Source organism: Ammospiza caudacuta, chromosome 15, assembly GCF_027887145.1.
Source record: "Ammospiza caudacuta isolate bAmmCau1 chromosome 15, bAmmCau1.pri, whole genome shotgun sequence".
Lineage (NCBI taxonomy): Eukaryota > Metazoa > Chordata > Aves > Passeriformes > Passerellidae > Ammospiza > Ammospiza caudacuta.
Genome location: NC_080607.1, coordinates 577,783 through 648,893, shown reverse-complemented (window position 1 = coordinate 648,893; position 71,111 = coordinate 577,783). Strand labels below are relative to the sequence as shown.

Sequence of the window (71,111 nt, the reverse complement as noted above, 5' to 3'; positions counted from 1 at the left end):
AGTGGCCATCACTGCAGGTGCAGCAAGAGCATCTGCCCTTCTGTTGCCTTCAGCAATAAACCCTGGCAAGTCAGTGTGTGACCTGACATGCATCACATAAAAAGGTGGCTCTCGGTGAGTGACTGACTTTACCAGTTTTGAGAGCAATTCAAAAAGTGCAATGTTAGACACATCTTGCAGTATTGCTTGATCTGCCCTGGATACTACTCCTGCCACGTATGCAGAGTCTGTAATCAGATTAAATGGTTCTGAGAACTTTTCAAAAGCCCTAACAACCGCAGCCAATTCAGCAACCTGAGGTGAACCTTCCACCTCAGCAATGTCTGTCTCCCACTGCTGGGTTTGAGGATCCTTCCAAGTCATAATGGACTTGTGGGACCTCCCGGACGCATCTGTAAAGACAGTTAGAGCCCTTTTTAAAGGTCTCCTTCTTAGAGCACTTCTCAATTTTAAGGTAAATTGAACATCTTGTTCAAACAATTTGTGAGCGGGCCGCGCTACCGAAATTTGTCCTGAGTAGGAATCCAGAGCAAACTGCAACACTTCATTTTCTTGAAACAATTGTTCCAGTATTTTCATAGTATTTTGACCTGATTTTAACTCAACTGGAATGTGAATGCACCTAAAATCACATCCTGCTAACTCCCTGATTGTGGTCCTTGCTTTCCGGATCAGTTCCGCTATCAGCTCCTGAGGCTTTGTCAGTCTCTTGGACCTTTTGTGACTGAGGAAAACCCATTCTATGATCAAGAGAGGGTCCCTCTGGTCCCGGTCCTTTTTTGGTGTGTCCTTTGCCTTAGGTGTTTGTTTTTCCTCCCACTGGAAAATAATTCCATGGAGGTGTGGCAACTTACCTAGGATGATAAATTTGAATAGCAGGTCAGGCCAGCATTGGTTGGCCTGTCTTGTGGACATTGCAATCTGAACCTTTTCTAGAGCTTTCCATGCCTCTGGGGTAATGGACCTAGGAGCAGCTGGGTCCTCTCCCCCTTTCAATAAATTGAAAAGAGGGGCAAGGTCTTCGTTAGTCAGACCAAGCCATGGTCTTACCCAATTCAAAGACCCACACAACTTGTGGACATCCGCAAGGGTCTTGATCCTTGGATTGATTTCTAGTTTTTGAGGAACAATGGTCCTATTTCCAGTTTCTAAGCCCAAATACTTCCAAGGTGGCATCTTTTGAATTTTCTTTTCCTGGAGCTCGAACCCTGCAACAATCAATGCATCGATTGTTAGGTCAAGCGCATGTGTGAGTAAATCATCATTGGGGGCACACACAAGGATATCATCCATATCCCTTGGGAAGAAACAGGGGTGGGTGGAAACAATGCAGGCCGAGAACGAATTGCTCAGGATCTGATGTTGTCATTCCTGGAGCAATTTCGATCTCTTGTGGTGTGTTTGGTGTCCCCGGTGACGATGTACTTATAATGAATTCGGTTCCAAGTACCTTTCTGTTCAGGATTTACAGAGACAAAATGCAAGTCAGTGTCCTTCAGGTGGAGTGACTCAGTCAGCTGCAACCTGTAAGGCTCATTGACAGAAGACGTGGTTAACACAGGATCACCTAAATCATACACAGTCTTTGAAGCACCTGCTTCACTTACACAAACATTAATATTATCGCGCGCTTGATTTGTTTTGCTACCCTTATTCCCTTGGCCTGCTCTTTTTGTGTCTGCACGCCTGGCAGGCCAACGCTCCCTTTTCAGTTTTTTTGTTGTTGTTGACCCCCAGGGAGGGCTTGTAGTTCTCCTCCCCTGCCATTTCTAAATTCATCAAATTCCCTTTTCAGGGGGCACTGGTTACTCCAGTGGCCAAGGTTGTTACAATGCAGGCTTGGTTTTGTGGGCTCAGCCATTGCTGGTCTCTGCTGCTGCCCAGGGTACTGCTGTGCTGAGGGAAAAGGCGCAGGGCTGGCAACGGCGACGCACTGAGGTGGTCTTGGCAGCGGCCTTGGTCTGGTGTCTTCAGCCACACTCATCAGAGGCACTTTCCTGTTACAGACTAGAAGCATATCTTTTAGCGTTGGGGGAGGTTCTATAGGAAGGCTCAGGATTGCCGCTCGACACTGTTTATTTGCATTTGTAAATGCCATTTCCTCTAAAATAGCTTCCCTAGCATTCTCTTTTTTAACTTGTATTTCAATAGCTCTAGTTAACCTTTCTACAAATTTCAAAAAAGGCTCAGATGATAGCTGTTTAATTTAACTATAGGGCTCAAAAGGCCCCTCAGGTTGTAGGGAAAAGAACACTTTTTCAGCTGCTTCTTTTACTTTCTTGAGTGTTTCTGCAGGAATTGCAGTAGCTTGGATTGAGGGAGAAGACCATTGGCCCTCACCACAGAGGTGCTCAATGGTGATAGGGTTACCACTGTTGTCTTTAGCTGTGTTTGGATCAGCATGCAAGCCTGGGAGAGCATCTTTTAGCAGTTGTTTCCATGCTAGTTCCCATAATTTAAAATACCAAGTTTTGGGGAAAGAGGTTTAGGGGTTTTAGAGCTAGGAGAGGGAGAAACAGGGAGAGCAGAGGTACATGGCTTGGCATTTGGCTTTTTCTCCATTTCCTTTTGTTTGAGCAATGCTGTTCGAATTTGTAAACTCCAAAACACAAATTTAGCTGAGGGTGCATTGCCAGATTGTCCTAAGGTTATCAATTCATTCCCAACTTTATCCCAGAATTGAACATTGTGGATTTCTTCAGGGGCGATTTTTGGGAAGTGGAGGAAAAGCCATCTTATAAACTGTTTCAATTTTCCCTTTGAGAACTTAACATTAGCACTGTCTAAAATGCTAACAATATTATAATACATCCCTTTTTGTACAATGCTGAGTTTCGAACCCATGTTAGATGTAAAAAAGCAAAGTACTAAATCCTGCCTGACCAAAAACAAAGCTAAAATCAGCTACTGATTTCTAAAAAAAAAACACAGATAGGAAAGCGATAACGAACAGACAAAAGCTTCACAATGCAGCTGTATATACTGCTTTTAAAATTCCCTGGCAGCAGCAGCAGGGCACGCCCTGCCGAGCCGAGGTGGAAACAAAGCCTCCCCCGCTGTGGAATTCAGCCCCCCCGCGGAGCAGAGAGAGCAGCCACGCCACGTGGCAAGCTGAAACCAGGGCCTCCCAGCGCCATGTGTACAGAGAACCCCCCTCCCCCGCACAGAGAGAGAGAGAGAGAGATTCCTTGACAAGGTGGAGAGAGCCGAGCACGCTGCGCTGCAGAGCCGGGGGGAAGGGCAGAGAGCACTCCCGCTCTGGCGCGAATTCCAAAAGAGAGTAACACACGCAGCAGAAAGCTAAAAGCTAGAACGCAATGAATTCCCGTCTGTGGGGCTGCGCAGCCAAAAATGCAAAGGCAAAAAAAGGAACAGAACTCACGGCAGTCTGTTTTTTGAGCGTTTGCTCCACCGAGAGCAGAGATACTCACGCGAAATGGAAGCTGTAGCTGGCTGGGGTCTAAGGCAGGTCTCCTCACCGGAACAGGACCTCTGTATGGGTAAGAGAGGCTACCCTGTCCTCCCTCTGGAAAATCTGCTCACCAAAAAGGAGCTGGGCTTTCCAGAGGCGCCGAACAGTCCACGAAACTTCTTCTGGGAATATTCCCAAAGTCTCTAGGTGAGGGCGATGCAACCAAAGCCCTTCCAGCTGGGTGCACGGCTGCCAGAAGCTTCTCCGAGGTACTGCGAGTCCATCTCGGGCTGCAGAGTCGCTTAGCCCGCCTCAGGGACGCCAAAATATTGGAATTCAAATCCCAATATTACCAGTTAGATTGTGCCTGGGCCAGTCTGACCCTTGCTGCTGGGCCAAAGGCAGCAACTGTGGTGTATCACCCCAGAGATACCTTGGCTTGCTGGAGATTGCAGCTGGGCACTGAACAAGTCCAGGCTTGTTAGGAACTCCGTTTACCTCAGGAGGAATGGCTTCAGGCGATGGTGAAGAGAAAAAGGAGATGGATTCTGCTGGAGGGTTATATCCAGAGGTTTATTCCATGGTTACAGAGGTCTGAACGTGAGCAACTACTCCAACAGCATCCTGACCGCATGGCTCGGTTCACCTTTTAAGCTCAGGGACAGGGGAAGGGGAGGGGACAGGTGAGCACCAACCAGGTGGAAGGGGCAGGGTCTCAAGGGACAAGGGACACCTAGACAGGCCAATGACCCCCAGGCCTGAGGGGCATCCTTTGAACTTGACCAACCACACGATGCCTTGCTGGAATGTTAAGCCTGATTGACAGGACTCACTCAGCAAGGGGCGAGGGGGAAGGGAGAGGGGGGTATTGGCACACCTGGGGAAGGGACCCGGAAGCTTAAGACACACCGCAACACCGGCCCGTGGAAACCGAGCATCCCAGCTGGTGCCAGACCTGGTGGCCATGGCAACAGCCTTAGGAGCGGGTTCCTGGCTGGGGCTGTGGGAACCTCTTCCCTCTAGTGCCCAGGGACAGGAGTGAAGGGAACGGCTGCAGCTGAGTCAGGGCAGGCTCAGGTTGGATGTCAGGAAAAGGTTTTTGCCCAGAGGCTGCTGGGGCCCTGCCCAGGCTCCCCAGGGAAGGGTCCCAGCTCCAGGGCTCTCTGAGCTCCAGCAGTGTTTGGACAGCGCTGCCAGGCCCAGGCTGGCATTGTTGGGGTGTCCTGTGCAGGGCCAGCAGTTGGACTGGAGGATCCTGATGGGTTGCTCCCAGCTCAGCCAATTCTGTGGTTCTGGGATCCCATGAGCCTGGGGATAGGGCTGCCAATGGTTGCCATGGCAACGGGCTCTGGCTGCAGGCCTGAGCTGGTGTCCATAGCAACCACCCCAGGCATGGGGTCTCCATGGGGCTGCACAGGGACTGAGCATAGCAACAGGGGACTGGTGATGATTGCCATGGAAACTGACCATAGCAACAGGGAGCTGGTGATAGTTGCCCAGGAAATGGACCATAGTAACAGAGGGCTAGTGATGGTTGCCTGCTAAGGATCAGATTTGTCACAGGCCCTCAGAGGGGTTCCATGGGGACTTTCAAAGAGTCTTCAGGCTGTTCAAGAGCTGGAATGTCACAGGCACAGACAGGGGCTCCATGGAGACCTCCCAGGGCTTTCTGGGGATGGTAAAGAGGGTAAAGAGCCCTGTGGTCAGAGGCAGTCACAGCCATGGTGTCATCCCAGGGCACCTTGGGCTGCAAAGGCACTGATCTGTCACAGGCACTCATGGAGGCTCCACGGTGACATCCCAGGAGTCTCCAGGCTGCCAAAGATCCGGGATGTCCCAGACACTCACAGGGGTTCCTGTCACAGGCACAATGGGAGCTTCAGGCAAAGTTTATTGGATAAGCTCCTGATGGGTCTCGAGCTTTAGAAGGGAGCCCCAATAGTCCCCACAGATGCCCAAATGTCACCGTTGAATAAGAGATGACACAGACTCAGATCAGAAGGCTAAGGGCTGAAAGCCACCTGTTTTTTCAATCCTATTGTTATACCTTGCTTTTCTGTGGGTGGACCTCACTGGTCCTTTGATCAACACATTTCACATGATTGTCAATTAAGACAACACCCTTCAGTAAACAATTTTATGGAAAAAAGCTAACTTATAACAAACATTGTCAGCAAAGTGTTTCCTCAAAAATCCACTCCGATAACATCAGTTATTGATGTTTGGTTTATGTTGCACCCTTCTGGGGGCTCCCTGGATGTGGGAAACCCTCCACTAGCAGTTTTGTGCCAGGTCAAAGAAGAAGCACAGGACTTTTTCAGTCTTCAGCTTCTTGTTTATTGTTATCTTATCTAAAGTTTAGATGGTGTGCATACCAGGCTTAGCACACTGGACAGACACCTCAAAATGGCCCCAAAATGTACAGTTTCAAGCTCTTTTAACATTGTCTCATCCAATTAACTCTTAAATCCTACGTTATTTCTAATTATCGACCAATAATTCATCCCTTGACTGTCCACATAACATCTGCACTGTGCTTTCCTTGACCAATCACCCTCTGCTACCAACAGTGTAGAAAATGGAGTAGATGAAGAAGACAGGGACTACACCCCAATTCCTCCATCTTGCTTCCTATCTACAACATACTAAAAATCCCAAAACCTAAATTTCTCACCCAAGTGACATACTATACTAACCTCTAATCAATTTCACACTTGGGTAAATTCTAATCTGTCTCAAAGTCTTGAGAGTCCTCTCCATGGGCGAAGGTGAAAGGCAGTGTTTCTCTGGGGGCCAGGATCCTTCAGAGCAGACAGAGAAATATACCCTGTACCCTGGATTCCCACACATTTAACCTATAATCCTTTAACTTAAAATCTTTAAAGTTACCCAGAAATGTTCCAGGTAAATAGGATTAGAAAGAGAAGAAATAGAGAACAACAGAAAGACAGAAGATCTACAGAAAGATACACTCAGGGGTACCAACTGCTTGGGTTCCAGCATCGCTAACAGAGGAACTCCAGAAGACAGCAGGATGCAGACCATGGGCTGGCCTCATGCTCTGACTTTTAACCACCTGGGCCTTCATGGGCTGCCCCTGGTGTGGGACTGCCCGTTGCTTGTCCAATCAGACCCAGGGTAGCACCAGCTCTACTCTGTCGACAGCTGGGCCCATCAGAGCTGGGATAGTACTGCCTGGGTTGTGATTTCTTGACAGCTTGGCAATCAGAGCTATGTTAGCACCACCCCTGCTCTGTGATTGATAACTCTCCAAGGCCAGGGCTGGGGGCAGGACTCTGTTCCACCACAAACCAAGGCCTGACCCGGCCCTGGCCCCACACAGGCATTCCAAGCATCCCAAGGTGTCTCGGGAAAACGATATCATCCAGCCTCTGACAGCGACCGCAGTGACACTGTGGAACCTCATGGAACCATGGGTCATTTCTGACAATGGAGATCCAAGTAAACTCTGGTGAGACTGTGGAATCCAGGAATCATGGAATCAAGGAATCAAGGAGACCATTGTGCAAATCATGGGCCCTATAGAAGCAAGGGTCAATGATCAAAAGTGGGGCCCATAGAAACAAAGAGCCATTGTGGCACAGCAGGGCCACATGGAGCCAAGGGACCACTGTGATTTTGTTGGGCCTCATGAAACCAAGAAGCCATTGTGACGTTGCAAGACCTCATGGAATCAAGGAGATCATTGTGACAGTATGGGACTCCATGAAATCAGGGGAACATGGAACAGGTCTGCCTGGTTTGCCTCCTGGGGGCTGTTGGACAGGTCCCACTGAATTTGGTATGTCAACAGCCACTTCCCATCTGACCATGAAGCACTGAGACTCCGTGCTTTTCTTCCTGTGGGAAAGAACTATCTTTCTTGTCTAGGCTCACATGGCTGAAATTAGGATTCTACCTCTAAATATCCCTATATCCAAGGGTTACTCCCATATAAAATCTGCTAATACAGTCAAATCTAGCTAGACATGGCCTCTGGAGACTGCCTCTCATCTGCCCCTGCACCACTGGGGCTCACTTGTTTCCTTCCTATGGAGGCCCTTGTGAAACTGCAGAGCATTGTGGAACCAATGGGCCATGGTGACACTTCAGGCCCTTGTAGAACCTATTACACTGTAGGAACTTGTGGAACCAAGGGGGTCATTTTGACATTGTGGGTACCAAGGATCCATAGGGCCACTGTGGCACTGTGGGGCCTCATGGACCCAAGGACATCTTCGTGGCTCTGTTGGACCACATGGTCCCAAGGGGCCAGTGTGAAGCAGTGGGGCTTTGTTGAACCAAGAGGCCATTGTTGCATTTCAGGGCCTTGTAGAGCCAAAGGGCTATTGCGATCCTGCAGGGCACCGTGGATCCGTGGAGAGCACTGTGACATTGCAAGGCCCCATGGAATCACAGAGAGTATTGTGACACTGTGGCGCCCCACAGAACCAAGGGGCCACTGTGACCCTGCAGGGTCTCATGGAAGGAAGGGGCCATTGTGACACTGTGGGAAGTTGTGGAAACAAGGGGATCATTGTTGCATTACTGGGCCCCAATGGAACCAAGGGGCCATGGTGACACAGAAGGGGTTCATGGAACAAATAGACCATTATGACACGGTGAAGCCTTGTGGAACCATGGAGACCATTAAGATCCTTAAGGACTTGTCTAACCAAGGGGCCATTATGACACCTGAGGACATCATGGAAGCAAGAGAACCATTGTGGCACTGCAGGGCCCTGTGGAAGGAAGGGAACATGAAATAGGTGTGGCTGCCTTGGCCTTCTAGGGGTCATCTGGCAAGTCTGGTTGACCTTGGAATGTGGAAGGCCACTCCCATCTCCCCCTGAAACACTGGGGCTCTGGGCTTTCCTTTGTATGGAAAACAAATGTTCATCTTTTCCAGGTATCCTTGGTCAAAATTACCATTCTACCTCCAAATTTCTGTGTATCCAAGGATCACTGCCAGAACAAAGCTGCCAGGACAGACAAGTCTGGCTGGTCTTTGACTCCTGAGGGGCAGCACTCACCTGTTTTCCAAACACTGGAAAGGGCTCTCTGCTTTTTTTTTTTATGGAAGAAAAATAACCCTCTTCTCCAGGCACAAATGTCTGAAATTAAGACACCACATTCATAATTTCAAATATCTAAGGGTTTCTCCAAGCAAACCTGCCAGGACAGACAGGTCAGGCTTGCCTTGGCCTCTGGTGGTTGCTGTTCATCAGCTCCTGAAACATGGGGAAACATAGTTTCCTTCCTATGGAGACCAATGTGACATTGGGAGCCTTGTGAAATGAAGGGGCCATTGTGACAGTGCAGAGCACCATGGATCCAAGGGACCAATGTGACACTGTGGGGCCTCATGAAAGCAAGGACATCATTGTGGCTCTGTTGCGCCACATGGTCCCTGGGGCCCAGTGCAAATCAGCAATGTGAGAGTTAGCCCAGCTGTAACTCAGAGTCAGCCAGATTTTACCCCGGAAGAACTGGGTGTGAGTTTCAAGTCATAGGAATCATTCATTTAACTTAGGGTGAGCTTGAGAGTTCCCCCATAAGCCTTAAGTGTTGTTATGCTAAGTTGCCCAAGTTCTACTCCCCTATTGGTTTATTGGTTATTTGTTTCTTATTGTTCTAGTTTTCTAGCCCCAAGTGTCCATGTTGTTGATTCCCCTTTGTCTCAGGTTTTAGGATCCTGCCCCTCATACTGTGATGGACTTCTCCATGTTTATTGTTTTTCACCCTGTTATTAAAGTTCCCTTTAAACAACACCATTGATCCTGCTCCTTTTCATTTTTGCCACCCTCACTCTGAAGTCAGGAGAACCAGAGAGGTTTGTCGCAGCCACCCTCACTGTGAGTTTTGGTGCCCAAACAGGGACCATGACACTTAGGGCTCCCTGTGTCAGCTGGGGTTAGCTGATGGATAGGCCAGTGTTCCCCGGGATTTTGGATTGTGCCAGGCCCAGCGGATTCATTGTTGCTTCGAGGGACCTTGCCCAGGATCTGCAGGGACAACAAAGGTTTCACCTGCATAGGATTACAGGTGGGTTTGGGGAAATGCAAGACATTTAATGCCCATTTTGCCACTGTGTATTTACAATATGAACCCATGTCCCAGAATTGATTTGGGGTGTTCTGGTGGCTCTTCCCCATAAGGCAGAGAAAGAGAAAAATGGGCAGCCAGATGTCCAAAGTAGAAAGAAGCATATATGGATGCTTTAATTCTCACTCATCATTGCATAATATTTTCAAAGAATGAATTAAAATCAATCATGAGGTGGATCATTAAAAATTTTCCAGATTCCTCAGCTGACGAAATCAATACCACCGAATTTTGGGACTCAGTGGGATTAACATTGTACAGCCTTTCAATCAAAAGGGACCCCATTGCACCCTGCATGCTCCCCATCTTCCGCACCATCCTTGAGACCCTTCGCCAGCAAGAAGTGTGTTGAAAACTCAATCTGTTGGTCATTCCTAACTTGGGACCTCCCCTCAAACCTGCCTTTCTCAGACCTTCCACAATGGTACAAGATGGCAATGGCCATGCGGTCTTGGAGAAACATGCCCTGGAGACTCAGGATGGAAGGAGCCCTAATGTGGCTTGGGAGCTAGACAATCCTCCCTCCATCTTGGCTCCCCCACTTCTTGCTACCACAACCTTCTCTTCCGCTCTGAACAAACCTCCAGACTCCAACCCCATAATGGCGGGTCATGCCCCCACTGTCAATCATCCTCTCCACTCCGGGCCATGCCTCCAGTTAAGGAAAAAGACTGGCAAATAGTCAGGAACTCCTCGTTGCGCCCATGTGAAAGAAGGGGGCAGAATCCCAGCTATCAGCCATTGGTTTACAAGAAAATCAAGGATATGTGTAGGGCAGCTAAAGACCACAGGAAGGACTTACCTTGTTTTAATGGCCTAATGAGGGCCATGTTTACAGCACGTCTTAGGATCTTTAAATCCTAAGATTTAAAATGTATTATGACCATGTTGCTATCACCTACAGAAAACACCCTGTGGGAAGGTGGATGGAAGTGTACATGTTGGAGGATTTTGTTCAGACATGGCTTGAAGGAAAAAAGGCTATGAACATATACAGCTGGTTGAAAAGTAAAAGGCAGCTTTAAGCAGCAAGTTCTCAGGCTTGTTCCTGTAAGCAGCAAGTTCTCAGGCTTGTTCCTTTAACAACAGTAAACACCTTGTCCTTGAGTAGTGATGAGAAAGCATGGTGACAAACATGGAGGCCTTGAGAACGATAAATAAGTCAACAACAGGATGAGAAAAACAAATGTTAGTCTCAACAAGAAACCACAGGTATTGACAACAAAAGGAGGGGTTGGTGTGTAATCTGTAGCCAATAATGAGCTCGGGTTTTGCAATATGTATGAACTTAATTAAGACTACTTTAAAAGTGTGTAAGCTGGATCAATAAATCGGAGTTCGATGCTGATCAATAAGGATGTGGTCGACTCCCTTCGCTTCATCAAATGGTGACACCCGATCGTGATTTTACGACGCACCACGGAGGGGTGAAGACACGGCTCGGATTCCGAAGCCGCCGGAACGGCAGATAAGCGCAGAGAGAGAAAAAAGCGGACAAAAAAGAGGCTGAGATGTGCCGTGCTCTGAGTGTCGTATAGATGAGCCTGGCCAATACGTGCTGCACGGACCTTGAAGAGCTGCAATCAGCGCTGATGATTTTGGTATGGAAAGGCAAGCAGCATATGATTTATTTACTGCCTTTTTACAAAAAAGGCAGGTTAAGGGGATAGATTTGCAGAAGGATTTACCAGGGCTTTTGACTTGTGGTTATGATAGGGGAGTTTTTATTAACCCCCATACGGTTCACGAGTTAACGGAGTGGCGTAAATTCGGTGATTTATTATGGGAGGCTACTTTAGAGGGTGATAAAACTGCCAAGAAGTTAGGTAAATTATGGAGGGTGGTTCACAATGAGATGTTAAAGCTTCAGACTGAGAAAAAGGCTGCCCAGCAGGCTAACGCCGCTCATGGGCGTAAAAAAGATTACGATCAGGACAGGGGATATGATCAGGACAGGGGATTACCATTAGCCCCTGCAATGAGGACGGTCTTATTACCTGCTTCGCCACCCTCTTCTGCTTCAAGCAAGGCTACACAGAGCGCTTGTGAGGCTTCCACACCCCCTGAACAACACGAACTATGGCCAAGACCACCCGATAATCTCCCGAAAATCAATGAGCCGATCCCTGGGGCGGAAAACGACCTAGCAGGGGCTATTGCAAGGGAGCGGAGTTTGGCTTGGGCTAACCTCTCCAGAGACGCTATGAAAAAGGGGGATAAGGAAGTTATCAGAGCTGCTACCGAGCTGGCTTGTCCTGTTGTATTCCATCCGCAGGAGGGAGGGGGCATGCAGGCTACTTTTACAGCCCTTGATTGGAAATTGCTGTCTCAGCTGAGGTCTACTGTTAGTCAGTTTGGAGTGAAAAGTGAGCCAGCCAAACAGATGTTAGATTATATTTTTGATACCAGCCTCCTTCTAGTGAATGATTGTCGTGGGATAGCTAAATTGATTTTTACTCAACATCAGCAATTGTTATTTAATGCTAATTGGCAAGAGCTTGTGAATGAGTGTGTGGCAGTACAGAGGCAGCAGGGAGATCCTCTCCATGGCATAACTTTTAATGAGCTTATGGGCTTGGGACCTTTTCTTCGTACTGAGGCACAAGCTTTGCTAGGGCAAGAGAAATGCCGGGAGGCTGTGAGGTTGGTCAGGCTTGCTATAGAGAGGGTAAAAGAGCCAGGAGGGATACCCATGTATATGGGAATTAAGCAAGGGCCAGAAGAGTCATTTGGGTCATTTATTGATAAGGCTGCTGCTGCAATCGAAAGGAGTGGGGTGCCAGAATATCTTAGGGAGGCATTACTCAAGAAGTGTGCTCTCCAAAATTGTAATTCTGCTACTAGGAGAGTGCTTAATACTCTGGGTGCCAATTGGACTATAGAGGAGGCATTAGAGAGGATGGCTTTGGTGCCAACAGGAGCAGAAGCCTTTGTAGCAGATGCAATCAAACAATTAGGGCTAAGCTTACAAGAACAGGCAAAGACCTCTCAAAATCAGGTGTTATCTGCTCTTGCACCACTTCAAATGTCAGCAGTCCTTCTTCTGACAGCTAATTGGGGCCAAAAATGCCATTCCCACACCCACAATACGAGTGCCTACAAGAAGAGACCGAGAAGCACAAACCGCAGTGACCACGCACCGGCTCAAGTCATTGCTGCAGCATCAGCACCCTTTCCTGTCTCCAACCCGACACCACAGGGAGCTTCGGCTTGGAACCGGCAGCCGCCGTAGGAGTTATGCTGATGACCCCGCACCCACGGAAAATCCCGACAGGGATTCACGGACCTATGTTATACAGGGTCAAGCTGGGTGCTTTGCTGTTCAGAAGATCATCTGCGTTGGGATTAATTGTTTTGCTTGGCATCATTGGTGTGGACTATATGGTTGTAGTGCATACCCCTTTCCCACCACTCCAAATTAACAAAGGACTGAGAATTGCTCAGCTGGTGCCACTTGAGCCAAATGACTAAGGGATTACAGACTGTAAAAAGGCAAGAGAGGGGGGAAGATGGTTTTGAATCCACCGGAGGACTTACCTTACTGACTTTGAACCTTTCTGAGAGACCCAAGAAAAGGGTGGAAGTGGAACTTCAAAGACAGAAAGGATCATTTTCAGGCTTGCTCGATACTAGAGCAGATTCTAGCATTATTAGCCCTAGCCGTTTGCCTCCTCTCCGGGTTCACATGAATGAAAAACAGCTAACAGCTTTCTTACCACCTACCGTGCAATGCCTGATAAGGCAGGACATTATGGCTCAGTTGGGGGTGGTTTTAACCCTTTGGGGTAAAAGCCATTGCTTGGACCGTGGCTGGGAAACCTTATAGAGATACTAAGTGTGCTTTTAAATGCTTTTGCTTATTTTACCTTGTATTTTTAATTGTATTCAAGATATGGTCAGTAGAATGATAGAAAAAACCTGGCAGACTAACCTCCTTGTGCAAAAAAGAAAACGGGGAATTTGTTGGAGGATTTTGTTCAGACATGGCTTGAAGGAAATAAAGCTATGAACATATACAGCTGGTTGAAAAGTAAAAGGCAGCTTTAAGCAGCAAGTTCTCAGGCTTGTTCCTGTAAGCAGCAAGTTCTCAGGCTTGTTCCTTAACAACAGTGAACACCTTATCCTTGAGTAGTGATGAGAAAGCATGGTGACAAACATGGAGGCCTTGAGAACGATAAATAAGTCAACAACAGGATGAGAAAAACAAATGTTAGTCTCAACAAGAAACCACAGGTATTGACAACAAAAGGAGGGGTTGGTGTGTAATCTGTAGCCAATAATGAGCTCGGGTTTTGCAATATGTATGAACTTAATTAAGACTACTATAAAAGTGTGTAAGCTGGATCAATAAATCGGAGTTCGATGCTGATCAATAAGGATGTGGTCGACTCCCTTCGCTTCATCATGTACACTAAATCAATTAATAGCAGACTATGCTAATAATGAGACAAGGGTGGAACTGACCATCAACCATCTAGCTGGAGAAGGACAACACAGTCTACCAGATGATCAAGCAGCATGTATCTCCAGAGAAGTATTGGATGATTTCAAAGAGATAGCTTTGAAAGATTTAATCCAGGTATCGGATGGTAGCACTCCCAATTTGGACTACTGTGGGTGGCTGCAGCTACAGCTTTAGGACAATTAGACCATCTTGGGTGCCTGTTAAGTGTGGAGAGATTTATTAATAATTGGTTAGCTGAGAAAGGCCATACTGACATAATGCCGCTGGTTAAGCTGAAGGAAGAAAGTCAGCAGTCAGCAAGCTGAAAGGAAAGGTCAGCAGTGACCTTGCTGCAACATGAAGATAGGGAGTAGAGATTATTCCTGAATATATCCTTAGAATATGTGAAAAGTATCAAAAGTAGAACCATAGGAATGCAGAAGTAGGCGTAGGTGCTGATATGTAACTGACCAATCCTGAGCTTTACTTTTGCAATATGTATGAAGCTCATTATGAACTGTATTTAACCCGCCGTACTGATCAATAAAATTGGGCCTGTGATGATCAAATTGATGTCCGGGTCTCCTTCCGTCGACAAATGGTGGAGAATGCGGGCAACGCCGAATCTCTGCCCTTTTTCCTTGGATTAAAAGAAAAAGGGGATTACGCCACAGTCGAGGAAGTTGGGTTTGGGTCCTTGCAGCCGGGACGGTGCCAGAATTTGAAGCACCCTTGGTGTTCACAACGGTGAGCCAAGCCAATACGTGCCGCAGGAGCCCGGAGAGCTGCAACAGCGCACGCTGATTAATAGGTATGGATAGGCAAGCGGCATATGATTTATTCGCCGCGTATTTAGAGCGGCAAGGGATAAAAGGGATAGATTTAAAAAAGGAGTTACCAGGGTTATTAGCCTATGGCCATGCTAAGGGTGTATCTTTTCTAACCCTCATACAGTTCATGAGCTAGCAGAGTGGAAGAAGTTTGGGGAAATACTGTAGGATACAGTGTTAGACAATGATAAGTCAGCAAAGAAATTAGGAAAGTTATGGCGGGTGGTGTATAACACGTTACTTCAGCAGGTCTCTGAGAGAAAGGCAGCAGAAAGGGCGACAGAAGCTCATAAGAGGAATATAGGGTATGGTCGTGAGGATGATCCCCTGGCACCTTCTGTAACTAAGATACTTATGCCTAAGGGTCCCCAGCAAAGTGGTGTGGAGGATTTTCCTATAGGCACAGTGGAACCGTCTGCACCCTTTCTGTCAGAGGGGGAGGGCGAGTCGGATGGTGGGGGTAAGAGCAAACCAGCTTTGCCTCCGCCACCAACTTCAGGCGGGTCGGACGGTGGGGGTGGGAGCAAGCCAGCTTCGCCTCCGCTGCCAGCTTTGCCTCCGCCGCTTCCCCCGCGCGAGCCGGCTCCGCTCGAGCCGGCTCCGGTTTCACTGTCAGCTCCAGCGGGGGGGGGGCCGCTTCCCCGCTGGAGCCAGCCTCTGCTTCACTGCCTTCCCCGTGCGAAAACTCGGTGTCTGTACCGAAGCGCCAGCAGCATAGCACCCTTAAAGAGTCAGATCCCATCCCAGGGACACACCGTGATCCATGGGGGGAGATGGCTAAACAGAGGAGGGAAGCTTGGGCTGCCCTGGCAAAAGAAGTAATGCAAATGGGGGATGGTGAGGCGGTGGAAGTAGCTTCTAGTCTTGCATGTCCGGTAACATACACACCACAGTATGATGCACAGGGGAACCTTACGCATAATATGGCAGAATATACTCCCTTAGATTGGAAGCTGTTAACTCAGCTACGTTCTACGGTTAGTCAGTTTGGAGTAAAAAGTGAACCTGTTAGGCAAATGCTAGATTATCTTTTTAATACTCAGATTTTATGTCCTAATGATTTAAGAGGAATAGTTCGGTTGATATTCACTCAGCATCAGCAGTTATTGTTTAATGCACATTGGCAGGTGTTGATAAATGAGTCGGTTGCTGTACAACGAGCCCAGGGAGACCCATTACATGGAGTGACAGTAGAGGAGCTGATGGGCTTAGGGGCATATTTGCGTACAGAGGCACAGATGATATCGGGAGCAGATAAACTTAGAGAGTCTATGCGGCTAGTGCGTGCTGCCATAGATATGGTTAAAGAGCCAGGAGGGTTACCGACTTATATGGGCATTAAACAAGGTAGAGAAGAATCATTTGGGAATTTTATCGATAGAGCAGCTACTGCTATAGATCAGGCTGGTGTTGCAGGGCGCTATTGAAGTAGTGTGCATTGCAAAATAGCAATCCAGCAACCCAAAGAGTGTTAGTTACTTTAGGGGCAAATTGGACTTTTGAGGAAGCATTAGAACGAATGGCATTAATGCCAACAGCTTCACAGGCATTTATAGCAGAAGCCTTAATGGAATTAGGATTAGGGTTACAAAAGCAAGCAGAGTCCACTCAGAATCAGGTGTTAGCTGCTCTTGCTCCTCTCCGAAGCGGCTCACTGGCATTCACACAAGGAGGTTCAAAACCATTCATCAAGTGTTACCAATGCAGCAATGAGGGACAGACACAAGTAGCCGCCGTGTCATCGGAGACACCTGCTGCTGCCGTAACATCGCTGCTACCTCCTGTCTGCAACCCGCAACAGCAGGGAGCCTCGGTTTGGACTTATCAGCAGCAGTAGACGTCACACTAATGACGAACCGGCCTGAGAGGATACCCACTGGAGTAAAGGGTCCTCTTATATTAAATGGACAAACATGTGGAGCATTATTGCTGGGACGTTCTTCTACAACTATGTTGGGATTATTTGTTTTGACTGGTGTTATTGATGTGGACTTTACAGGGGAAATACAAATCATGGTTTACACCCTTTATCCTCCGATTAAAATTACAAAAGGACAACGCATCGCACAATTGGTACCACTATCACAAATGACATTGGGAATACAATCATTTACTGGTCAAACACGGGATGAAAAAGGTTTTGGCTCTACTGGTGTTACACTTTTAACTGTGGATTTACAAAATAGACCAAAGCAAAAAGTTGAAATTACTTATGGGCATCAAAGCATAACCCTTTATGGATTATTGGATACAGGAGCAGATACCAGCATCATTTCTCCATAGTTAAGTAAGCAAACCAATGCTACCTTCCTCACATTGAGTGGCCTGCTGTCAGATATAGAGACCACCAGACAGGCCACCTTGCAGAACAGAGAGAGAGTTTTTACTCTGGGCACATGGGCATGGCAGTGTAGACTCTGAGGGCATGTGATGCATGAACCTCTCCAGCCACAGCCAGTCAATCCACAAGGGCTTTCAGGTGAAGGAAGAGTTCAAGAAGCTTCAAGTGGAAAACAAAGACTGGTTCAATAACCTCTTCCAATCCAAGTAATTGAAGAGTTGGATGATGTCTAGCTGAAAGAGGACTATTAATTCTCTTAGTGGTTGTTGTTGTATTGTTAAATGTCCCATGTTTGTTTGGATGCTTTTAGAAAGTCTTACAAAATTCTTTCAGTTCCATCTTTGTTGTAAAATAGAAAGGGGGAAGATACCCAACACAGGCTCCTCATGGAGCCTTGGAGGAGAGAATTGGCAGCCAGGATGGTACAACAACCTCTCAGAGACTCAGTGTGGGAAGGAAACACCTTAAAAGTACCTAAAAGTATTCTTAAATCAATAAAGTACCTTAAAAACCTGGAGTACCTCAAGGCATTAATGAGCCCCACTGAGTATCAGTACAAAGCTCGCTAGGGACTCATTAAAGCAGATAATTGGAGCCATGATTGCAAAAACCTCTCCCAGAGTCTGTATCAAAAGGGAAACACCGAGTACCTTAAAATAACTGGAGTACCCTGAGGCATTAATGAGCCCCACTGAGTGGTGTTACTGACTAAGCCTCTCCAGGGACTAATTACAGCAGATAATTGGAGGCCATGATTGCACAAAGCTCTCAGAGACTCCAAGGCAAAAGCCAAACCCAAAGTCCTTTGAAACACCTGCAGTCCCTGCAGGGAGCATGAAGGAGCCTCCAGGGCCATTCCTGAGCAAGGCTCCCCAGAGACTCCTTCCAGCAGATCCTTGAGGCCACTGGGATGTGGGCTAGGGGGGGATGCTGAGGGCAGGACAAGGGGCTGACAGTGCCCAGCCTGGCTGGGGCTGTGCCAGGAGCCCCAGTTCCTCAGAAGAAGGTGTCTCCTCACAGCCCTTGGTGGCACAGACCCTGCTGTGCCCCAGGGCACCAAGACTTGACTTCTCTTTTTCCCCATCTGTCATCACTGCCTCCAGTTCTCTGCTCTGCCTGGGGCCTGGGGACACTTTCTCAGTCGTGTCCCTCACTGGGACCCAATAAAGTCCAAGAAACTTTGGAGTTGGATTCTGACTTGGAGTTCTGGAGAGGTTTCTTCAGCTCCCTCTCAGGGACTGACCTTCAGGGCCTGAGCACAAAGCCCCAGAGGCTCATTAATATAAGTCCTCATGCTGTGTCTGTGCTGCTGAGCTGGGCTGGGCTCCTGGCACAGAGGCAGCTCCTGGTAAAGCAAAGCTTCAAAAGCACATTTCTCTAGATGAGCAGCTTTTCTGCCAGCCCAACAGGGCTGGGACACTGCCTGCAGCCACCCTGGGCACAGCACAGAGGCACAGAGAGCTTCAATCAGTCAGGGCAGGAAAGGTGCTGAGAAGTGCCTGGGGCACAATCACTGCCAGCCCCTGGCACAGGAACCTCTGGCTGCAGGACAATGCAGCTGCAGCTCCTGGAGTGATCTCCTAAAGCTGGAGCATCCCAATGCCTACAGATTCTGTGAGTACATTCTCTGATTGTCTCTTGTGCAGAGCAGCCAGGGGTGCCCAGGGCTGTCCTGCAGAGCAAGGTCCTGCAGCCCAGGGCACTGTGCTGGGGCAGGGACTCTGCTGCCTGCCAGGGACAGCTCTCAGCCAGCCCTGGCAGCTGCTCCCAGCACTGGGGGACAAGATCTGGGTGAACAGAGACAGCTGCTAAGGCTTGGAAATGTTCTCCTTGTGTGGGGAGGATGCTGCATTGTTCAGGACCGCTCACAGCATGGCATTTAACTGCAGAACATTTCCAAGTAGATTATGCAGGGAATACAGCAAGGCAAAGGCTGCATAAAAGGGACAATACTGCTTTTTTAATTTACTGCTCTGGGTTGCCTGGATGGGAAATCACACATAGATATTCATCTGTCAGTCCAGGATGGTAAAAAAAAATTCTCAGATCTTAATAAACCAGGCAAAGACGCAAATCACCACAGGACCCTTTAGATGGAGCATCAGTGTCACTTTTCCAGCCTCCTCAGGGTTGCTCTGACATTTCCATCAGAGCCTGCAGAGCCAGAGCTGCCCCTGGGCAGTGCCAGAGCAGAGAGGGGTCTGCAGGGCAGAGCTGAGCCCCCAGGGCTGGGCTGGGCTCTGGCAGCACTGGCAGGGCCCAGCCATGGGCACAGCGAAGCTGCTGCTGGGAGGGACAGCTCCAGGCAGCAGAGCCCTGGGCAGGCAGTGGAGGGAAAGTACCCCCAGGCTGTGCTGGGATTTTTGAAGTTCTCTACAAAGCAAACTATTACATGATTTCTTTTTTTACAGAACCCCATGCCAAGGCAGAACAAAGGGCCAACAGCAGATCCATCAGGCATTTCCTCCTGCTGGCATTGGCAGACACGCGGCAGCTGCAGCTCATGCACTTCTGCCTCTTGCTGGGCATCTCCCTGGCTGCCCTCCTGGGCAACGGCCTCATCATCAGCGCCATAGCCTGCGGCCACGAATGTTCTTCTTCCTGCTCAGCCTGGCCCTCAGCAACCTGGGCTCCATCTGCACCACTGTCCCCAAAGCCACGCACAATTCTCTCTGGGACACTAGGACCATCTCCTACACTGGATGTGCTGCTCCGGTCTTTCTTGCTGTTCTTAATCTCAGTAGAATTTTATCTGCTGACCGTCATGTGCTACAACCGCTACGTGTCCATCTGCAAACCCCTGCACTACGGGACCCTCCTGGGCAGCAGAGCTTGTGCCCACATGGCAGCAGCTGCCTGGGCCAATGCCTTTCTCAATGCTCTTATGCTCACAGCCACTATATTTTCCCTGCCCCTGTGCCATGGCAATGCTCTGGGACAGTTCTTCTGTGAAATCTCTCAGATCCTCAAGCTTGCCTGCTCACAGTCCAATCTCAGGGAACTGGGGCACATGACTCTCAGTGGCTGTTTAGCATTAGCGTGGTTGGTGTTCACTGTTTTCTCCTATGTGCAGATCTTCAGGGCTGTGCTGAAGAACCCCTCAGAGCAGGGACGGCACAAAGCCTTTTCCACCTGCCTCCCTCACCTGGCTGTGGTCTCTCTGTTCCTCAGCAGTGTTATATTTGCCTACCTTAAGCCCTCCTCCGTCTCCTCCCCATCTCTGGATATGGCCCTGTCAGTTCTGTACTCGGTGGTGCCTCCAGCCCTGAACCCCATCATCTACAGCCTGAGGAACAAGGAGCTCAAGGCTGCAGTGAGGAGACTCATGACTGGATGGTTTCAGGAATATTAAACTGCTGGCCAATTTCGGCAAATACCTTGTAATAAAATTTATATTTTAATCTTCTTGTTGGTTTTGTTTGTTGTTTTCCTTTGCTTCATTTTTTTAATCGTGTCCACAAAGAAATGTCATTATTTGTGCCATTTCTCATTTTTATCTCGCCACATTTCCTGTGGCCACAGACTGTGTCAATGAGTGGCTGAACTCTTGGTGGCTTTAAAGGAACCAAACGATGTTCCAGCAAAGTTTTCTTCAGATGCCCTTTCGTTGCCTTCTCTGGAGCTGCAGCAGCAATGTCTGTGTGCAGAGCTGGGAGCAGATGAGGGCTGGCCCAGCAGTTGTGCCCAGCAGCAGCAGCACTTGGTGTTGCCAGTGCTGCTGCCGTGGCTCTGCCCCGCTGCCCTGGTGGCCCTGGTGTTGCTGCAGGGCCTGAGTGCTCTTGGGGCCGGGCACAGCCCTGGGGGTGGCAGTGCCAGGGCTGCAGCAGGGACAGGCCATGGGCACTGCTGGGGCAGCGCTGACGCCTCAGCCCAGGCCCTGGGGACTCCAGGCTCCTTGCCCCAGGCTCTCTAAAGAACACGGCCAGGCCAATTCTCAGCACAGAAAACCCCCGTGAGCAGCCCCAGGCTGGCCGTGGGCAGGCTGGGGGCAAACAGCATGGCTGGGGCTCTGCAAGGGCCCTGGGGCAGATGGGAAGGAGCAGCAGAGCAGGGGCTGATCCATCCCCAGTGCGCTGCACAGCCCAGGGCAGCATCCCAGAGCGTCCTCATGGAGCTGCCAACAACATCCCCCCTCTGCAGCCCTGGCCTCTCCCCCAGCTCACACAGGTGCCCCATCCTTGCAGGCACAGAGACGGCAGCACTGGCTCAGTAGCCCCTGTTTGCATTGCACAGAGCAGGGGGAGCTCCCCCATGCTGTTGCTGTGGGGAAATGGACCTGAGTGAGCACAAATGTCATCAGCCCCTGGGGCCAGCAAGGGCTGGGGGACACCAGGGAAACCACTCAGTTTTGTCCTGGCCTCTGCAGTCAGCCAGAAAGTTTGTTCCAATCAGCTGGGAGTTTCCTGTCACACTGCAGACGCTGCTGCTCACAACCAGGGCTGCCTGGCAGCCACCCGTAAACTGCCCTCAGCATTTCCTTTGCTTCACCTTTGCTTTCTCTCTTCTTCCTGGATCCAGATTCCTTCCTATTACCCCTCTCCCTGTCCTCTCCCCTGCAAACAGCCCATCCCTGTTTGTCCTTTCCTCTCTGGCCCCACTCCCTATTGCAGTTCCTGACTTGGCACCATGGGAACGTCCCTTGGGCAGCAGGATCATCCTACAAGTGCTGCAGGAATCGTCTGCAGGCTCCTACAGTGCCTGGTGCTGCTCCCTTGCCAGAGGCACCCCAGGCCATGGTGCACATCTGGGTTGCTGTGTCTGGCTCTGGGGCTCCCTGTTCTGGGCAATGAGGAGGAGCTGCAGAGGCTCTGACAGGATGGGCTTTGGGGCTGGCAAGAGAAGCTGAGGGACCTGGGCTGCTGGAGCTTCTGAACAGGAGGCCCAGGGCTCATCCTGTGACTGCTTCAAGTGTTCTTTCAGAGAAACCCAGAATCAGCAAGGTTGGAAAAGACCTTGTAGATCATCAAGTCCAACCTGTGCCCTGACACCAACTTGTCTCCCCTGGGCCTCCTCTCCTCCAGGATAAAAAACCCCAGCAGCTCCCTCAGCCGCTCCTCAAACCTCTGATGTTCCAGACACCTCCCCAGCCTTGTTACACTTCTCTGGACACACTCCAGCCCCTCCATGTCCTTCCTAATTTAGGGGGCCCAGAACTGGACACAGCACTGCCGAACCAGTGCCCAGTACAGGGGAAGAATCCCTGCCCTGCTCCTGCTGGCCACACCATTCTTGATCCAGGCTAGGAGCCATTGGCCTTCTTGGCCACCTGGGCACACTGCTGGCTCATGTCCAGCCTGCTGTTCCTCAGTCCCTGCAGGTCCCTTTCTGCCTGGCTGCTCTCCAGCCACTCTGTCCCCAGCCTGTAGTACTGCAGGGATTGTTGTGGCCGAAGTGCAGGACCTGGCACTCGGACTTGTTAAACCTCACCTTGTTGGATTTGGGCCCTGGATCCAGCCTGTCCAGGGCCTTGTGCAGAGCCCTCCTACCCTCCAGCAGGTCAACAATCCCAGGCAACTTGGTCTCACTACAGTTCCATGAGGCCCTCGAGTGTCCCAATGGTTTCCATGATTCCATGAGGCCTTCCAGAGTCACAAAGTCCCTTTGGTTCCATGGGACGCCTTGGTGTCACAAAGTCTCTTGGATCCTTGGGACACACAGTGTCACAATGGTGCCATGGAACCCCCAAGGCCCTGCAGTGTAACAGTGGGTCCTTGGTTCCATGAGGTCTGGCAGTGCAGCAATGCTCTCCTTTGTTCCACAGTGGCACAATGGCCCCTTGGTTCCACAAAGCCCTGCATTGTAACTATGACATCTGTGGTTCCAGCAGGACCCAGACTGTCATAATGGACTCCTTGCTTCTATTCAGCCGCACACGGCCCCTTGGCTCTGTGCTGCCATGTCGTACACAGTGTCACCATGGTCTTCTTGGTGCCACCAGTCCCGCAGTGTCACAATGGCCCCTTGCATCCCCACGGCCCTGCAGTGTCATAATCAACAGAGAATCAACCAGGCTACAAACGACCTTGGAGAGCACCAAGTTCAACCTGGGACTCAACACCACCTTATCACCCAGACCATGGCACTGAGTGCCACATCCAGTCTTTCCTGAAACACCTCCAGGGATGGTGACTCACCCACATCCCTGGGCAGCCCATTTCAATGCCCAATCACCCTTTCTGTGAGGAATATTTCCTAATGTCCAGCCTAAAAGTCCCCTGGTGCAGCTGAAGGCTGTGTCCTTTTGTCCTCTCACTGTTCCCTGGGAAAAGAGACCGACCCCCACCTGGCTGTGCCCTCCTGTCAGGGAGTTGTAGAGAGTGATGAGGTCTCCCCTGAGCCTCCTCTTCTCCAGGATAAACAACCCCAGCTCCCTCAGCCACCTTTCACAGGACTTGTGTTCCAGATGCCTCCCCAGCCTTTTTGCCCTTCTCTGGACGTGCTCCCGCACGTCCATGTCCTTCCTAATTGAGGGGGCCCAGAAATGGACACAGCACTCGAGATTCTGCCCAACCAGTGCTGAGCACAGGGAAAGAATCACTGCCCTGCACCTGCTGGCCATACCATTCCTGATCCATAGGAGTGCCAGGGGCTGGATGAGGAAAATGGTGGAGAGGGGTGGAGACAGTTTTATTGATTGTCAGCCATGAAGAGTCTTGTTTCTCATATGTATTCAGACTGCATGAGAAGGTGCTGGGGATCAATATCAACTGGGGATTGCTGATATCAATCAATAAAGAAGAAAAGAAAAAAGGACTAAACAGTTGTCTCTGCATTGTTGTTAATACTATATATTGATTTTCAATATACTTCTGAAATGTTCCTAACTAACCATAGGACAATTGAAAACAAATCATTCCTAGGAGCTCTTCTTGTTCAGGTGTTTTGAGCAAATGTTTATGAGCGTTTGTCACAATTCTGAAGTGAAGAGCTAATGAAAGAAAAGGTCTCTTGATTAGTATAATTCAAAAGCAGCCTCCAGGTGGCTGAGGAGCCATCCCCATTAGAGCAGCAATGAACAGAAATGGGCACAGCTCTGTGGCTGCCCCAGCTTTGGCATGGGCCCTGGACCTGGAGCAGGAGCAGCTCTTGAGGGCCCCAAGGCCGGGGCTCTTCTGATGCCCTGGGCAGATGGGATGGCAGCAGGGGCTGCAGAGCTCAGCACCTCAGCCCGAGGGGAGCAGGGCAGCCAGGGAGCCTCCTTTGGCCTTGGCCAAACACCTCCCCCACGGCTGGGGCTGAGTCCTGTGGCAGCAGCAGCTGCTGCTGTGCCCTTGCCAGGGGCTGAGGCCGTGGGGGCAGTGCCCAGAGCAGCCTGGCCTGAGCAGAGCTGTGGGGCCAGAGGCGGCTGGGCTGGGCTGGGGAGAGGCCCTTGGTGCTGCCCAGAGCTCAGGGCAGCTGGCAGAGCTTGCAGGGAGCTGGGCTGGGCTCAGAGAGCCTGGCCCAGAAACCATCAGTGTCCATCTCAGCCTGGCTGAGCATGCAGGGGCAGGACTCAGGCCAGGCCTTGTGGGGCAGGGCCAGCGCCTGTGCAAGGCATTGAAAACCAGCAAGTGCCCCAGAGAGGAGGCTGCTCTGTGTCCTTGGTGGCATCAACAGAGCAGGGAGGGGGTCCAGGACATTTGTCATGGCCAGCCTCTGTGCCCAGCCCTTGGCAGCCCTGGCTGCTGAGGCCAGCTTTGCCCTGCGCTGAGTTTGGCTGTGGCTCAGCTCCATCCTCCTGTGGGGCCAGGGCCTGTTCCCAGCCATGGCCAGCCCTGGCTGCCTCTCTGCTGGCCCAGAGGCTGGCAGAGCCCGGGGCAGGGCGGTCTGTGCAGCCCCACAGGTGCCAGGGGCTCTGCAGGAGCTGGCAGAGGCTGCCCAGCAGGGAGGCCATAGGGCACAGAGCCCCAAGGCTGCTGTGGGCACCATGGCACAGGGGCTGTTCCCAGCCGCAATGCTCCTGGCCTGGGCTGGGCCTGCACAGGGGCTGGGCCACCATGGCTGGGCCAGCACAGGGCCACAAAGTGGCCACGCAGCCACTGCCGGGGCTGACAGCAAGGCCAGGTACACACAGAGAATTGCTGAGCATGATCTGTGCTGGCCAGGCCTGACTGTGCCAAAGGCAGAGCTCAGCTGTCCTTGGGGGCTGCAGGAACAGTCCAGAGCCCAAAGAGCCTCCATGGCTGTGCTGGAGACCAAGGCTGCAGGAGGGAAATGCAGGGCTGCTGTGGAATGGGGAGGGCATTGAATTCCAGCACACACCTCAGGTCTCTGATGATCCCGGCACCATGCTGGGCCATGCTGTTTCAGACTGGAGCAGAGCAGATGTTGATGGGACAGGAGCCCTGTGGGGCTGTCAGGGACCTGCAGCTTGTAAGGTGCTCTGCTCTCCCTCTGGTGTTCTTAGAGAGATCCAATCCCAGCTGGGCATGTCAGGGCACAAGTGGCCCTGCCTGTTCGTGGGCACACAGCTGATGTCTGCCTGGAAAGGGGCACAGGTTTTAATAGTGGTTTGTTTGATAATATACAGGCAAATCTTTATTATCTGGGTCATCTGAGTGCTTTTAAGGAATAGAAAATTTTTTTCATCAGAAATAGGGATTACCTGGAAGTGTACTGATGGCAGAAGAAGCAGTACTGATCTTCCACTCTACTTGTGTCGCCAATATTCAGTCTATAATTTAATGTCTCTTTTCCATCAGATGTTTCCAGCTCTCCTGGTTAAATGGCCATGTCTAACGTAATCTCTTCACTAGACCAGATGGATCTATGACTTTCCCACAGCTCCCAAATTTCCTCCTCCAGATTTCCTCTCTGGTCATTCAAGTGCTTCTCAATTGAGTGGTTTCATGCCTTGAGCTCCAGGGAGTTGCCGAATTTTCTGATGTTCAAATAAATATCACATTAGTCAAATCCTAAGTGTCTTTATATCTGTCACAGAATTATGTTTTCTTATTTTTCTGTCTAAAACTGTTCTTGTACAGAAATCCCTTTGGTATGGTGGACATGTCAGATGCTGCTGGGACAACCCAGAGAGCCGAGGGAAGAGCTGTGATAGTTATTAAACTGTTCAAATGTTCAACTTGTGTTTGTTGGCAAGAAATCTTTCTGTGCCTCTGAGTGTCACCACGCCCTAACCCCAAAGGACACAAACCTGATAAGTTGCGGTTCCTATTGCAGGGGCTGCACTTGGGCCTTGGCTCTGCACAGGAGAGCTCTTCATCCCATTTCTCTCTTTTCCTCCCTCTGGGCATGGAGGGAGCTCCTGACTTCAGCCTGTGACTCGTGTGTGCAAAGAGCAAATCTGGGCAGAACTGGGGCAGGGAGGGTATGGGGGGACCTTGGGATCTGTGCTGGGCACAGAAAGTGTTTTCCTTTGCTCTGAGACTGTCTGCTGTGCAACGTGGATTTAATATCCAGCAGAGGAACGACTTTTGCACTTGATGGAGCTGTGACTTGCCTTGGCTTTGTCAGCTGACAAGAAATTAACATCCCTCTGTGTCTCGGACAGCACTTTCTCCAAGGAAAGCAGGTGGGATTTGGAGCCAAGGAGCTGAAAGCTGCAGGTGCAGCCTGGGCTGGAGGGAGCTCAGATTTGCACAAGGCTGCTCTGAGTGCCAGGGCTTGGATGGGGGAAATGGTGGGGTGGGGGTAGGGACGGAGTCTGATTGATTGTCAGCCATGAAGGGTCTTGATTTTCATCTTTATTCAAATTTCATGAGGAGGTACTTGGATTCAATGTCAATTGGAGACTACACATATTGATTTAAGAAAAGGAAAAAAACTGAAGAAGGACCTAAAAATTTTTCTCATTATCTTTGTAAATAGAATATATTCCGTTTGAACACACTACTGAAATTGGTCAAGTTAACCACAGATGATTTGAAAACTGAAATCAAATTATTCCGAGAGGCTTGGCTTGTTAAGGTGTTCTGAATGTTAATGAGCCCTGGGCCACTGAATTCCTGAACTGAAGAGCTGAAGGCTGAACAAGTGATTTGGAAAATTAAATTAAATTATTCCCTGAGGCTTGGCTTGTTAAGGTGTTCTCAATGTCAATGAGCCCTGGGACACTGAATTCCTGCACTCAAGAGCTGAAGGCTCAACAAGCCTCTGCAGCAGGAAAATTCAGCAGCAGCCTCCAAGGTGCTGAGGATGTCAGCAGCCCCCACTGAGACCATCCCTGCCCAGAGACCGTGGGAGAATGGGCAGACAAGGAGAGTGTCCCTGGGGCTGGGGCAGCACAACTCAGAGGCACCAGCGGCTCCAGCTGGGCAATGGAGTGTGGAATGTGGCTGGGAAAGCCCTGCCTGGGCTGTGCCCAGCAGGACACACAAGCCCTGACTCCCATCCACTAAAAAACTTTCTCAATGAGAGATTTAAAAGAAATTGCAATTGTTTGTTTCCTCTGAGTTGGACGCAATGCAGAAATTCTGACAAGAGATCATCAGGAGCTCAAAAGAACAAGACAGCTTTTACTAGTTATAGTAGAAAATTATGGAAACTTGGCAAATGGTTTAATATGACATTCAATGAAAAAAAAACCTCCACTTATCAAAGCTTTAAATTGGACCATTCACCTTCACAAACTCTAAGCCTGTGCAGTTTTAAGTTACTCAAGATTTGCAAGAGAAGAGAAATGGAAGAAATATACACAGAAAGAGAAAAACAAAAAACATATACAGAAGCACCCACACAGCTACCAAGTCCTGGATTCCAGGAGTGTTGAGATGGAAATTCCAAGTGGAGGTAGGGTCAAGATGTGTGCTTGCCTTGTGGTCAGCTTGGTTTCCCTGGGCCCTTCCCCCAGGTGGGACTTGGGCTCATTTGGTCCCTTAGGAGCTGGGTTGGGGGCTGCAGAGGTGGCTGTGGAGCATTGCCTGTGCTGTGCCAGGGACTGGCAGACACTGCTGGGCTGGGAGAGAGGCTCTGGGGGGATTGGGGTTCCAGGGCACAGCAGCATTGGAGTTCCAGGGCAGGGCAAGGCTGGACCTGCCCCTTCCTCCCCTGTGCAAAAATGTTTTGAGCCAACAATCTCCTCCAGTCTCTCACAACAGGGAATGTTGGAGGTGAAATCCCAATTCTGTCCATGGGTGCCTGGAGGAGAAGGACAGTTCTATTCCACAGGAAGGAAAACACAGGGCTCCAGTGTTTGGAAGGCAGCGGAGAGCCTCAAAAGGCCAAGGCCTGGCAGACTTGTCAATAAGGGGAGATTTTGTCTGGGAGCATTTTTGAACTGAAGGAATTTTGGAGGTGGAAGGCCAGTCTTGGCCATGGGCACCTGGAGAAGCAGGACAGTTCTTTCCACAGGAAGGAAAGCATGGAGCCTTCCCCAGTATTTTGGGGACAGATGGGAAGTGACCCTCATGAAACCACTGGCAGCTTGTCCTGGCAATATTCCTACTGGAACAATCTCTGGATATAGGGAAATTTGGAGGTGAAATCCCAATTCTGGCCATGGGTGCCTGGCGGAAAAGAACAGTTCTTTTCCATTGGGAAGGAAAGCACGGAGTACCAGTGTTTCAGAAGTAGATGACAAGAGAGTCTTAATGTTCCAAGGTCAGCTGGACCAGTCAGGTGGCCCCTGGGAGGCCAAACCAGCAAGACCTGTTCCATCTTCCCCTGGTTTTGTGGGGCCCCATAGTGTCACAATGGTGCCTTGGATCCATGAGGCCCCACAGTGCCATAATGGTGTTACATGGCTTTGCAAGGGTTCCTCAGGGGTGAAGAGATAGACGAGAATCTTGGCTTCATGATCAGAAGGCTGGATTTATTAATTCATTATATATAATACATTATGACTATACTGAAAGGAATTGAGGGAAAAGTTCAGAAGCTGCTAAGCTAAGAAAAGAATAGGAATAGCAATAAACAAGAGAGCTCTCTGTGAACCTGTCCCAGAGAGCTTGGTCCTGATTGGCCCTTAATTGTAAACATGGAACATGGGCCAATCATAGGTGCACCTGCTACATTCCACAGCAGCAGATAACAATTGTTTACATTCTTCTTCTGGGGCCTCAGCTTCCCAGAAGAGGAAAAATCCCAAAGAAAGGATTTTTATGAAAAAATATCAGTGACATATTGGTGTCTTGTTTCCATGGGGTCCAGCAGTGTCACAATGTCCCCTCGGCTCCACAAGGCCCTGAAGTCTCACAATGGTCCCACTGATTCCATGAGGCCTTGCAGTGTCACAGTGGTCTCCATGGTTCCCCAGGCCCCACAATGTCACGTGACTCCTCTGTTCCATGAGGTCTGCAATGTCACAATGGACCTTAGGACCCTGAGGGTTTGCCGTGTCACAATGGTCTCCTTTGGCTCCACAGTGTCACAATGGACCATTGATGACATGAGGGCCTGCAATGTCACACTGGACCTTTGGTTCCAGGCAGCCCTGCAATGTCACAAAGGCCTCTTGGTTTCACGAGGCCTTACAGTATCACAATGGTCCTCTTGGTTCTGTGGGGACCTCCAGGGTCTCAGTGGTCTCACTGGTTCCATGAGGCCTCACAGTGACACAATGCTTTGGTTATTCTATGGGGCCTCGTAGTGTCACAATGGTCTCCATGATTCCATGGTGCCCCTCAGTGTCACAATGGTCTTCTTCATTCCATGAGGCTGTGAAGTGTCCTAATGGTCTCTCCACGGTTCCATGAGGCCCTGCAATGTCACAGTTTGGACCCTTGGCTCCATGGAGTCTTGCAGTGTCACAATGGCCCCTTGGTTCCATGACACCCCTAAGTGTCATAATGGTCTCCACAATTTGAGGACTCCCGGCAGTGTCACAATGGACCCTTGGTTTGATGGCGCCTCTCAGTGTCACAATGAACCCTACATTTCATGGAGCAACACAGTGTCAGGACAGTCCCCTTGGTTCCATGAGGCTCAGCAATGTCACAGTGGTCTCCATGATTGCATGAGGTCCCACAGTGTCACAGTCGCCCTTTGGTCTCACAGGCCCCCACAGGGTCACTAAGGTCCCTTGGTCTCACAGGGCCCCACAGTGTCACAATGGTCCCTTGGTCTCACAAGGCCCCACAGTGTCACAATTGTCCCTTGGTTCCATGGGCCCTGTACTGCTGCATTCCCCCCTCCTCTTTTCAGGCCGCCCTGCCAACTGAGAAATGCTCCTTGGGCCTGGGCCTTGGCCAACAGCCCCAGGGCTCAGCTCCTCTGCAGCTCATCACAAACACTGTCTGCTACAGGCACTGCTGCTGCCCAACCAGCTCCTGCTTTCTGTAAGAGCAGCCCTGGGAACTGTTTGTGTTCCCTCAGTGGCACAACATCCCTGTTCTCACACTGCCAAAGAAAGCTGTTGGTGCCAAATGCGGCCAGGATGAACCATTGCTGGGACTGAAGCCCCTCTCTTGGGGCCCTGCAAACAGAGCTCCAAAAGGAGCCCTTGGAGCTCTCCTGGGCCAGTGACTCCCTCTGAGTGGGGCCTCTCCCAGCCGGGAACTCTCCCGTTTGCTGCACTCGGGGATCCCCAACAACAACGGAGCCTGGGCCGATCCCCCCACTCCTCCAGGCTCAACCCTTCACCCACTGGGGAGATGCCAAAGGATCTACAGGGAGTATTTCCTGCCCTCAGGGGAATTTATCACAGGTGCCTTGCACTGACTCTTGGTGTCTGTGTGCAGACAGGAGTGCCTGTGCTGGGGAAATGTGGCAGAAATGCTGCTCTCTGAGGGGTTGGAGTGTCTGGGATAGCTGAGTCAGTCAGGCCAGTAGGGAAGGTTAAATCACAAGGCCTAAATGAAGTTAAATGCTGCTGAGAGGTTTTCTTTTGCTAAGCGGTTACCTTTAGTATAAGTTATATGTTAAGTTCAGTATTGTTAAGTGTTATTCCTCTGTTAAATTGCGAAGTCATAGGTTTAAGTTAGGTTACATGCTGTTATACTCTCCTCTTTTGCTAAACTGTGAGGTTGAAAGTATCAGTTAAGGTTAATGTATAAGTAAAGTCCTGTTAAGTTTGAGCTCTGTTAAGCTTTCAGGCCATGTTCCTTTTATCCTTGCCCTTGCTGTCCTTGTGTCACACACACACACACACACACACACACACACACACACAGGGACAGTTCTAGGTTCATTTCTGGTTTGATTGCCTGGATTCTGTTTGGTTTTGTCATTGCTTTGTTTCCTTGGTGTGCCTGAAGTGCCCAGTCAAGAGCAGAGTGACTCTTGCCAAGGAACTTTGTGCTGCTGTCCCTTAATATTCAATCTGGTTTTTGCTGATCCCTTGCTGGGGATTTTTTCAGTGCTCTCAAGCCCTCGTTCGTAACAGGGTGAAGGAGCCCTGGCCCAGGCTCTGGCCCTGGGGGACACGGGGACGCTGCTGGGGGGTCCCTGTCCCCCTGTGCCACCCCCAGGGCCCGGCCCCCCGTCTCCGTGTCAGGCTTTGGGGTCGATCTCGTGGAATATCCTCTGGGGGAGGCTGCGGGGCCGGGAGCGGGGGGACCCGGGGGGACAGGGGACCCCGCTGTGCATGAGCAGGGTTGGACTGCTCTGGGGGGAGCTGTGAGGCGGGTCGGGGCAGAGTGACCTCGCCAGTGACCTCACACAGCCCCCGTGATGTCACACAGCATCCTGTGATGTCACACAGCCCCTCTAAAGTCACACTGACCCTGTGATATCACACTGACCCTGTGATGTCACAGAGCCAACTCTATGTCACCCTGTGATTTCATACAGGAGTGCTCTGACATTGCAGAAGACTGATGTCACAAAGTAACCCTGTGATGTCACAATCAGGTCTGTGATGTCACAGCCTCCTCTATGATGTTACACAGCCACCAGGTGATGTCACAACCCACTCTCTGATGCCTCAGAGCCACCCTCTATGATGGCTGACACTGCTCTATGGCCTCACACCCTGCTCTGTGATGTCACAGCGAGCTCTGTGATGTCACAGCCAGCTCTGTGATGTTACATAACCCTCAAGAACCCTCAAGAACTCAGTTCTATTGAAACACGGAAGTTTCTTGTACTTTGAAGAGATCCCTGTTAGGGACACGACAGAGAAAGTGTCCCCAGGCCCCAGGAAGAGCAGAGAGCTGCAGGCACTGATGGCAACTGGGGACAATGAGAAGCCAGTTCTTGGTGCCCTGGAGCACAGCAGCAGGGTCTGTGCCACCAAGGGCTGGGAGGAGACACCTTGTCCTGAGGCACTGAGGCCTCCTGGCACAGCCCCAGCCAGGCTGGGCACTGTCAGCCCCTTGTCCTGCCCTCAGCATCCCCCCCTAGCCCACATCCCAGTGGCCTCAAGGATCTGCTGGAAGGAGTCCCTGGGGAGCCTTGCTCAGGAATGGCCCTGTGGGCTCCTGAATGCTCCCAGGGCCTGCAGGTTTTCCAAAGGACTTCGGGTTTTGCTTTTGCCTTGGAGTCTCTGAGAGGTTTGTGCAGTCATGGCCTCCAATTATGTGTTGTAATTAGTCCCTGGAGAGGCTTAGTCAGTAACACCACTCAGTGGGGCTCATTAATGCTTCAAGGTACTTCAGTTCTTTTAAGGTACTTGGTGTTTCCCTTTGGATACAGACTCTGGGAGAGGTTTGTGCAATCATGGCCTCAGTTATCTGCATTAATTAGTCCCTGGAGAGCTTTGTACTGACATGAAATGGGGCTCATTAATGCTTTGAGACTCAAGGTGTTGAAGGTGCTTTGGATTTTCCTTTCCACACTGTCTGAGAGGTTTTTGTGCCATCCTGGCCACAAATTCTCTCCTCCAAGGAGTCCATGAGGAGCCTGTGTTGGAGAGGGACCTCAAGGGAGCCATGAATGCCTGGAGACACTTGGGGTGTTTCCTCTGCCTTTGATTCCTGGCAAGGTTTGTGCAATCTCCTCCCAGGCCCTGATGTTCAAGGGCTCAGCTCCAAATGCACAGTGAGGCTCATGAGGATCAAGCACGTCCTGACAAACCCTGGCTCTGCCTTGATTTCCCTCTGCTCCAGTGTAGTTCATTAGGAGGTTTTCCTTTGACAGTTATGGAGAAATAGTTCAAAGAGCTTCCAGGAAATAGGTAGTCCTATTTTAAAGGGTGTCTTTTATTGCTGTTCCTATTACACAAGAGGTGATTGCAGCATTCAGTGACTGATATTGATCCAGGGACTCTCCTAAGGAGCCCTGGCCTGCTCAGAGAAGTGGTGCCTTGAGCTCTGAGCCAGTGTGGACAACCTTGCTCCACATTCCCCAAGCCCATTGTGTCTCTCCTCACTCACCTGGAACCTGCTTTGCTTGGAGAAGTGGCTGCACACAGCCAAAGAGGGATTTTCCTTCTTTGATTATTGAAGCAATCTAAAACTCCTGAGTTTCCCTACTGAAAACAGACATCCTCCTCAAATGTGTGCCAAGCCCAAGCTGCCACCAGGAGCACTCCAGACCTGCCCTGGGCCAGCTCTGAGGGTGGATCATCATCCCAACATGCAGTGGTGCCATTGCAAGGGACTGTTGCCATGGTCACTGCAAGGACCCCACTGCTGCATTTGGGTGCCATGGCAACACCCATCAGTTCAGGTTTCCTTGGAAACCAGCCCAAGGAGCCATTTCTGAAGCCAGGTTCCATGGCCAATTGCCTGCAGAGCTCTTGCTGTCCTCGGCAGCCATGGCAACCCTGGGACAAAGCAGTGCCAGGGCTGTTCCAGGTACAATTGCAGTGACACTCGTTGGTGCCACCAGCTGCCATGGCACCAGCCACGGGGACCCGTTCCTTGGTTTGGTGCCACGGCAACCAATGTCCGGTCCCGTTGTGATGGTTGGTGGCCATGGAAAGCTGCCCTGGGCCCTTGCTCAGGGCTGGTGTCAGTGCCCTGAGCCAGAGGGGATCCCTTGCTGGGGGCTGTGCCATGGCCACCTGCCCTGTGTCGCGCTGGCCACTCAAGCACCAGGAACCAGCAGCCAACAGCACTGCCAGGGCCAAAGGCCAGGTCAGCATGACAGAAAGACACAGACACCAACTTAAGGAATTGTGTCATTTATATCATGCACAGCTGCAAAGATTTACAAAAGGATAAGCTCAGCAAAGCACATCATCATTAGCAATGAATTACAAAAGAAGCTCAGCAATCCATCATAAGCCATCATTACATTTTGATGACCAATCCCTTGGTGAAACACCAGAGGTGTTTGTGGCAGACAAAGATTCTGGCTGACTATCAAGGTACACCTTATAGACACCAGCAGTACTTTAGTGACACCGTTCTTCATTTTTTTTTCTCAATCTCATTTGAGTTAGGAACAAGAATTCTGTTGTCCATGGAGCTGGCACCTTTTTAATTCCAGAATAATGCCCCCAGGCCCTTTGCTGTTCAGGTTTACCATGCTGTCTGTGGCTAACAAGGCTTGGGGGGCCCTTTCCCCTCTGGCTGGAAGGGGCCGGGTCCCAGTCCCTGAGGGGCACCCAGGCTCCTGGATGGAATTCCTGTGCAAGTCCCTCAGTGTCACATCAGCCTTCACAGGGAGCCCTGTGGATCAGAGCATTTTCCTCAGGGGCCCTTGGGGCAAACAGGGAGATCTGGTCTGGCAGGATGTGTAAAACAATATCCTGGCAGATCTACTTGTTCTCACAGAGAATCCTTGGCTGCAGGGACACATTCCCATTGTTCCTGCCCAGATTGCAGGACTCGGAGTTGTCTTTCCCAGGAGCTGCTCCTTCAGCTGCCTCGGGAGGGCCTTTTGGCCTCTGGACCCACACTCTGGCTCCAATATTAGGACTGCTGCACCCAAACCCTTTATTTGCACAAACAGTGGTGATTGGAGGTGGATCTCCTTTTTTCACAATCATTCCTAAAAGTGCAGTATCAGTAATTGTACTCCCGTCACAGGGTTGACTAATCCAATCCTGGTCACTATTGTTTACAGAATTACTGTAATTTCTCCTTCATATTCTGCATCATTTCCTCCTGCCATGACAGGAACACTTTGAAAGGCCAAGCTCCAAGGGAGCAGTTACCAAAGCAAAGTGTCCTGGAGGAATCTGAATTCCTGTTTCAGTACTGACAGCTCTCATTTGCTTTGAATTTCTCCTAATGAATTCCAATGCATGAAGGCCCAGGCCTGCAGCCTCTGGGCTGGCCCTGCCAGGGGCCATCAGAGCCAGAACAATTTCCCAGGCAGTTCAAGTCTCACTGCCCCTGGTTGGATTTGCAAATTGGGGGCAGCCGTGCACAGCCAGGGGGTTTCCATTTCCCCTGTGGCCATTGTGAAGGGCATGGAGCACATCTGGGAGATGGGTTCTCCATGGGATAAGGTTCCCATCTCCTCATTTTTTCAACTGCTCTTTTAACAACCCCTTCACCCTTTCAACCAATTCCTGCAGCTTGTGCATAATCTGGTACATGAAAAACCCTGCAGGCAAAATCACTGTATTTTTCACAGGAACAGACAAAGCACTCTGCATCACAGTATCAGCAACCCCTGCAAAAATAGCCAATTTCCTCCTTTTCTCCCTTTTTCATTGTATACAATCTCAAAAAGTTGACCACTGACATTAGGGTCCTGGCCAAAGATACCAAATTACTACTTTCAGCACTATTTCACATTATTATACAATTTTATAGATAGATAGTGATATAGAAATATAGATAGATACAGACATAAATAAATTTATATAAATAGACATATTGAGGTCTTATTATACTATAAATACATATATAATTATTATGTTTATAGATATTTCATTTGCACAAATGCATATCAGCTCAAGATTAAAACCTTCTTCTCTTGCTCCATGTGGGAGCATTCCAACAATAACTGTTTCTTCTGAAGGTGCTGTTTCCTATGTACTCACAACAAATTCATCTTTGTCTGCCCAAACCCACAAGGTCTTTTCCTTTTCCATGTGCAATTTTTGGATGCATTTAAAGCCATCCAGGGGTGCAGCTTCTTTTACCCAACTGCCCCACTGCTCCCATGGGGCTGCGACCTCAGCCCACTCCAGAGCCAGGGAACTCCAGGGAAGGGCTTCCCAGCTGGGAATTTCTGATGGGACTGATTCCTCACATTTACACTGAACAAGTGACATTTTGTTGGGATCTGGACAGACTGTGCCGGTTTTGTTTTACCAGTGGGCAGGGTCAACACCAAAGACACAGACTCCAGCTGAAGGAATCAGTGTCATTTCCTGCAGTTCAGAGCAGCAAAGAATCACAAAAGGAGCAGCTCAGCAATGCGCCCAATCATCCCCATCAAAGATTGCCTGCAGTGATTAAGATCCAGCAGCATTTACCCTCAGCCTTTACCATCCTCCAGACCCACACAGCAGCTGGGGAAGCTGTCACAGCCAAGGCTGCAGAGCCACTCCTGGGCACTGGGAATTCCTGCAGGTGCCTCCAGCCCCAGGTGAGGCTCCAACCCCGCTGGGAGAGGGCCCAGCTCTGACAGTGCTGAATGAACAAACTGACAGCACTGCTAGTGTGGCAACATCTGCTTTCATCCTCCTCTTGGATCCCTTCCAAAGCCTGGCCAGGGCTCAAGGAGGAACCAAGGGAGCTGACTTTGACCATACAGCCCCAAACAAGGCCAGATGCCAGATTTCATGGCCTTGTCTGGCTTCTAAATACACAAAGGTCAATACATGTTTCACTAATGAGTGGCTACATCTATCACAGTGCTAATGACCATGCATATTTCATTAGGGAGCAGATACAAAGATAACCTTTGCTTGGAAGGTTGATCCAGAGGCCACCTTTGGCTCAGGGCCTGCTGTCCAGGCCTCACTCAGGGCTGGTGTCCAGGCCTTGGCACTTCAGGGACGTGCTTTAGTGCTGGGCTTGGCACTGCTGGGTGACCGGCTGCACTGGCTGAGCTCAGAGGGCTTTTCCAACAGAAAGGATTCTGTGATTCCATGATTCTATCCACTGCATTCAGCTGGGGCTATTTTAGCAGCATTCTTTGCTCCAGAAGTTCCCTCTTGCCCAGCTCCTGTGGCCTGAGGCTTCAGCTCCTTCAGCTCCTGGTGCTGAGCTGCTCATACTGAACAAGACGGCTCAGAGAGAAGAACACAGTCCATGCAATTCCTTCTGGGACACGGAGAGGGGAGGCTGTGCAAACAGGAGCATTGTTTGCTGTGGCCTCCTCCTCTGCCCTTCACGCCTTTCAGTGCTTTGAACCAGCCAAGAGCTTTCTCCAAGAGTGCAATGGAGCAGCTGCTCCTGCTCCCGGGCCTGGCTCTCTCCAGTCTCTGCCCTTGCCTGGTTCTGTCCCTCTTGCTGTGCCCTCTGTTCCCCCAGGGCTCGCTGGCTGCTGCCCAGGACTGTGGCACTGGCACAGATCCAGTGCTCCAGAGCCTCCTTTCTGTGCCCTTGGAGCTGCCTGGGCACAGCAGCCTTTTCCATCTGGAAGCTCCCCATGAACAGGGAGTGCCCAGCTCTGTTCCTTGCACAGCCTCCAGGAGCCCAGGGCTGCCATCTCCAGTCCCTGCTGGCACTGGGGGCTCCCAGGTGCCTCAGGCTGCTGTGACACCGCTGCACACGGGAGGGAAGAGGGGCAGGGGCTGTGCTCAAAGTCAGCTCCATCTGCTGCTGCTGCTGCTGCTGCTGTGGGGTCATTTGTGCAGCCCTGTCTGCCCAGAGTCAGGGATCAGATCCTGCCAGTCTCTTCCAGCCCTGGCTGCTCAGAGTTTGGGCCTTGGAGCCTCAAGTGGCCAAAGGCAGCTGCTGCTGGTCCCTCTGTGTGCCAGAGTTCAGCAGTGCTGCTCCATCAGTCTGTGCCCAGCAACGGGGAAAAGCCTCAGCCCTGCAGGGCCAGGAGCTGCCGGGCTCTGCCTGAGCAGCTCAGCCAGCAGGAAGGGAGCTGCTCCACATGGAAACCAGGAGCAAAGGACATTTCTTCTGTAGGACATGTTTTCTATTTAGAGGGAAAAAAAGGAAAAAGGAAAAAACTAGGTAAATTGTAAAAGATAAGAATAAAATCCAAGTTTTAGTGAAAAAACATAAAACAATGTTAGTGAAAAAAACAAAACATAAATGCAAAGACACATTCTTTGCATTATGAGGTAAATGATCTTTTTCAGAAGAGAACTCAGTTCTTTACATTGTAAATGTGCTGATGGCATGGATCCATCTTACTGACCTCAGCAGCCTTTTAAAAGATTTTGGGCTTTGTTTCCAACATTGGTATTTGAAATTGTGGTTGAAGCAAGAGGAAATTGATTTGTGCCCTTCCAGCTCCAAGCAGGACTGGGAATGGAAACTCTGTCAAAGCCCAAATCCTTTAGAAGATGACCTTCCTTCTCGGCCTGGGAATGAGCTGCACATTCCCTTTGAAACTGTCAGGGATTTCTTAGAGATACAAAGTCCCACTGACAACTTTTTGCTCTGGTTTGGAAGTGCAGAAGGGCAATTCTCCATCCACCAGCTCCACACTGCACTGCCTCAGGAGCACAGCCCACTTGCCAGCTTTGGCCCACTCGTGGCACTGCTAGAGGAGGAACAAAGTGCAATTGCACAATTCCAGCCAATAAAGAAGGAAGAATGGGACAGACAAAACACCCTGTACAGATCCAGGCATTCAGCCGGGACTGTGGAGAGTTTGGGTCCTTGCCAGTTGCATGTGTGTCCCCAGCTGCAGTCTCTGTGCCTTCAGCAGAGTCTCACTCACCTGCCAAAGCACAAAGCTCAAGCGCTGTACTCGCAACAGGCTCATCTGATGCAGAGTTGTCAGAGCAATGTGAGGGCAGAGCCAGCCCAGCTGTGCCCAGGGCTGAGCCCAGCAGAGCCCTGGCAGAGCCCAGAGCAGCCTCAGCACCCGCAGAGCCCGGCTGCAAGGGGAGAAAGCAGAAAGTGCCTGTCAGCTGAGGGCTCCTGTGCCCTTGTGCCAAGGCCTGCGGTGCCCAGGCCATGCTGGCTGTGCCCAGAGCTGTGCCCAGAGCTGCCCATCCCTGCTGCCTTTGGCACAGAGCAGGAGGGCAGCACATGTGCCCAGCCTGCAGCCAGCCAGGGCACATCCAGCCCTCAGCAGCTGCCCAGAGCAGGATGCTCCTGTGCTCGCTGCCAGCTCCCAAAAGCTCTGATCCCACCCTGCCAAGCACACAGGGACCCACCCCACACCATCCACAGCTGGAAGAAAAGCTGCTCCCAAACCATGGCCTCAGCCTTCTCCAAGGGCACGGCCCATCCACGCCACAGCTGCTCCCAAGCACTTGCCCATCCACACTAGACCACCTGGAACATTTCCTCTGGAAAAACAAACAACACATTATTGAAAAGAGGTTAGATGCAAAAAGGGAAAACAAGAAAAACGGTAAAAACTCTTATCTCTGTAAGGGCCTTGAGGAAGGCCCAACCCCTGCATGCCAGGGAAAAACACACCACTGGTGAGGGAAGCCCACACTTTCTGTCTTCCCCCCTGCACTGCCCCCCAAAATCATGGTGACCCCAAAGCAAAAAAGGGCAGTGGAGCAGCCCAAGCCCTTCCTTGCCTGCACAGCAAAGCAGCTGTGCTCACGTTCTGGAGTCCCACCTCTGCTCCCACCATGGGGCTTTGTTTGTGTCGGGCTGGCTGCCCCAGCCCCAGCCCGGGGCATGGGGGGTGCTGGGGGCTGTTGGCAGGGCCAGGAGCCCACTCCCATTTCGTACCCACCCCAGCCCATCCTCCCAGCCCTGCCAAAAGCAGCTGGGCAGCCACTGAAGAATGAGTTGCATCTGCCCCAGCAAAGGGGGAACCTTTGGTTCCCCGCCACGCTGGGTCATGCCCAAATCTGGCAGAATTTCCCCAGATGGGGACTCATCTGCAAATTCCCTGTGGAGTTTGGGTTTGATTAAGGTGCCAGAATCAAAGTGCATCACCTTCAGCCTCCCGTGGCCAGGCTGAGGAAGAGCTTGTCATCCCTGATGTCACCCTCGCTGTCTCCAGCAGCAGCAGAAGCAGCAGCAGCAGCATCCCCACCCGGTACAGCTTCTCCAGGGGCTCCTTCTCCTTCCCTGGGGGCAGACCAGGCTCTCAGGGCTCTGCCCAGGGCCCCAGCTGTCAGGGAACCAGGACAAGCAAAACCAGCTGGGATGGCGGCCACCAGTGCTGGGCAGAGCAGCTCAGCTCCAGCACAAGGGCTGTGTGTTCCCATCCCATGACCCTGGTGCAGTGACACAGGCAGTGCAAAAAGCTCTGGGTTCCTTTGGTTCTCATTGCCAAGGCATATGTGGAGCAGGAACTTACCAGGGCTCTGGATCAAAGTGTGCCTGTGGCTCTCTCCCTTCTTCTATGGCAGAGGAATATCCCACATCCAAGGATCACAGAACAGGTCTTCCAGTGTGGGTCTGTCCAATGAGTTCACGGATAAACACCACCTGATCAGGTCTTTGCACTCTGGGGAGAGAAAGCAGAAACTGCCGGTCGGCCAGAGAAGGCTCCTGTCTGCTTTACCCCACTATTCCCATGCCCAGGCCATGCTGGATGTGCTCAGAGCTGGGCCTAAACTTTCCCATCAATTCCCTGTTTTGGAGGAGAGCAGGACATGTGCCACCTCCTCAGCAGCTGCCAGAGCGGGATGCCCACGACCCTGCTGCTGGCTCCCAGCACTGGGATTCCCCCCGTGCCCAGAGAAGAGGATCCACCTTGAGAGAGCCTTTGTGGCAGCGGGAGCTGGCCCCAGCTGAGGTTCTGGCCCCTCCTGAAAGGATGCTCCCCGCAGACCATCTGGTGTAGCAGGATGCCCAGGGACCAGATGGTAGCTGGCTCGCCATGGTACCAGCCAAAGTCGTTCCATTCCGGGGGGCTGTAGGACAGTGTTCCTATGGAATACAGATGGAGTTCATCAGGGGGATGCTGCTGCTCCCAGAGCCTGGCCCCAGCATCCCTGCACCTGCGGGGGCTGCATCAGGGGCACACAGGGTGACCACTGCCCTCTCACCAGCACCTGGGACTTGTGCACAAAGTTAGGGTTGGAAAAGAAGCCTCTGGTTCTGAAAGAGGGCAGCCCTGGCTAGGCCCGACCATGACATGCAAAGGAAAAACCCACTCCATGCTGGGAAAAAAACTTGCCCTTATCCTCCCTGCCTGCATTGCCCCAAAAATATTATGAAGCCAAGGCAAACAGGGCGAGTGGAGCAGTCCAAGCCCTTCCTCTCGTCTGCACACCAAAGTGGCTGGGGCACATGTTCTGCCCTCCCTCTCTGCTACCCCCACCCACGAGGGCTTTGGTCGGGCTGGCTGCCCCAGCCCAGTCCCAGTCCTGGGCAGAGTGGCTGGCAGAGGCTGTCAGCAGGGCTGGAAGATGGCTGCCCACCCAGCCCTGCTCTAAAGTAACTCAGCTGAAGACTCAGTGCCCTGACTGGCAGCAAAAGGGAGAACTCCCGCTGCCACAGCCAGCTTGGGCTGGGAGATGTTGGGCCATGAGATGTCAGCAGCGGGAGCGCAGCCCTGGGTAGGCTCACCTGCAAAGTGAGTGTAGACTGTGTCCTGCAGGTAGGTGCCACAGCCAAAGTCGATGAGTTTGGCCTGCCCGGTGTCCAGGTCAACCAGGATGTTCTCTGGCTTGATGTCCCTGTGCAGGACCCCGCAGCTGGTGCAGTGCCGCACGGCCCCCAGCACCTGGCGGAACAGCTCCCGCGCCTCCTCCTCGGGCAGGAACTGCCGTGCCCGAATGAAACGATGCAGGTCCTGACACTGCTCTGGCCGCTCCAGCACCATCACGATGCAGTTGGGGAGCTCGAGCCACTCCAGCAGCTGGATCACACCAGGGAAGCCAGTGGACACCTTGGCCAGCAGCACAATCTCCAGGGGTGCGCTGGTGCCGTCGGGCTGCGGGAGGAGCACGATGCCGTCAGTGGGGCCGATGCCCTGCCAGGCCTGGGGAAGCCCTCAGCCAGCCCGGGATGCTCTGCGCCCTGCGCTGGCCCCACGCCCGCTCTTCCTCGGGGCGTCCTGGTGGCTCCCACCGTGCCGGGCCTCGGCTCATCCCCGGCCGGCAGCCCCGGCTGCTGGCCCCGCTCACTCACCAGCTCGCCCCAGTGCCGGACGCGGTTCCGTGGCACCCTTTTGATGGCCACCTGCAAGCCAAGGGCAGCAGCGGGGTGAGCTCGCCGCCCGCACTGCGAGCCCCATCCTCCGCCCTCCGCCCTCCTCCTCCTCCATCCCCTCCTCCTGCGCCCGCTGCCGGCCCCGCCGCTCACCGGGGCGCCGTCCGAGAGCCGCGTGGCCGCGAAGACTCTTCCGAAGCCGCCGCGCCCCAGCAGCGATCCCAGCCGGTAGCGCTCCTGCAGGGCCTCCTGCGCCGTCCCTGCGGGCGGGACGCGGCTGTCAGGGCTCGGCTCGGGGCCAGCAACGACCCCCGAGCGCCCCTCACCCGCCCCGGGCTGGCCATGCCCAGGCGTTCGCTCTTCGGAACGCGGCACGGGAGGCTCGGGGCCGGCGGCCGCGCTGCCGAGGGGCGGAGCTCGGGCCGGGGAAGCCTCAGCGGAGGCGGCGGGAGCGGCCGCGCAACGTGTGTCCTCCGCGGGCCCCGGGAGTAGCACGGGCCGGGGCTGGGGCTGGGGCCGGGGGCGGGGGCGGGACCGGGGCCGGGGCCGGGGCCGGGGCCGGGGTCGGGACTGGACCCTGCGTCGGGTCTGGGGCCGGGCTCGGGTCAGGCGGAGCCGACGGGCGGCGATGCCGCCCCAGGCACTGATGCCCGCCCAGCAGCGCCACCGCCAGTAGGGCCAGATCCGGGCGGAGGCAAGACCGCGGCGGGACGGCCGGAGCCGGGCTCGGGGCAGCCCCGCCCGGGACCGGGGACGGGCCGGGGCCATGGCCCGGCCCGGCAGGGGAGAGGGAGGCCGGGCAAGGACCCCGACAGGAGGGTGCCCGACAGCGGGAAAGGGAGAGAGAGAGAAAGAGAGAAGAGAAAGAAAGAGATTATTCAAAATATCTCTTTGTTGCTGCTGCTTCTGCTGCCGCCGCTGCTGCTGCCACCGCTGCTGCTGCTGCCGCTGCCGCTGCTGCAACTGAGGCACCGGGGCCGTTCGTCCCCGTGTCCGTTCCCCGCTCGCCCCACGAGCCCCACGTTCGAGCCCCGCGCGCCCCGGGGACAGCCCCTCCGTTTGCCCAAACACGGGAACTTTGCAGCGCTGAGCCCAGATGCAGAGCCCTGACTCCTGCACGCTGGCACAGCGATCCCCTCGCTCACTGCTGTGCATTGTCCTTGCTGAGGGTCAAACGCTGTCAGGGCACCTTCCCTTGGGGTAGGATTCCTACCTGACCCCAGCACTGCACTTAGACCTCCAGTGTTGCTTTCCTGTAAAAACAGGGAAAGGAAAACTGTGTGCGGCTCATGGTATTTTAGTATCTAAAAATCACTAAGCCACTGATCTTAGAGGTGAGGTGCATCTGGAATTACTGGGATGCAACATAGAAAAGGGGAGCATAGAAATAAATAGAGGAAAACATCTTGGATTGTTTCTTTCATTTCCATTTCACTTCTGGAAAGCTGTTTCAGTTTTCCAGGAATCTTCTGTCTGCTCTTCCCAAGAATCTCTCATGGAGAACAAGGTCAAGCTTCTGTCGCAAGATTTGCCACCAGGAAATGATGCCACTGGTGAAATTTTCATGATGACTGTGCTGGCTTAGGGCAAATTTGGGGAGGAAACCTCCAAAAGGGGTCCGTCTAGAAAGCAAGTTCAAGCAGCCCCTCCTCCTACTAGTTCAGGGAAAGACTTCCCTGGAGAAAAGTGAAAAAACCCCAGTTTATTTAACAAGTAAAGTATTCACAAGCATGAAAAATGAATAATATTAAATAAAACCTCTGACAGTGCTGAAGAGATGGCAAATTCAGAAAGTTCTTTTTGTGGGTTGTAGTTGGCTCCCTCGGTCTCTTCTAAGTCCCTCTGGTTCTGGAATGCAGTGTCCCAGAGCTCGGTGGGCCACAGGTGTGAGCTGCAGGTGTTTGTCTGGGTTTTCAGTCCAGAGCAGGTGTAAACAGTTCCAAGAAAAAGGAAAGTCACAGTCCAAGGAACTTCTCTGCCCCAGCTAGCTAAAACCAAATTGCTAGAGCTGGGCTGTGAAGGCACTGGGAAATTTCCACATCTGGGCACTGGCGGTCCAGCAAACACCAGAGCTGGATGGTGCTGGTGCCAGAACCTGCAAATTTCCAAACTTTGGCTGTCTGTGCCAGCAAATCACTGGACTTGGGCTGTGCCAGCACCAGGAAGTTTTCAGATCTGGGTGCTGGCGCTGGATGCAAACACCAGATCTGGGTGGTGTCATTGCCAGTGACAGAAATCTGCCGGATTTGGGCTCTGCTGGTGCTGAGAAATTTCCAAATCTGGATTCTGGTTACATGAAACACAAGATGTGGGTGATGCCAGAGCCAGTAGCAGGAAGATGCCACGGGTTTTGGATTTCTGTGCCAGCAAATTGCTGTGCCAGAATAGGGAAATATCCAGATCTGGGCACTGGCATTGCCAGCCAAGAGCCCATTTCAGGCTCCAGGAAGGACTGGATCTGGACCCCTTCCTCTTTTCTTTCCTTCTTTCCTTCCTTCTTTCCTGCGATCCTGCTGCCAGCAAACTCCAGATTGGGCAGTGCTGGCAAGGGGAAATTGCCAGGTTTTAGCTTTCTTTGCCAGCAAATTCTGGACATGGGTGGTGCCAGAAGAGGGAAATTGCCAGATGTGGGCACTGGCAGTGCCAGCGCACACCAGATCTGGGTGGGGAATGTACCAGCACCAGGAAATTGCCAAATGTTAAATTTCAGTGCCAGCATATATCTGGAATTATGCTGTGCAGGAACCTGAAAAATTCTGGATCTGGGCACTTGTGGTGTCAGCAAACACAAGATTGGGTTGCTGTAGGTACCAGGTATTTGCAAGGTTTTGGCTTTCTTTGCCAGAAAATTACTGGCAAAGAAATTTGCTGTGCCGGCACCGGGAAATCCGCACATCTGGGCACTGGCGGTGCCAGCAAACAGCGGATCTTGGCATTGCCAGTGACGGTAGAAGGGAATTGCCAGATTGTGGCTTTCTTGACCAGAAAATTGCTGGACTTGGCTTTGCCAGAACAGGGAACTCTCCAGATCTGAGCACTGGCAGTGGCAGCAAACACCAGGTCTGGGCACCTGTACTAGCATCAGGAGATTGCTGGATTTTGGCTTTCTGTGCCAGCAAATTGCTGGACTTGGGCTGTGCCAGCAATGGGAAATTTCCAGATCTGGGCACTTGTGCAGCAAACACCAGATCTGGGTGGTGCTGGTGGCAGCAGCGGGAAGGTGCTGGGTTCTGGCTTTCTTTGCCAGAAAATTGCTGCATTTAGGTTTTGCTGGCACTGAGAAATTTCCAGATGCTAATTTTCTGTGCCAGCAAACTGCTGGAATTAAGCTGTGCAGATTTCTGGAACATTCCCGATCTGGGTACTGGCGGTGTCAGCAAACCCGAGATCGGGTTGCTGTAAGTACCAGGTATTTGCTTGGTTTTGGCTTTCTTTGCCAGCAAGTTGCTGCACTTGGGCTGTACCAGAATATGGAAATATCAAGATCTGGGAACTGGCAGTGCCAGCAAACACCACATTTCAGGAAGGATTGGATCTGGACCCGTTCCCTCCCTGCCTCCCTCCCTCAACATGGCGCCAGAAGGGCTGGACAGCAGCCAGGCAGAAAGGGAACCTGCAGGGACTGATGGACAGCAGGCTGGACAGGAGCCAGCAGTGTGTCCAGGTGGCCAAGGAGGCCAGTGGCTCCTGGCCTGGATCAGGAATGGTGTGGCCAGCAGGAGCAGGGCAGGGATTCTTCCCCTGTGCTCAGCAATGCTTGGGCAGCACCTCAAGTGCTGTTTGCAGTTCTGGGCCCCCTCATTTAGGAAGGACATGGAGGGGCTGGAGCGTGTCCAGAGAAGGGCAACAAGGCTGGGGAGGGGTCTGGAACAACCCAAGTCCTGTGGGGAGTGGCTGAGGGACCTGCAGTTGTTTATGCTGGAGGAGTCTCAGGGGAGACAAGGCGGTGTCAGGGCACAGGGTGGACTTGATGATCTCCATGGCCTCTTCCACCCTTGCTGATTCTGGGATTCTCGGAAACCACCCTTGGAGCAGTTGCAGGTGGAGCCCTGAGCCTCCTCTTCAGGAGCTCCAGCAGCCCAGGTCCCTCAGCTTCTCCTGCCAGCCCCAAAGCCCATCCTGTCAGTCCTGCAGAGCCTCTGCAGCTCCTCCCCATTGCCCAGAACAGGGAGCCCCAGAGCCAGACACAGCAGCCCAGATGTGCCCCCCTGGCCTGGGGTGCCTCTGGCAAGGGAGCAGCACCAGGCACTGCAGGAGCCTGCAGACAATTGATCTGAAGGCCAGACCTCCTTAGCTCCTTCTGAAAGAGCAGGAACAGTTCCTCATTCCAGTGTGGTGGAATGCTGGGCACCGCAGCTCCGGGTGAGGACTGGACACAAGTTTGCTCCCACTGAGTGCTGTGATGGGTTCTGCAGGAGCTCTGGGCTCCTGGGCTTGCCAGGCACAATGAGGAGAGAAGGAGCCAAGTGCACTGATGCGGGAAATGGATTTGTAGAAAGTTTTTAGAGCCTAATAGAAGGCCCACAAAGTATGAATCTGTATATAAATCTTGAGACAAGAAATGCTAACTTAAAAATGCCATGGAATAGGTATTGAAGTGAAGGGGAGATGACCATCCTTTAATGCATCGAACTCCGATTTATTGATCGATCGGTCACTTTATATGACAGTGCCAACCAACTTCATGCATATTACAAAATCCAAGCTCACGACAGGCTAACAGAGAAAACTACAACCACTCCTCTTGTTTTACAACACCTGTGATTATTCACTAAAAACAGAACTAGTGTTCCCACTGTGATATGAAAGGTTCCCAAAACCTCCATATCTGTTCCCAGGGTGCCATCTTTTCCCACAGAAGGTGTTTTGCTTGTTATGGGAAGACTGTCTGAGAACCTTATTGTTTATAAAGTGATGCATGAGAGAGCCTAATTGTTTATAGAAATCAGCCTGGGAACTGCTTTGCAACTACCTTTTACTTTTCTCTCCACTGTATGCTTTCATGGCCTTTTTCTTTTAAGCCATGCTTGAACTAAACTCTCCACAAATAGGACAGTAATTGTTGAGAGAGAAATGGAGCTAGAAAAATGTTTCAAAAGATGGCATTGCAAATAAGATTTTGGAAAAATGGAGCTATGAAAGATGCATTGTAGTGGGACCCACAAGGGGTAGTTTTAAATAATTGGTTTTAAGGCATCTACAACATGTCATGGCAAAAAGCTGATAGACCAAGTAATTAGGAAATAGTTGGCTTCTGATTGTGATGGCGTGAATTATGTGTATTGTCTCACCCTTCTCGTGAGACTGAAAATGGAATAAAAGTTTTTAAAACGCCTCTCAGTGTCACCATCTCTAGGTCAAGAAAAGAGTATTATCCAACACACTGACACACCTTTGCCTCAAGCATAGCCCAGCCTGGACGAAACACCCTGAAAGGTTTCCCCTTTGGCCCATGTCTTGAAATATCAGGTCTGCTGTTTGACAACTCAGGCTGGTTTGGTGTCAAGGAGTTCCCTCAGAAATACTGGGTTTGTCTTCCTCTGTGCCTTCCCCTCAGCAGCCTTGGGTATGCTCCTGTGTGAAGCCATCTGTCTCACACAGTTTGAGACAACTTCAAACAGGATATTGTGCAATACGTCGTCTCCTCTAAAGTGTTCCAACAACCTCTTTCCAGCAATGGAAAATTATTCCTAATAGATGAAAGTGAAAAACCCCCAACAGTTTATTAACAAACAGAATCCCCCCATGACACGCATTACAAGAAGGCGCTGGGTTCTCTCTCAGAAGAACAGGAGCTGTCACGGAGCAGTTCCAGCAGCTGATGGAAGCTCGAGGGCTTGTCCAGCATCGGCTTTCTCCCATGGCAGAGCTCCATGGAGCGGGCAGGGCAGTGAAGCAGCTGGGCTGGAGCCCCTCGCTGCCTTGTCTCCCCGGTGTGGCTCAGCTCACAGACTCTCGGGCTGGGAGCGGGGCCGCTCCGCTCCTGCCGGCACCGTGTCCCTGGGCTTGGACAAACAGTTTCCTGCCAGGAGAGCCCTGCACACTGCTCCACAGATCTTTCATAAAGGCCCAAACCAACTCCAAACACTCTGTCTGCAGCAGCTTTTCACAAAGGGCTGCAGCAATCCGGGACAGCTGCAAGTGAGTGTCGGAAGGCTCTTGTCTTGTTCCTGACAGCAGAATTCTTGATGATCTGATGCAGTTTTATTCAGATGTAACATGAGAGCGGAGGTTTTTTGTTAAAATATTTCATGATGAGTAACAAGCCTTGGGAGCATGAGGTACAGGACTGACATGCCAAAGCATGAGCATATCCTCCCAAGTGGCCAGTTTAATTGCCCATTTTATTACTCTTGTATTTACTCCACACTAATAAGGAAAACCAAGCTCTGCGTGGAGGTAAAACAGGCATGGGATACACTACAGTCCCTCGCAGGCTCCGCAGGGCTGGCAGTGACAAAGCAGGCAGTCTGCTTCATTGTGAACCACTACAGAGCTGCGTCCCAATCTGGTTTAGGTAGCGTGGTATTATTAAGAGCTCCTTTTCTGCATGAGATACAAAAAGGAGATCCCAAATGATCTTCATGCAAGCATGCATTAAAGAACTGCTCCTGCTATCCTAACGAAGTGTTTGCTTTGGCAATTACACTCTTCCCATTCATCTTTTGATGCAGACACTTCAGGTTTTCCCCCACGCCCCTGCACGGCTGACAGTCGCTGTTTCCCATTTCCTGTTCTTCCCTAGAGATGGTGCAGTGGCTGCTTTGAAACAAAAAGCCCTGAGATCTGGACAGCTTGAAGGAGCATGAAATGGAAATTAAGTGCTCATATTGGTAATACCCAGGTCTGTCCTTCCCAGTGCTTTGAAGCAGCAGCAGGAGGACCATGCATCATTACTGTTGGTGGATGTTCATGTTTCTGGTGTGCAAGAGCAATGACTTTGAGGATGGACAAAAATGCCCCTCTTCAAACAGTGGGTGTGCAAGGAGATGTGAAGTTTCACAGCCTTTTCTAGGATATTTTAGAAAGATCTAAGAGAATATTGTGGCATGGAGCAGGTCCCTAATTTTGTCTCCAGAGGAATCCCTAAAGGGCACATTCACTCTGCTGCTGATGGCAACCCCATAAGCTCATGGACCAATTTTCCCTGCAACGTGCCACCCGGCCTGGGCTTTACTAGGCTGGGACTAGACCCAGAGCCAAGCAAACACATGCAGCCAGGTGACATTGTGTAACATCAGAAGCTGGCAACCATCAGGACTTTGCTGTCAAAAGGTTACAGTTTGCACTGGGCCCAGAAGTGTTTTTCCCTAAGGCAAAGCAAATTGAAATGTGAAGTTTAAAAGCTTCAAATGACTATGAAAGGAAACTGCAGAATAATTTCTGGAAGGGCAGCATTGTCAATGATCATGCAGCCCACCAACAGCTGGAGCTGAATCCAGAATTGCTTCTTCCAGCTGTGTAGGAATTCATTCCACTGGCAAGCACTGGTCCATGGGAACAAATGATCCCCTACCTCTGGGCTGAATGGCACCCAGGCTGCAGTGCAGATTTGAGGAACCCTTGTCACTTGTTATTGGCCTCCCAGTGCACTCATCCTTCTGCAAACAAGGTGCAAACAACAGCTGCACTGCTGTCCTGGGTAAATATACATACAGGTGAACTTTGCCAAAGCAGTGCATCATTTCCCAGTGAAATACGTGACCTCTTCTTACCTATGGAATTGTGATTGAAGACACCTGTGAGCCAGATCTGTGGGAGATTGCAAAGGAGCAAAGCTTTGGGATCTGGGCACACTTCTCTTGGTTTCTTTGCTCAGGCCTTTGGTGAGCACAGAACACACCTAGGTAGAAAACCTGTGACTATACAGGACCTTTTGGATCCATTGTCCCCCAAACAGGTCAACAGGTGACTCTGTTGTAATGGTAAGTAACAAAGAGCAGCACAAATGACACAAAGAAAACATGGCCAAAGAGGAAGAGGAGAGGCCCAATGAGGAAAGGATGTGGTGGGACACTGGCACATTGAGTGAGCTGCACTCCCATAATCTCTAGGCTAGCAGGTCCTGGTCACATATTCTTCTCTTAGTTTATTTATTTTTTTTAATTTACTTTTTTTTCCATCATCAAAATGAAATATATACAATTAAAAGTATGCCATCAAAACTTAAAGACACAATCAAAACACAATAATTCAAAATTACATCTAAAGATCAAAACATACGTACAGCTCTAACTACCAAGCCTAATGCATCAATCCTGTTCTTCAAACACTCTTCATACAGGTGGCAGCTTCTTCCTGACTAGAAAAAACTTCTCGGTAAGACTGTAACCAGCCAGATCTGCAAAATGGAGACACAAAGTTTAACAGAGGCCACCTAGGAAAACCTAAAGCATCTGAAGCTCCATATTTCCTGGGACACATTTCCTGCAAACTTCTAAACAGCTGCACAGGGAAACATGCTCCTGCTGGCAGACACTGAGGCAGGCCAGGGCAAAACCCTGAGCCACTTGCCCAGAGCTGGCACAGGCCCAGCCTGGCCTCTGGGCTGCCCTGGGAAAGCAGGGAGCCCAGAGCCCTGTGCTCTCCAGGAATGGCTCAGCTGCACATGCACCCTCCTGCTCCTCTGCCTGCCCCACAGCTCAGCAGCCCTACAGCTCCAGGGGCACTGGCAGCAGCACAGCTCATTGCAGGGGCACATGCAGGGCACAGCTGTTCCCTGGCAATGTGCACAGCCTCTCTGGGCTACCACAAGACCCTTCCTGCCGGCAGAGATTGGCCCAGCTCCCCCCTCACCTCTGCGTGCGGCTGAGCCATGATTGCCTTCACCTTGTCCTCAGTCTGGAGCTGCTTCAGCCCCCCATGCCATGACTAGGAAGGGCAATGGAGAGAGCAGGGGCAGATGCACACCCTTCCTTAGGATTTCGTCATTTTTGGCACAGCACAAAAGGCAAATCAAGAGGTGTCCAACTCAGCGCTTCCTCAGCCTTCTGGAGAGCATCTCGCCTTCACCAGCCCAGCATTTTGGAGAGGTTTTCCCGCACATGTGGAGGCTTGCTGGCATCACATTTCTTCAGCTGGGTGCCCATCACCTTGCAGAGGGCAGAGGCCAGCTTGGTGGCCACAGTGCGGACGCTGGCGCTCCGCACAGGCAGCGCCTTGTTCTCCAGGCAGGACCAGAGCACGGGCAGGGCGTCGCGCTGGACGACTTCAGGGCTCCTGGCATGAACCCCCTGCACAAGCACTGCCGGGACAGAGACACAGCTCCTTACCCACCAGCCTCACTGCAACAAGGATCTACCTCTGCTTCTGCTTCTTGCCAGCCTCTCTGGCCAAGAGCAGCAAAATAGTACCCAGAGCCCCTTGGTCCAGAAACGGGCAAAGCAGCTGATCATCCTGGAAACAGAACCACCAACCCCTCAGGACTAATTGCTGCAACCAGAGCCCTGTCCCTGTGGCAGAGTTCCTACCTTTACTAAATTATTTCACAATCTCTGCATGAATAATGAATGAAATGTCCAATTGCCTTTGATTTCCATTAAGAAGTTTTCTAAACCCACACTGAAGATTTGGAAATGCACCATAGAGAGGAAATGGAGAGATGTCTAATAAAAGGGATGATTCCATTTTTGTAACTTTGATGCCAAGTGCCAAATGTCTAATCTGTCTCTTCCCTGTGCTCAGCGGCACACAGCAAAGGGCAGGATTAGAACACACCTCAAAACTCCAGCCCACCAGAGATGGCTGCTGCCTGACAGCTGGATGAGAAACATCAGTAACCAGCTGGGGTCTTTGGTAGAATGCTTTTGGGGCTTCCAACAAAGAGCTGTTTCAAACCTCAGGGTGTCTTAGACAATTACCCAGACCCCATTGCCCTGGCATTTGAGCATCTGCACATTTTATTGCCACTTCCCCTCCAAATGGTAATGGCATTTTTTCTTATAATGCCCACTGGAACAAGGACATAGAGAAAGAAAAATGCTACACAGGGGACTAAAATGTAATCAAAACATGGGTGTTTTCTCATATTATTTCTTGAATCTCTCTGCCCATTTTCTGAACTGAACTATATCAAACACAGACAAATATTTACTACCAACAGGCTTCTTGCATGGCAGATTTGGCTGAGAGAAAAAAAAAACCTGAAATGCTCTGGAGACCATTCTTATTTTCTGATCAGACAAAATGTTATCTAGCAGCCATTTAATATTCTGTGGTGGAAGAGACTTCATTTTCTCTATGCTGCTAATCCACCAGCAGTCATCAACACTGAAATATTGAAAGAGCTCCTGCAAGTAACCAAAACCAATTCTGCTAAGCAGGAAAGGGTTATGGTACCCATTTTCAAATGGGAATTCATTTGAGTTAAATGTAATTAAAGACATTGGTGACTACTGAACGTGAGGAACAGCTGTCTGTTCCTACTAAATCTCAGAGAGAACATCTGCTTTTTCTAAAGTAGTCTTAATTTATGATTAATTCCTTTATTTGAAAAAGAGATCAAAATAACTGCTAAACTAAATTCCTTATTGCTGGAGATCTACTTTATTCAAATGCTCTTTAAGGGCCTTTGACATTCCCAATCACTGAACATGCCCTTTTGACATTCCTAATGAAGACACAAAGTGTATTAAACCTTGCATTCAAAGATGCTGGCATAATTAGCAGTGGATTTAGCCCCAGTTAAAGCAAGGCTATCAATCATCTTCTCTACCATATATTGAGGTTATCCTTTTTCCATTCCTTGGCTATTGCTGGCATAGCAAGCTCCTCTGAGGAATCAATTATCAGCTGCATTTGTAGCATTTTGGACAGCACTGACACAGGCAGACACTGTTTGCACACCCTGAAAGGCTCAGTCCAAGGCCCCTCTGACAGCACAGGCAGGGAGCCTCAGCACTCTGCTTCCGTCCCTGTGCCCCAGAGGCTGCCTTGCACTAAACCTGTGCCTCTGATACCTCTGTTGAGTTCTGGCCTAAGCTGTGACCCCCAGGCCCTGCACGGTTCAGCCTCAAAACTTTCCAAGAGAAAAACAAGAATTCTGTGAGGACAAAACAAACGGATGCCCTGAAACAGCATTTGCCACCATTTCCCCTCAAAGATCACAGATGTCCCTGAGCTCCCCAGAGAGGAGCCAGCTGGGGCATTTTTAGCCCTCCCTTTGCTGGAGGTGGTTCTGAGATGCCCCAGTGAGAGCTCAACCCCAGGCCGAGCGCCGCCCCCATCTCAGGTGCTGCCACGCCCTGCAGCAGCCAGGGAAAACCTGCCAAACCCACCTGCCTTGGCCATGGGGCAGCAGGGACACGCTCAGCACCTCCTGGTTTGGAGGAGCTGCTCTGCTGTCTGCTCACAGGCATTCCCTGTAAATGCTCCCTGGGAAGAGCTCTGGGCTCAGAAGGGGAGGCCAAACCTGTGATACGCTCGGTGACATCCAGCAGGGCTTGGCCACTCAGGTGATTCCATTGGTAGCTGAACTCTTTCAGCAGTGCCACTTTATCTACAAGGGAAACACACGTTTCTGCTCACTTTTCTTAGGTCATAGGAGAAAGGGCAGGGCCAACCCCATTTTATAAAATAAAGTACATTTCTGCTGGGTTTTGAATCCTTTTCTTCTTTCCTTCCAGCCTACTTGGCAGGGTTTTAAATTCCAAAAGAAAAGCTCTCCTTTCACATTTGTAAATCCAAACTTGTCTGCTGTAGCAGGAGCTGTGTTAAAACATTTCACATCAGGGACCTCAGGAGTTCAGTCACATGGAAGCAGCGAAAAGGTTTTGCATCCCAGAGCACAAAGGAAGAGCCCCATACTTGGGACACAGAAAGGCACTGAGTCAGGCAGTTCCTGAGTTCACAGGGCAGCTGGGGAGGAGAAAGTAGAAGCTCCCCTTGAAGACCTGCCTCTTCAACACTCCTTTTTGCAGGCATATTTCCCCAGTGCAGCATTCTCAGAGCTGACATAAATCTGTGTGGCAAAGGAATTTAGAGCAGCCCTTGCCTATGTAGTTAATTGCTGTGGCCATCTTGCACCACGCAAAACAATACGTGGAACAAGGCATCATTGACAGCTGGGTTTATACCTGTTTGTTCTAAAGAAATGAACTTGGTGAATCACAAGTTCCCCTCTGAAAACAGAAGACAAAGAAGAAAAGTGGAAAATAGGCAGCTAATGCCTCTAATGTAGAGCCTCCCAGGTGGCTGCCCTGCAGAAGCTCTGATGGTCAGTGTCCCTTCATGCCAACAGCAAAGCTGTTCATTTGGGAAGTCAGATGGGGCGCAAGCAAATTCCAAACCCCCTTTGCTTCTGAACTGTAGCAGAGCTGTAGCCCAGGACTTGCTCTTCAGACAAGCAGCACAGAGCCAAGGGCTCCTGGGACTGTTGGGAAATGCTGATCCCATTCCAGCCTGTTGGGGATGGTGCATAAGGACTGCACCTGCACAGCCTCTGGTGGGTGTCAGCTGCAGTGTTCCACAGGCAAGAGCAGCTGTCAAGGCACTCAGCGCTCTCTGGTGCAGGAGCAACAGAGACGAAGCTGAGGAGAGTCCCTGCCAGGGCTCAGCCTTACCCAAATGAGCAATGGATTCTTCCAGTGCTTTCACAGCTGCCCCACGAACCCTGGGATCCTTTGAGTTCAGGTTCTTTGTTACTCCTTCCACCAAACCAATGATCACCGGGTTCAAGACATCTTTCAGGGCTCCTGTGATTTCAGCCAGCATGTCCAGCACCCTCTGCTTCACTTTCTTGTGGCTGTCAGATATTCTCAGGACAAAATATTCAAAACTCTGTGAAGAGAACATGCAACGTGAAAGCTCGATTCAAATGCCCCTGTTTGAAGAATGGCTGTAGCAGTCAGCAATGTCAAAGATGAAAGTGATCCTTTCTGTCAGGGCAGCACTCGCTTGCACAATGTCACTGTTTTCCTGTGGGCTACTCACTGGAATGGTGGCACAACCTCATGCTGGTTGAAAGATTTTCTTCTGTTTTAGGAGGTTTGGCTGGGGACAAAATAGTTCCTATGGTATTTCTCTCCATCTATAAATCATTAAATCAATTCCATTTATTAATGCTAAGGACTACCTTTGCTTTGAATGGAAGCAGATGTTTACAATGCCTGGTTTTCTATACAGTTGCCTCAAGTACTGACGGCAACTATGATTTTGCCAAAACTATGGCTGGAGGAGATCTAAGTTTTCTTTTGTTTGTCTCAGAGCAGTGTCTGGAGAAGAGCAGGGCTCTGATCAACTCTTCCAGGATCCAGACCATTTCTCTAAGTAACAGGTGGACTTCTGAAATGTAATGTGCTGTACAGCTCTCATTAGAGCAGGTTCAGTCCCTTGACAGCCACATTATCAGGCACCTTTCTCTGGAAAAAGGGAAAAAGCAGGTACAGGGAGGAGAAGGCAGAGATGAGTCCTTAGCTGTTTTCCTCCTTTTCCAAAGAGAAAAAAAGACTCCCAAGAAGGGTGAGCACTGTCTTTACCAAGAGGAATAGGAACAAGGATGGAAATGAGTAGCCAGAGCTGCGCCTGTGTAAGACAAGATGGAGTATATAGAAGTATTCTTAAACAACTTGGTTTAAACCAACCCAGCTGTGGGAGATAGGGAAAGGCGCTGCGGAAGATGTCGCAATGTTACGGAAAGGCAGGACCCTCTGTTCCCCGTAGATAAGACCCTCTGTTACTCATAGATAAGAAATTAACATAGGAATGTAGCCTCCCTTAACCAAATACCAGTAACTTTCCATTCCTTACCCAGTACTTTTCCATTCCCTACTAACCATAGATAAGAAGGACAAACCCCCTTTTTGACGTAGAGACCCCTAAGACTATAAGACCCCATGAGAAGAAGTAATAAACGCCTTTTGACCGTCCATCATATTGATGTCTGTGTATGTCATTGGCCCGAACGGCCCGGGAGAGTGGGCCGTCGAGCTGTTCCTCAGAACCAGGTCGCCTGCCTTGATCCAGAAGGCAAAATTTGCTGCCCAAAACCCGGGAAGCGGCTTGCGCCCGGGGAACGGGGATTCTCCTGGAAAGAGGACGGCGGCTGTGGCAGCAGGTCTGACCACAGCGGGAAGGACGCCTCCGGACCAGCGTGGACCATGGAATCCATAGCGAAGGTCGTAACAGAGATGCATGCACAATGGGGTATAGAATGTAAACTTAGAGATTTAACTCTCGCATTGACGAGATTGATTAAGCTTGGGGCTATTGAAAGCCCTGTGGACGTCCTACATTCGGACATGTGGGATAATTGTACAAAAGCTCTGGCAGAGGACACTATGTCCTTGGGCTCAGGGAAAGCCCTAAAATCGTGGGGCAGAGTTGTCCAGGCTCTGCAAAAAGCTCGACAAGAGCAAGAAACCTGGATAGCCGTGCAAACTTGTTTATTAGCCGTGCCACAGTTGGGGGTGGGCGCAGCGACACAAACCGCGGAGGTGCTTGACGCGGGCGGGCACGCGGAGGCGCGAACACCAGATCCCCCTCAGCAAGCGGACTCACCATCAGAGGGTGGGGAGCACACGCGGGCGTTCTGGCAGGGGCTCGCGGAGGAGGCGCGGAACGCGGCCAGAATGTCGGACCCCATAGGGATCGATAAAAACGCCCCCCCACCATATGCGTTTGAAAATGGCGCCGGACCGCGTGGTCAGGGCAGAAAGGAGGAGGAGGAGGGGGGCGGAAACGCAGTCAGCCTGCTTAACAACGCATGCGCGGGCGAGCGGGGAGACAGGGCGGCCCCCGTGGAGGCGCGTAAGACCAATCAGAGCGCTTTATTCAAATTAAGTCCTTGTAGGGCAAGGACCTCCCCCAGCAGGAGGCAGGGGGACCCCAGGGGGAGGGAACGGCCTGACCCCCGCAGGAAGGGGCGGGGTCGGAGCCCGAGGAAAAGGCAGAGCAGCCCGGAAGCATCTCTTTACTCGACTTCCGGCTCGGACTCGGACTCGAGCTCTGAGCCCGAGATAGGGTCGGAGGATTCCGACTCAGATTCTAGCTTTATCAGAGAGAGAGCAGCGGCATGTAAGGTCACTAGCCACAGTGCTCCCGCATGGGTGAAGGCGTTACCAGAGAAAAACCAAACCCCACTTACAAAGTGGCGGAAAATAAAAATGGCTTGCGTGGAATGGGCTCCGTCTGCCACTCTGGTGTTCCCGGTTCGTGTGGGGGGGGGCAGGCGGAAACCAAAGGACTTATTCACCAGTCAATCCGAAAGATGTGCAGGCAATTGTTAAAGCGATTGTGGATAAGGGAATTAATTCTGCCATGGTTTGCACACTTATTGACGGCCTTTTCGGTGGGGACGATATGCTTGCCTTTGATATTAAGCAGACGTGTAGAATGATATTTGATGGTGCAGGGATGTTCGTTTTTAAACAAGAATGGGAGGACAATTGCATCAAACAGCTAGCCTTGGTAACAGGGGCAGACCACCCACTGCACGGCTCCAGCATACAGAGGCTAATGGGCACAGACCCCACTATGATCACCCCCCAGCAACAGGCTGAGGGCTTGCGGGCCCATGAGGTCATGACAACAACCCATGCTGCCCGAGAAGCCATCCGTGATGCCTCTAAAGTGGTAGCCAAACCATCTCCATGGTCTTCCATAAAGCAGGGTGAGAGTAAGAGCTTCACTCAGTTTGTGGACAAACTTCAGGCCGCATTAGATTCCTCTGCGTTACCCTCAGAGGCGAAGGGTCCCGTGCTGGCAGAGTGCCTACGCCAGCAATGCAACTCAGCCACCAAGGACATTTTAAGGTCACTGCCACAGGGGTCTAATATAGCTGCCATGATCAGACACGTTGCAAAGGAGGAACATCTAGCTCCCATTCAAGCAGCAGTTCACACTGCAATAACCAGTGTGATGGCGTGCCTTAAGTGTGGCCAGGCAGGCCACTTGGCAGCAAACTGCCCCCAGCCAAGGCACCTATCAGCAGATGCTCCACCACGCCAAGGGGGAGGTAGGGGGCCGTGCTGGGTGTGTGGAAGGAAGGGGCATTTAGCTAAGGAATGCAGATCCAGGCCCCAGGGAAACGGGAGAGGGAGGGGGCACCTGGGCCGCAGCCAGCCCCCTCCCACCTGGAATATGCAGCGGCCCAGCTACAGCAACCCCCAGTGGGGCAGGGGACCCTCATACACTATGCCCCCACAGGGAGCAGTCAACTTTGCATCCCCCCCAGCAATACAGTGGCAGAGTTGTGCAGCACCCTCAATACCTTCGCACCCCCCACCGCCACAAGCCACGCCGGAGTCACAGGAACAGCAGGGGACGCCCCAGAGCGGGATCCCTGGGTGGCCTTGGTCATGAAAATAGGGAAGGAGCCCCTGATGGTGTGGGGGACATGCCGCCTTTACGGCAGCCAGGATCCCCACGTCATAGGGTTTCAGTTTTGGGCGGACACGGGATCAGACTGCACGATTATTCCCCAAGCACATTGGCCCGGACATTGGCAATTCAAGGAAGTCCCCCCAGTGAACGGAGTGGGGGGGCAGTCCCGGGCATGGAAAAGCACCCAGCTGGTGGCTATAACACTTCACACGAGAAAGGGACCAGAACAGACAGTAGCAATCTACCCCTACATTTTGCAAAATTCTCCACCCCTGTTAGGAAGGGACGTCCTTTCCATGCTCGGATTTCGAATTACAAATTTATCCTGAGGGCCACTGCCGTACACCCTCCGCTGCCAATCAAATTGACTTGGAAGTCATCAGACCCTGTATGGGTTGAGCAGTGGCCCCTGACAGAGCCTCGAATGGCAGCCTTGCTGGAACTGGTCAACCGCGAACTGCAAAAGGGTCACATAGAACCCTCCACCAGCCCATGGAACACCCCTGTATTCGTGATCCCCAAAAGTCTGGACAAGGCTATCGTCTCGTCCACGACCTGAGAGAAGTGAACAAGACGATCCGACCCCTGGGTCCAGTCCAGACACTGCTACCCGCAAACTCAGCCATTCCCACAGGGCAGCCGTGCGCAGTACTGGACATCAAGGACTGTTTCTTTTCAATGCCCCTGCACCCTGAGGACAGAGAATGATTCGCCTTTTCCGTGGCGTTTCGAAACGGCGAGCAGCCCAACCTTCGCTTCCAATGGAGAGTGCTTCCACAAGGCCTGGTCGACAGCCCGACCATATGCCAAATCACCGTGGACAAAGCACTGATGCCAGTCCGACACTCCAATCCCACCGCAACCATCATCCAGTACATGGACGACATCCTGGTTGCAGCACCATCGACAAGCCAAGTAGATCACCTGCTGTCCACAATCACGGAGACCCTTCAGGCCAATGGCTTCGAGATCGCAAGTGCAAAGATCAAGAGAGGACCCTGCGTGACCTTCCTGGGAGTAGGGATCACAAGCTCCTACATGACACCCCCCCGAGATGAAGATCAACCGAGACGTCGAGATGCTCCACGACGTGCAACGCCTGGTGGGATCGCTGCAGTGGCTTCGCAACATTGTCCTGATTCCTCCCGAGGTCATGGACCCTCTGTACGACCTCCTGAAAGGAAAGAACCCCTGGGATCCCAAGGAGCTGACGCCGCAAGCAACGAGCTCCCTCGACTTCATCGAAAACTAGATGTCCACTGGCACGCTTGCCAGGTGGAACCCAGCCGTGCCACTGGACCTGTACGTCCACTTTACACCGAAGGGGGGAGTGGGAGCACTGGCCCAAGGACTCGCTGAAAAGGCCCGACTGATCCAATGGGTGGTCCTTGGAAGACCCGCTCGTGCATTTTCCCCAGGAATCGAATGCATCGCCAGCCTCATCATGAAAGGCAGGAAACTCGCCTTGAAACACCTAGGGACCGAACCGACAAGCATCCACCTTCCGTTTCGCAAGCAGCCGACCACAGAGTCAGCTACAATATCGGAGTACCTGGCCCTTGCTCTCTCCGGCTTCGGAGGAGAAATCTCCTACTCCTCCAAGCCACCCTGGACTAAGCTGCTGACCGTAGTCGACATGGACATGCCACCAAAGGTCAAGGACAGACCGCAGCCAGGACCAACGGTCTTCACAGATGCTTCCTCCACGACTTCAACCGCAGCAGCAGTGTGGCAGGCAGGAGAGCAATGGCACTGCGTCAAAGCGTGTGACCCCACAATGTCAGTGCAACAACTGGAGGCAGCAGCAGTGGTTTTGGGGTGCGGACTCTTCCAAGACGAACACCTCAACATTGTAACGGACTCTATATTCGTGGCAAGGCTCTGCCTAGCCATGGCAGGACCAGGAGTGTCAACATCAGCAGCAGCCCTAATGCTGGAAGAAGCACTCTCCTCGCGACAGGGCACCGTGTCAGTCATCCACATCAACAGCCATGACCCAGTCAAAGGTTACTTCCAGATCGGCAACGACAAAGTGGACGCCGCAGCGAAAGGCGTTTGGACCTTGCAAAGAGCTCGTCAACTGGTGAAGAGATGCGGAATCTCGACGGCGGACGCAAAACATGTGGTAAGCCACCTGCCCTTATTGCCAGAAGTCACCCCTTTGGACCTACAGGGTCAACCCGAGAGGTCTCAAGCCCTCAGAAATCTGGCAGTCGGACTTCACCTGGTGCGAACTGCTGAAGCCCCGAGCATGGCTTGCAGTGACAGTGGACACTTATAGCGGAACGATCATAGCCACACAGCACCCCAAAACTAACTCCAAAACCACAATTCAGCACTGGCTGACAGCCATTGCTTGGCTTGGTATCCCCAAGCAGATCAAAACGGACATTAGCTCCAATTTCACCTCCAAACAAGTACAGGAATTTGCCTCGAAATGGGGCATCACGTTAGTGCAAGGCATCCCATACAACAGTACCGGACAGGCCATAGTTGAGAGAGCAAACCAGACCCTGAAAACCAAGATAGAAGTGTTGGCAAAAGCAGAGGGCTTTGCCAATGCCATTCCCCCAGGAGATCAGGCACGTATGCTGGCAACCGCTTTGCTGGCTCTGAATCAATTCCCTAGGGGAGATGAAACAAACAGTCCCATCCAAAAACACTGGGCCACTCGAACGCTAGAAGAGGGCCCACAGGTGGTAATTAGAAATGAGCTAGGCGAGTGGGAACGGGGCTGGAGGCTGATGCTCACGGGGCGAGGGTACACAGCTGTCAAAAAGGATGGCAAAATCAGGTGGTGTCCACTTAAGTCGATTAAACCAGACCTTCATAGCGAGCAGAATGAGACTGACGAGAATTGCGAGTTTTAGTTTACAGGACCTGCTCGTGGGACGTCCTTGTGACGCGTACATCCCAGTTCCAGACGAAAGTGACAGACCACCAAGCCATCAGACAGCACCCGAGAGACGCGCACGGGTGAGACCCAAGCACCAAGGGTGTTTCTGTGTGATTTTGCTGTTGGGGCTTGTCGCCAGAGGGCAAGCCAGCCCAGACCACTACTCCCATCAGCCCTTCAGGTGGGTCATGCGACACCTTAGTAGTGGCAAAGTACTCAGAGAAATCACCACACCAAACACCCCATCCTTCGTGCTCCGCATCACCGACCTGTTTCCAGGACAGCCAAAGGTAAACCCCTATTCCCCACACGTCACACACTCGTACCTATCCTACTGGTGCCCAGCTTCAAACCCTGGGAAAAGCTACTGCAATCACCCAGGGTGGGGATATTGTGGGCACTGGGGCTGCGAAACCATAGTTACAGATGCCAGACCGTCGGGGCCTGGGTGGGATCCACAAGAGCCAGACAAATTCTTACAGTTCACCTGGGCACCCATCGGCTGCAAAACACCCTTCTTCTCTCATGGAAACTTCCATCGAAACCAACATAAAATCCCTAGATTTCGGGCATGCACTGATTACAACATGACGGTCTTGCAGCCAGAACACCCTAGCTGGGCCACAGGCAAAACGTGGACAGTGGTCCTTCAAGGGTCAAAAGAGAGGATGAACGTGCAAATTATCAGGCTCCAACTGTCTGCACCCCGAGCGGTCGGACCCAACAAATCGATTAAAAGCGTGCCGAAAGGGAGAAACGTAACCTACCCCAAAACCTTACCCACAGGGGTCAGCAATGTCCCGACCAGTCAAGCGGAAACCTTTCAGATGAGCCGCTTAACCGAGTCAGACTCAGACCCAATCCTTCGTATGTTAGAAGCTACCTTTGTATCCCTGAACGTATCCAACCCTAGCCTAACCGAACCCTGCTGGCTTTGTTACGATGTCAAACCCCCCTTTTACGAAGGAGTCGCTTTAAACACTCCCTTCAGTTATTCCTCAGCCGATGCCCCTCACCAGTGCAGATGGGATACCCCTTGCAAAGGAATCACCCTGAGTCAAGTCACAGGCCGAGGCAGATGCTTTGGCAATGCAACCCTAGCTAGGCGGAAAGGCAACGTCTGCACCAAAATTGTCAAGCCTAACAGGAAAAACAATAAGTGGGTAATCCCATCCGCATCTGGGATGTGGGTTTGCCAGCGATCCAGAGTGAGTCCTTGTGTGTTCCTTCCCAAATTCAACGACTCTAACGACTTCTGTGTCCAAGTTCTGATTGTTCCTAGGGTCCTGTACCACTCAGACGAAGAGATGTACCATCTTCTTGAGGGACCCAGCCGGATCCACAAAAGAGAAATAATGACAGGTATAACTATTGCAATGCTGCTCGGCCTGGGAGCAGCCGGAACAGCCACGGGTGTTTCAGCCCTAGAGACCCAGCACCAAGGACTGTCCCAGCTGCAGGCAACGATTGACGAGGACCTGCAAAGGATTGAGAAATCCATCTCCTTTCTAGAGAAGTCGGTCTCCTCACTCTCAGAAGTGGTCTTGCAGAACAGGCGAGGCTTGGACCTCCTGTTCATGCAGCAAGGGGGCCTGTGTGCCGCCTTGAAAGAGGAGTGCTGCTTCTATGCAGACCACACAGGAGTAGTGAGAGACTCCATGGCAGAACTCCGGAACCGACTGGCTCAGAGACAGAAAGACAGGGAAGCCCAACAGGGCTGGTACGAGTCCTGGTTCAATCAATCACCTTGGCTAACCACTCTGACTTCTGCCCTGATAGGTCCATTGGCGATGCTGTTTCTAACAGTTACCTTCGGACCATGCCTGCTGAACAAGCTGGTCTCGTTCGTTCAGAGCCGCCTGGAGCGGACCAACATCCTGTTCGTAGGGCGACGACAATTGCTGTGAACTCAACCAAGGAACACTGCCAGTCACAAGATTTTCCGAACTTGTCTGGCAAAAGCTTACTCAGGTTTCCCAAAACCCCTTTCCCTTGTCAAGTTACAACCTCATACCTCATTTTAGTACCTATGTACATGACTACCTCATTCATTTGTGAAAAAGGGGGGGGAGATGTGGGAGATAGGGAAAGGCGCTGCGGAAGATGTCGCAATGTTACGGAAAGGCAGTACCCTCTGTTCCCTGTAGATAAGACCCTCTGTTACTCATAGATAAGAAATTAACATAGGAATGTAGCCTCCCTTAACCAAATACCAGTAACTTTCCATTCCTTACCCAGTACTTTTCCATTCCCTACTAACCATAGATAAGAAGGACAAACCCCCTTTTTGACGTAGAGACCCCTAAGACTATAAGACCCCATGAGAAGAAGTAATAAACACCTTTTGACCGTCCATCATATTGATGTCTGCGTGTGTCATTGGCCCGAACGGCCCGGGAGAGTGGGCCGTCGAGCTGTTCCTCAGAACCAGGTCTCCTGCCTTGATCCAGAAGGCAACACCCAGCCTGATACTTCTCTTCCCTGTGCAAACCCATTTTTGGTCTAGAGAACAATTGCCATGCTTTCAGGGGCTGGATTCCCTTCACTTCACCCAGCTGGGAGTAGGAGAGAGCAGCAGTTACACCAGCAGAAAATTCTGCCATCATCTGATGAACAGCATCAATAGGCACCTGCCAGACAAATACAGCTGGACTGAAATAACTTGTCCTGAAGCCTGGACCTGAATTACATTTGTCTGGGTGAGAGGGACCAGCGTGTCCCAAACAGCCAGGACAGAGTGCCAAGACACACTGAATTAACTTCGCTGCTACAGGCTGAGGAAAGGAGCTAAAGGAAAGGAGCAGCGAAGATACCCTACATACCTGGGCAATGTTAGTGGAGATGAGCTGGGGCTGTTTTTGCACAGGTCTAGGAGGAGTTCCACTCCTTCCATCCGTGCCTGAAACCCCTTGGCTTCCAGGAGATGGTGAAGCTTCTGGAGCAGCTCCGTTTCTTCCACAGCTGGAGGTGACGTGACCTGGGCTTTTGCACGGGGTAGGAGGTGTCCATCAGAGGGAGATTTCACCCTGGAAAATAAAACCAAATGAGGACGTGGTGGTGATAATTATCATAGCATGGCATCCCCATCGTGGAAATAATTAGCATTGACTCCATGATTCCAGAAGGCTGATCAATCACTCTATTATACTATACTATACTATACTATACTATACTATACTATACTATACTATACTGAAACTCATTGCCCTCACAGACAGTCTGATACAGACAGACCAGACTGGGCAATTGAATCCAAAACACCATCACCAGTGGCCAATTAAGAAATCACCCTTTGGTAAACAAATCTCCATAACACATTCCACGTGTTCACAACAACAGGTGCAGCAAGTGAGGATAAGAATTGTTTCTCACTCTTTTCTCTGATCTTCTCACAGCCTTCCCCAGAAAAATGCCTGGGAAAGTTGTGCCTGCTGCTCTCTATGGAGAGAGCTGCAGCCACAGACAATACCTGCAGTTAATTGTGAGCAAAACATCTTGAGCAGCTTTCCTAATTATGTGATTTCAAGCTGCAAAGTCATGGGGCTCTGAAGAACAACATGGACCTCATGACAATCATTACAGGAGACAATCTGCAAGTGACATTCTCACCACTGCTCACTCAGGAAAGCCAAGGATGAGATGCATCTGATCTATCTTCGGATGGCTGCCAGGGCACACAGGTCACTTTGCTTTGTGGAGAAAGAGAGACACTACTGCTAAGTTTAAATGCCTCCTCATATGGGACGTGTGTGTCTTAGAATAAGGAAACACATCACTCTGGAGAAGTGTCTCTATAACCAGGCATGACAATCTGGAAAAGTAGCTCAGATGCATTCTGAACAGATAAACAGGGCCATATTTGAAAGATTCAGAAAATCAGTAACAGAGATAAAAACAGAAGCCAGACATCCCACAACTATGCTCACATTTCATTTGCTTCCCTGGAGACCAGATGCACAGCTTCACAACGCCACCAGGAACAATTCTCCTGATCAACCTGTCTCTTCCATGAGCACAGGAAGATGCCAGCTGTGCTATTGAGGCATGTGGTCACTTTCCTGCCACTGCTGAGCAGGACAGAGCTAAATAAATCCCCTCTGCTATCAGAGGAGAACAGGTACAAGCAGCTCTGCAGCTGCCATGAAGAGACAGCAAGGAGCAAATTCCTGTCTTAAATGCTGATTGCAGCACAGGGGGAAATAAACCAAACATGCTGTCCATCAAGCAGATTACATGAAGGACAGGAATATCAAGGCAAAAAGTCCACATTGAGACACCTGTTGACTGAAGTTGTTCAGGAATTGCCTTGCTCCTTACTACTCAAACTTGGCACTGTTTGAGGGTAAGGAAACCATGATTCTGCCAGGCCAAACCACACGGATGAGAACTGCATCTTTGTGGAAGGGCATCTTGCTTCCAGACTGAGATTTCTCATCAAAACACCCATCTGAAAAAGACTCCACTCAGGTGAAAAAAAGCCCTGTTTGAATTTACTTGTCCCAAGTCATGCAGCAGAAACTTGGCTCTCTCCCAGCCTCCACAACACTGCCCTTGCCACTGCACTGGATCATCTGAGCTGCCACCAGTGGGTGTCTGTTTGTCTCTCCATTTTTGTGGAAACCCCTCCAGAGAAGTTGTGTTCAGCACAAGGCACAAGTAGGCATTTTTTATCCTAGAGCATTTGTAGGGAAAGGAAACAATCTGTGGCACTGGTCATCTCTGCCAGAAAGTTTTTCCTGAGGAAGAGGCATGTAAAGCTTGTCATGTGCTTTGTCACATCTGAAAAAAGTGCTCAGTACCGTTTGCCAGCAGACAATGTGGCCTGGGGCTCCTCTGAGCCATCGTTCCTCTCCTTCACCGGCTCCTTGGCAGATGGGCCTTCAGCCTTCTGGTTTTCCATCCCCTACAAAGACACAGAGAAACCCCATCAATCTTTAGAGTATAAAACAGGAAATTGCCTGTTGAAAACACAAGTTAAAACCAGGATCACTGCTACCAAGGCTTAGGGAAACATTTCCTAACTTACAGATGGAAACAGACCAGAGATTCAGTGATGCCAACTCTTTGTTTTCAATAGCCCAAGGCAGGTTATGGGTACTACCAGACTCAGCAGCAGTCTAAAATCCCAAATTCCTTAGTCTTGAGCATAAATGGGAATAATGCAAACTGGCAGACAGCGAGTGTTTGTGAAGGAATCAACAGAAAAAATTGGACTCTTTGGGGGTTGGCCCATTGTGTTGGAAGTCGATTTGGTTCAACATTAACTCTCCCTGTGCCTGCACAAAGGCAGGCTCCCTTCTATAATGTCAATAGAAAAAATAAAATTGCCTCCCTCAAACAAACAAAGGATTTTCCACTGGATGCTGCTGAATTCACCAAGCTTCTTCCAGCCCCACATGGCTGGACAGCAGGGCAGTATTCCCAAAAGACAGACAGTCATTGTAGTAACTAGGATTGACCTGGACATCTTTTGTAAATTTGGAAATTTTCTTGGCACTACTACTTCCAGTGTCCTTTGCAAAGACTGTTATCTTCAGAAGCACAATTCTCACTTAATTGCTTTAGAGGGGGCAGGGTAGAGAGAGCATGGTGGGGGCTTATGCTTAAATGTAAATCCATTTTCTCCTCTTTCCCTTTCCTCTTTGTGACCAGTATTGAAAATATTCAAAACCCCACTTTTCCCTAGTAATATCAGTTCCTTTGTGGTCTGCAGATGAACAGGCTGAGGATTAACAGCTCATTCACAGGAGCAAAATGACTCAGCAGAAGAGGAATGAGCTAAAGACAGATTGGGTATGTTTGATCTCATATTAGCAGTGGCAATACTTGCACAAAGGAGACATTTCTCCTGCCAAGCACTTATTTTCTTCCTAATTCTTGTCAGAATATCTTCCAGGTCACGGGGGGAAAGAGATTGTTCCAAAACTGTTTTAAATTGTTGATGATTGAGCAACATCTTCACCATCTCCTGTCCATAATGCCTAAGGAAGGAAGGAATGAAGGAAGGAAACAAAACAAAAGCGAACAAACACAGGAAGAGCGTTACCAGAAGAGACTGATACCTTAAACTCATCAGGTGCAATCCCTGCATAAGGCGGCATTGCCTACTCAGCAAAGAGGGAGATTTACCTCACTTGACACTGCACAGTGCTGTCAGCTGAACACAAGAGGCAAGAGGAGAATGTGGGGCCACAGAAAAATACCATTTCACTCTGAAACTGGGGGTGTGCTTCTGTGGCATCAAAGCATCCCAGGGACCAAGCAAAAGACATCTGCTTTGTTGTCAGAGCCTATTAGCAGTGTCTTGCTGCCATTGCACAATAATTTGCCTTTCTTTACCTGGCAGGGAAGCCAGGACAAAACACCTCATGATTCCTATTGATTATTCTATACTATGGGTATGCACAGAGACAGCTAGTTGCTCTGGTGTTCTTGGCAGCTATTCATGGGAATTTCATCACCAAAGGAAGGGGCTTTTGGTGATTTGGGTTGATTTTGCCAGTAGGAAACCACAGTTTTCTTCAAGAAGAAGTTTGGAACTCACTGAGCCACAGATAACAGCATTCTAGAAATCTGCAGAACAGGTTTAGAAAGACTGAATATTTTGGCTAAAGACCCCTGAAATATTTCTAGAAAGTCTGAAGTTAATGAAAAATGGATGTTGGGATCCTTCAGTGATGAACATTAGCCAACACTTTGGCTTTGTGTTGTGCACCTAAGGCCAAACAAAAGTTTTGGACTGGCTGATCTGAGCTCTTTTGATCTCAGTAAAGAATACTTCAAGCCACAGGAAAAAGGTGGCAATGCTCCTTTTTGCTGGCCAACCTCAGGTTTCCCAGCACAGCCATTTGCCCAGGCAGCCCAGAGCAGTGGTCACAGTGCCAAGGCTGACAGAGCTCAAGAAGAGTTTGGACAATGCTCTCAAGCATATGGAGTGACTCTTGGGGTCACTGCACATGGCCAGGAGATGGACTCCATGACCCTGATGGGCCCTTCCAACTCAGCATATTCCATGGTTCTGTGACCCTTATTCACACCGTGAGGTAACTTCATATTCCCTTTAGTTTCCACTCTTGTGTGGTTTCACCTTTACAGCCAGACACAAAACGGTTTTCCTGTTTTGGGAGGTGAAATGAAGATCATTACTTGTGTCCTTGTGGCAGTCCTGAGCAAGCTTCCCTGCCACGTGTGGCAGCCTCTCAGCCCTGGGGGTGCCTGCGAGCTGGGTGACTCCAATTCTCTCCACCAGGGACAGGAGGAGTTGGGCCGCACACTCGCGCACCGGGGCGGGGCGGCTGCTGGGGAGGAGAGAGCAAACCCTGGGCACAGGGACGAGGAGCAGCGGCAGCGCCGGCCTTGGCCAGAGCTGCTCCCTGCCCTTGCTGGGGGAAGGAGCCTGGGCTCTCCCTGCGCCTTCAGACACCTGCACAAGGCTCTGTCCTCAGCTAAACACAAAGGTAGCATTGCACACTAGGCCTGCCTGCACGGAAGAGGGAGGAATTCAGTCTCCCTGCACTGTCTGATACTCAGTTTCTTTCACAGTATATACGCAGAGAAAGATTAAAGAAATAGATGACATATGAATAATTTAGAAATTAAGGACAATTGATGCTGACACATCAGAGGGCACCCAGTACACAGAGCTACAGCAGGACTGAGGCTCTTTCCACCCATTTATCCCCAAATCTGCAGACCTTTGGAAAACAACAAATGCAGGGAAAACACGTGGTGAGCTGTGAAGTTGCAGAATATCCAGCAATGCAGCCTGTTTCTTCTGTGGGGCTTGGCAATGGATCCATCTGAATGTTTTACCCCATTGCAAAGCTGAGGAAAGGGGGGCAGGCAGTTTAGCCAGGCTGTCCTGTTCTAGAGAGTGTCTCTTGGGAACTATCAGGCCCAGCACCAACATTTAAGGCAGCATTTGCTCCAACTGTCCCATGGCTGTCAGCCTGTGGAGGTGCCTGTAAAGTGATTCATCTTCTCAAGGCTAACATGAAACATCAGTTTGCATAGAAAGTAGAGCTCTAAGCCAGGACAGTCATACAAGACTCCTTTGGCAGGAGCTGCACCTGCTGTGCAGGTTGTGCCACACCCAGCAGATTGTCCCCCATGTGCTCCATGCCCCAGCAAGGACCCTCCTCATTTCCCAAGTTAGTGGCATCATGAGGAGACATGGTTTACCCAGGGCCTCTGTGGTTAGCACTGTGAAATACCAAACACTGCTCACAGCTGCAATTGCAATTGCCCCTCTGCCCACAAAAGCACAAGGCTCTATCCTTGGCCTTTGCAGGGACTTTCACTTCCCCATCAGTCACCACATCTAGGAAAATCTGACAGACTGGGAGAACTCCAGGAAGCAGCAGGAAGCTGAGTCAGAGGAGCTTTAGTTTGGATATCAGGAAAAAGGGTTTTTCACCCAGAGGTTGGTTGGGCACTGGAACAGGCTTCCCAGGGCAGTGGTTACAGCACCAAGCCTGACAGGGCTGAAGGAGCATTTGGACAGCAATCTCAGGCACTTGGTGTGACCCTTGGGCTGTTCTGGGCAAGGCCAGGAGCTGGACTCAATGGTCCTGATGGGCCCTTCCAACTCCCCATATTCTACACTTCTGTGATTCTGAGAACTGATGGGCTGCAGGACGGCAGAAATAGGTGACGAGAGGACAGAAGTGAGGTTGGTTGGAGAATCAAGTCACTGAGTTCATAGAAGATGCAGGATACAGGACCCTTCCCTCCAACCATTCCCATTCTCTGTCTCATCCCTTCTCCCTCCCACACACACAAAGGTGAAGAATATCACTAAAAGAAGAAGAACCTACTTGACTCCCATGTCCATGAGAGCAGTCATTGCTCGTGCAGGAGTCACATTCTCCACCAGGATCCCCAGGGTCTGACTGGCTGCTTTCTGAACAAATTCTGGGGAGCTGGACACCATCTGGAGAAGGACCTGAGCAACCTCATCCACCTCAGAGTCCATGTCCTTCTTCAAGGTCACAGAGAGCTCTCCCAGAGTGACAATGGCAGAGTAGGACACCTTGGAATGGAGGTTGGTCACCTGGGGAAGCCATGAGGGGAAACATAAGAATCACCTTGGAAAGAAAACCAGTTGCCTTCAGGAGAAGTCCCAGGAAATGACAACACATCCCACTGTGTCCAGGGGAACACACAAGTACAGGAAGAGCTGGAGAGCACAAGCACAGAAAGGCACTTACTCTGGCACTAATTTCTGGCTTTAGACCTGCTCACTGTGGGCCTAAAATAAAAATTTCATTCAGTGTTCTACTTAACACTTCTAAAATGTCCACAGCTTTCATTTTAGGCCCTTTTACTAGAAAATTAAAGCAAGGGCTGCTTTCAAATCATCAAGGCACAAGTCATAAAGATAAAAGAGTCAGGTGCTCCTGTTCCAAAAAGCAACAGCAGCAGTTGAAGCACTCAGCCAGGAAACAGAAAACACAGGCTCAGGTCTACAGAATAATTTGCAGTGTTGAATTACAGCTTGGGCAGAAACTGGGACTCTGGGAAATAACATCATTAGTGTCTCAGTTTCTGCATTTGCACTCAAAGATGAGTGTCAGATACCCGACCTGCCAGTAAATACAGCTGCATGTGCCCACAGATCCTACAGATAGCTGACAGAAATTAGAAATCTCAGGTCTAAAACCAGAAATGAAGGCAGACCCTGAGCACACATAGAGATAAACAAGCACATACCTACTCTACACACCGTGTATGAAGTATAGGGGACAATTCAGAACAATGTTCTCACCTCGCTGGTAACTGCCAAGCAAACCTCACGGAGGCTTCAAAGCAGGACCTCTGAATGGGACCCAGCCAGGTGTT

The 71,111-nt window shown here is 50.9% G+C and overlaps 1 protein-coding gene across 1 annotated transcript; it reads right to left on the bottom strand.

Annotated features, from left to right (window-relative positions):
- Positions 1–40,296: 40,296 nt before the first annotated feature.
- LOC131564518 (serine/threonine-protein kinase pim-1-like) lies at positions 40,297–56,162 on the bottom strand. Its single transcript, XM_058814972.1, has 8 exons — positions 56,058–56,162; positions 50,852–50,926; positions 42,656–42,961; positions 42,209–42,565; positions 42,035–42,085; positions 41,471–41,837; positions 40,652–40,828; positions 40,297–40,403 (listed from the first exon to the last, which is right to left on the bottom strand). Exons 1-8 carry the CDS (start codon positions 56,160–56,162, stop codon positions 40,297–40,299), a joined length of 1,545 nt encoding a protein of 514 aa, XP_058670955.1.
- Positions 56,163–71,111: the final 14,949 nt, after the last annotated feature.

Excerpts from the sequence above, each read along its gene's own strand:
- LOC131564518 (XM_058814972.1), bottom strand. The coding sequence starts at position 56,162 with ATGGATTCCATGGTCCACGCTGGTCCGGAGGCGTCCTTCCCGCTGTGG. Across the intron at positions 50,927-56,057 it reads AGAATCCCCGTTCCCCGGGC|TCATGGCATGGGGGGCTGAA; the intron begins GCAAGCCGCTTC and ends TGCCCTTCCTAG. Across the intron at positions 40,404-40,651 it reads GCCACAAAGGCTCTCTCAAG|AGTGCAAAGACCTGATCAGG; the intron begins GTGGATCCTCTT and ends TTCTCTCCCCAG.